General features: G+C 39.6%; 1 protein-coding gene across 1 annotated transcript; it reads left to right on the forward strand.

Moving 5' to 3' along the window:
- Positions 1 to 366: 366 nt before the first annotated feature.
- Positions 367 to 47,719, forward strand: stard9 (StAR-related lipid transfer (START) domain containing 9). Its single transcript, XM_059353295.1, has 32 exons — positions 367 to 623; positions 4,236 to 4,305; positions 7,427 to 7,543; positions 19,518 to 19,634; positions 20,195 to 20,227; positions 20,334 to 20,395; positions 21,031 to 21,143; positions 23,150 to 23,292; positions 23,493 to 23,560; positions 23,733 to 23,830; positions 24,238 to 24,447; positions 25,535 to 25,632; positions 25,723 to 25,800; positions 26,077 to 26,154; positions 27,421 to 27,600; positions 28,718 to 28,769; positions 29,095 to 29,220; positions 30,206 to 30,288; positions 30,862 to 30,923; positions 31,383 to 31,576; positions 32,196 to 32,676; positions 33,238 to 39,900; positions 40,663 to 40,866; positions 40,981 to 41,164; positions 41,804 to 41,950; positions 42,467 to 42,566; positions 42,829 to 42,995; positions 43,110 to 43,174; positions 43,755 to 43,957; positions 45,613 to 45,692; positions 46,053 to 46,211; positions 47,163 to 47,719. Exons 1-32 carry the CDS (start codon positions 577 to 579, stop codon positions 47,286 to 47,288), a joined length of 10,608 nt encoding a protein of 3,535 aa, XP_059209278.1. The 5' UTR covers positions 367 to 576; the 3' UTR covers positions 47,289 to 47,719.
- The last annotated feature ends 13,026 nt before the right edge of the window (positions 47,720 to 60,745 follow it).

Here is a 60,745-nt window from a genome sequence, read left to right on the forward strand (position 1 = left end):
CAGGTTGCTGTTTCATATTTTTATATCAAGAATGGTCAAATAAAATCAATCAATCAAACAAGTTTTTAATTTTGAGATACTAAGAAACTCAAGTCAGTATTTTGAAGTCATCTTTTTGAGATAACGTTAGTACTAAGTCATTATTATCATATTGATGGAAGTGGGCCTCCATACAAATCAGATTATTATCAACCAACTAAACAAATTATCATCCCCGGTTTAAAACATTTTAAATAGTAGATTTAAATAATAACAGACATGCAAAAAAAGAGAAGAGATATTTGAATATGGCGTAGTAGGAGGAGCAGCCAGCGGCGGCTCCCGCCCTCTTCTGTCCGCCAGGAAGTTTCTCTCCATCAGTCAGGAGTTGGTGGGTCGAGACGCGGCGGGCGGTTGAACCCTCGACCAGCCGGTGGAGATGACTTGAACAGCGGCTGGAAAAAAAGGACAGTTTCCTCCGCTCTTTTAAGATTTATCGGACTAATAATAATGCAAGAAGACTCAAAATGCTCAAAGTGGACTTGTTATTTCACGCCAGCTCCGACTTAGTCAACTGTTGAAGTCCGTGAAGGCATCATGGCAAACGTTAAAGTGGCCGTCCGAGTCCGCCCTCTCACCGCAAGGTAAGTCCTAATGAAACGCTAATTAATAAATGTTTATTATTCCAGCTAACTTTACTGTAGTTACCTTCATATCTCACTTCATATCAGAGCTGTCGTTGCTAAGTTAAGCTGCTGCCTGGTGCTGTAAACAGCAACAACAAGCTTGTTTCGTGTGTTTTTATCATTATTTTTGCTTATCGAAGTCATAATAGAAACGAACGTTAAACTACGTTAAGTTAGCCTGTTAGCTAACTAGCTAAAACTTTACAATGCTGCACATGGTGGTTAATAACAACTGTGGCTGTCAGTAGTGCTGTCTGACTAAGCATTTAGTGTGCAGTGTAAGTGTGTGTGGTGCTGAGTAATGTACAAAGCATTGGAGCTGGTTGAGAGAGTGTCTTACTGCAGCCATTTGACACAACAACCATTAAAACAATGGGGTGTATCATTACAACAAATTGTAATGTATCCGAAACACATTTGCTGTCTTTTTGTGATTGCCTCTAGGATGAATCAGTAATGTTTTCAAAGCAATCAAGTAATTCTGTACAGAAATAAAGAAAACACACCATCAAAAGTTACCACAGCATAAAGTTTTTTTCTCAGGAATAATGGAAACCAATTGTATTCACCCTTGCTTTATCCTTTTAGCTTTAAAGGTATAATGGGTAGTAGAGCCTGATCAATATGGGATTTTTGAGGCAGATACCAATTTTTACCAAAAGTTAAAAAAAATGCAGATATAGTACATTTTTTTGATGGAATCAAATAACACATTTTTTATGCAGCTTGTGCATTGATTTGGCACCGATATGACTGTCAAAAAGTCCTCAGCAGCTCAGTGTCAGCCAATTGCTGACCATTTAAATAATAAGAAAAAAAAGCTGATACCATTTTTAAATCACCCCAAGCAGTGTTTTCTGCATTGTATATTTTGTGGGGAAAAAAAGATTTCATAATGTTGCATATGTAACATATATGCTCATACTGATAAATATCTATATGCCTTTAATAGAGCAATATCGGTCAATAATATCCATAAACTGATATATCTGTCTGTGCTAATATGAAACTTTTCTGCAAGAAAATGTCTAAAAACTAAACTGTGTTCCCTTGAATGGAATCATTCAGTAACACACATTGTACATAAGCAAGCATGTAAATAATTTCATCCAAGTGATCCCTAAATAAAAACTACCTGACATTAGTATCTTTTGGAAACTTTGGGATAAAAATAAACTTCTGCTGATTTAAACAATGTTTCCTTGCACAGAATAGGCATGTAATGAGTAGCTAACTGGTGCAACAGTGGGATTTAAGGGGTAAAATTCATAACATGAAACAAAGGAGAGAATATTACGTCAAGAAATTCTGTGTAGGCATGTATGGATTTTATTATGTTTCCATGGATCAAATAATCAACTCAGTTATCCTTACTTCTAAGTAAAAGTGTTTAATATTAAAAACAGACCTTATTCTCATTTGCTTTACTAAAAGCTATTCCCTTCATTTAGTGAGAGGCATTTATGGAAAAAAAAGTTTCCCCCCTGTTTTACAGTGCTGTGAAATCTGCTGTTTAAGTAGCAGAGTAACACAGAGAGGTTGTAAAGTTGCTTTGCTTCACTGGAGCCCCCTTTACATTAACTGGCAAATTGCTACAACATGTTTAATAACAGATCCCCAGGGTATAGAGATATTGTACATATAAGTCCTATAGTAGTACATGAATTAAATTGAACTCCTGCAGGATCTTTTGCAGGGGTGCTGATTTAATCTGAAGGCCACTACAGTACCATAACAAAGCATTATTCAGGCTATGAAGGGGTGGACAATGATTCTTTCAACCAGTCTTCCTGGTATTTTGCATAACAAAAGCATTTCTTATACATAATGTTCACTGTCATGCAAATCTGTGCTTCCTCATTTCTGGTTCTGTCAGTCTCACTTTCCTCTTCGCTTTTCCATTTATTTTTTTCAAGTGAAGGATGTATTTCTTACTTTCATATTTGAATAAGGGCCTGCTGTGTGACAGAGATAACATTAACACCGGTGCGGTCAGCTGCATTCCTCATTCAGCCAGGCACAGAAATGTGCTGCTCTTTGTTTTAGGATTCAATGCGCCCCCCTGAGAACGCAAGAAGCCACTCACGTGCAAAAAACATGTCAGCCTGATTGTGAAATTGCTCCTCTTTGGGTTTGTATCAACACACATTTTTATGAGGTTTACTATTTTCCACCACCAACCTCCTCTCCTACATGCTACTTAGAGCCTGACATTGAAGGTTGCTGGTTTTGGGTTGGGCCACTGCTGGGGTTGGCAAAATGAGTCCCGCATGGGGAAGCACAGGGAGAGCTGACGATTACAACAGCCTCCTCCTCTCCTCTTCTACCCCCTAACCCACCACAGAGAGGGAGCGTTTGTACTACAGGCAGCATTCGCCATCATTATCGCTCCTGGAGATCGAAATTCTCTCAGCTCCATGTTGTGATTGCCTCCAGTTTCGCGTGTGTTGCATCAGATGTGCTGGGTCCAGCTGCTGAAGCTCACATAGCGGGGCTGACCTTGTTTTACACACACACACGGGTCCCAATTACACACACACACACACACACACACACACACACACACACACACACACACACACACACACACACACACACACAAAACTCGTGCGTACTTTGTGGAAACAGCCCTAGCTGCCTCATCAGAGGAAGTCTCTGGAGTATGCGATGGTCTGTTTTCATTTGAATCTGAAACTGGTTTAGTGGCGATTTCATGGATCACACACACACAAAGACTCATTGTGCTAACTGTCATGTGACAGCCTCAAGTCAAGTGGCCTAAATTTATCTGGACATCCTCTTAATTGTATCTGCATCGGCAAAAAGAGGATTTTAAACCCATTTGAACTTGTATGCAGGGTGTTGAATCCAAAGTGAAACCTTTGTTAAATCACTGTCCAGTTTGCATTTGGAGTGGGAGACACTGATCAATTCAGATAGCGTGGACAAAATAGAATCTGCACACTAGATAGTACTTGCATTAACTCATATTTAATTACCACCAGGTGACATTTTGAAGAGCTTGTCTTTAGGCTGGGCAATATGGCAATAATCTTCTATCTAGAGATAAGTAATTTCATATCTCTGGTGCAAAATGCACATAACAGTTTAAAGTGAAATTAGTTTGGTAATCCTGTACACAGCTATTAGAAAGCACTACTAAAAATTTTGAGTTAATACGTGTTTGTTATCATTTTAGATAACGTAATTTTGTAAAACCATATTTCAGCATATGATTTTATGAGGATACAACGGTAAATTATCATCCAGCCCTAACTTGATGCTCAAAACATGCACTGGAGGTACATAAATAAATGTTCATGGTAGCATTATCTATTATTCTTTTGGTCTTTTACTTGTTCTACTTTGCAGCACCATGTGTGTGTTTTTATAAGCCTTTTTTTTCAATACTTAACATCCCTTAGATGTTCTCTTCTCTTTTGGGAGCATGTGTTGATTCTGATCTCTGATCTCTCTCACTTCTTATAAACTTTCGCCACATTTCTGTATGCTTCCAAATAAGGATGTTTACAGAGTTGACTGAAGCAATCGCTCTCTTCTTGCTCACAGGGAGAGCGCAGATGGAGGAAGGCTAGCAGTTCAGGTGGAGGACAAGCTTGTAAGGATCAAAAATGTAAAGGTGAGTATTTTTGTGCGAAAATATCTGCTACACGGTTAAATCCAGTATTGAGTTATGTGTCTTTTGTTAGGAGGAATGGTTGAGAAGGGAGTAGTGTGTAGAGGGTATCTATCACAGCAACAGGATGTTTACTGCCTTGGATCAGCCTTTTCCTGCTTGATGTCACTGTTGTTTATTATATGTGTCGGGTTTACACATACACACTGATTGAGAGACCCCTCCTGTCAAACACATTCCCTCTGCACGTCAACAGAAGAAGATATTTATATAAAGACTGCAAGACAAGAAGAGTATGCAGTGTTGTTTTATGCGCTACGTATATTGGCTGGAAAAAATTGGGGCTTACTTTTTGATGAAGTTATGCATTTAGTTTTTAAGGAAGTTCTGCACACTTGGAAATAATAATTACTATGTGGGCTAGACATTCTTGTAAACTGATACTTTCTCATACTTACCAACCTGCTGTGTCAGATGGCTGAGTAGACTCGTCTGATTGGTTGAGGTTCATTGCCTGCAGACAGCCTGGTGCTGTTTTTCCTTGCAAGTGTTTGCATTAGCTTCTATGGAGATGATAAAACTTTGTGTGTTTGAGGGGTCTGGCTTGAAGATGCAAAAACTTTGTTGAGGATCATATATCAAAATGTCCATCTCCAATGTTGACACATTATGCAAAGCATACAACAAGATAAAAGAAATTCAGTTTACAACTAATTTAAAAACTCACATTAAGCTACAACCTTGTCATCTTTGTTGATTGAAACTGAACTGAACTGAACTAAAACTGAAATTTTTAGCTTTAGAATGGCCCCTTTTTGTTTACATTTTAAATGCTGATGTATAGAGATAAGTTGGATGGGAGAGGCAAGAATCTGTTCCAAATGATGTGACAGAGACGAACCACATATGGCTTCCTTCTGCCCTGGAAAAGGATCAAGACTCCAAGTCTCTTGCGGGTCTCATGGGAATAATTATTTATGGAAAGTGGGACAGTTTTGGAAGATCTGAGGCAGAAAGATAAAATAAAGTGTGGATTTTAAAGGACAATAACAAACAACAAGTAATACAAGCTATAAAAACCTACTTAACTAAATGAAACAAAAGAGTTTGAAACAAGAAAAAGATAGAGGGTAGTGTTTCTAATTAAGTCAGGTTTAGTCAGGTTTTCCACTAACTTGATTTAGTTGTAAAAGTCTTTATCAGTGGTTGGAGCTCTGTTGGACTGTGGTTGGTGTTGCTCTTGGCTAATCCCATACACTATAAGGCCATTGTTGAATTTCCTAAAAAGCCCCGTGGGGTTAAACAAATCATGCTTTCAGAGAAGGCAATTGCTGTGAACAAAATTGATACACAGAGCTTTGTGCTGCCCAAAGCTGCAGTAAGAGAAAGGAAAGGCTATTTACATAGATGGGTAGATATATTCATTATTTGGATAATTGACTGCTTAGTTTGAAGTACAACAATGACTAAAGCACCCTTTTCCCAGCCCTCTCCACCTCATGAATCAATGAAGTGTCCGTGAGCAAGATATTTAACCCTTCCCAGTTCCCACAATGCTGTTTTTGCAACCTAACCGTCACTTGCCAAAAGTAAACATGATCTGCACTGATGTCATCTCAAAAACCTTCCAGGTTATCGCTAGTTTTAGACCAATACTGTTGTCATGTCCACACCAAGTTTGACAGTCTGCTAACAACTCATCTGATCAGACAATGGTTAAAAAAAACCCCACAAATTATGTTAGGTGCTTTTCTGCTCTGAATTGTTTTTTCAACTTGAGAGACACTCCTGCAAACATACAGGGTGCATAGGGTCGAAAAACATGAGACACTCGGCAACATCCAAGCATTAAGCAAAAAGCTTCAGTCTCATTGAAAACACTTACAAAAAGCTGCCCCTAACTGCTAAAAATCTCCCTGTCTGATAATATATTGCCTCATAATACTGATATTTTATTATGTTTCCCAGCTCAGAGAAATTGTAACACCCAAGGTAGTGCTCACAAACTTAATTTCTTCTGTATGTAAGTAAGCGGGTATACATGAAAAGCTTTACAACCCTGTATAAAAATATTTGTGGACATTGAACATCACAAACTGAAGATAGCGTAGATATCAGAGGTCATATTTTTCTTTGAAGTCAGGTGCTCCCCGTGAGAACAATATGTCTCTCCAGGTTAAATGCAGTGATTTAGAAGAAATGTTAGATGCTGTGCTGTTTTTCCATTGCAAAGTAAACAATGCCTGGACAAGTCCAAATGCTGCTGTGCTGGCTTTCTGTTCCATTCAGGATTAATTCACAGTAAGCAGAAAGGTGTGTTTACTGTTAATGCAGTGAGGCGACAAAAGAACGTGAGGAGGAGTGAATGTGTTGTTAATGAACGGAAACAACTTGCTTGCAATTCCATACTACAGCAGTCCCATAAACAGACGCTACAGTACCTGGCTTTTATGACTGGGATGTTTTGTATTGCTCCTATTTATTCTTCCTCAACCTTTTACAGATGCATATCAATAAATTAGAATATCATAGAAAAGTGTATTTATGTTAGTAATTCAACTCAAAAGTGGAAATAACACATTATATAAATCCATTACACACAGAATTAAAACAATCATGTCTTAATTTATTGAATTTCTTCTAATTATAATGATTATGGCTTACATTTAATGAAGACCTAAAATTCAGTGTCTCAAAAAATTTGGATATTACAAAAGACCAATTTCAAAAAGTATGTTTAATATGTAAATGTATGTCTGAAAAGTATGTCCATCTATATGACTCAATACTTGGTTGGGGCTATTTGACTTGAACTACTAGAAATTTATTTTTCTATGATATTCTAATGTATTGAGATCCACCTGTATGTTATTGAATTAATGTAAACAAGTGCAAACTTTGAATTACAATGTAATTTTATACTGTGTTCGCTGTTAAGAACTGTAGGACAAATTCCTTAATTTATTGTACTTACCAATAAGTAATTATACTGTATTTCTTGCCTTGTTATGCTATGATTAGCTCTAGATATGATGTTGACTGTTGGATATTACAACTATACTAACTGACTTGAGTCTAAAAAATAATGCTAATGTGCTTTACTCTTCTGTTTTCCTCCATGAAGCTGGACGGACGTACAGATGGTGCTGTGGACTCGAGGGAGAAGCTTCTGGAGTTTTGTTTTGACTATAGCTACTGGTCAGTGGACCCTGCAGAGCCTCACTATACTTCACAGGAGGAGGTAATGACGAAACCCCCTAATTAACTGCATTTATTCAGTATAAACTGGAATATTTAGCTTATGACTTTACTCTATATGAGGCAGTATTCCAGTGATAGATTTCTAACATTGGTTGCTAACTGAACTGTTACAGTATTCCTATAATTTTCCCATTTACATGCCATGATGCATAGTCTGAATAATGACTGAGACCCCTTCACAGTACATTGCAACATCAGAGTTTGCATTCAGTATTCAGCCTCCTCCAACCCAACTCTTCTCTGATGTTGTTACTGTGGTTCTGACTTGTGGTTATCTTAGTGGAAAATTGGCAAAATAAACAGCGCTTTGACAGATTCTCTTACAGATAGACATGAGAGGAGGTTCTGAAATGAGAACCAGCACAAAGTAGGTTCTCCCAGGCTGAAAAATTCCATATTTTTTCTGTTTAAATGGCCATTTTTTTTTATTCCAAGTGTCGTCTCAATTCTTGGAACATTGCAGTCAGTGCAGTTAGTGAGATTAGTCAAAGGTTCGTGTCCTTTGTAATGGATGAGTACGTGTAATTTGGTATGATCTGGTTTGACGTGTAGCCATTTGGGCAGGACTACCTACAGATTTGTTTTGTTTTCATGCCGTGGTAAATGCCCTCTAGTGGGTGGAGACCAAGTGCGTGCTGATCTAGGCTTCTGGCCACAAGTTAACTGGGCAAACAGAGCCTCTGTACCAAGAAAAGAGCCCAGAGGAAACACTGTCCTTGTAGAGAAACCACAACAAGACGCGCGTGTGTGTGTGTGTGTGTGTATGTTGTGTTTTGTATGTTTCTACACAGATGGCCACTCAGGGGATATGATATCAGCTCCATCTGTTACCCAGAAGTCTCTTTGCCTCAGACATGGCATGGCTAGAGTCAGCTCGTGTTTCATGTTCTGGCTTTGATTGGGCGATTAGATATCTTTGTGTTGCTTTGATTGGAGGGTATTGCTGGAACGTGAGACAGGCTCCAGATTAAGAGGAAGTGGTCCAGTCCATTACAGGAAATCTCTCCTAAATTAATTCTTTTTTTAGATCACTTGCTATCAATTTGGATTTTCATTCAGTTTTCATTGTTCAGCACATTAGCTGCACCCTTACTGTCACTTTTTCTATCCTTTCTACCCTCTGCCACTCCCTCACTGCCTGTCTCTCCTCTGGTCAGAGCTGCCTTTGTACGTTTTTGAGAAAGACCAGGCTGTGATGATGGCCTACACACTGTGCAGAGTAACAGACAACCCAGCACTTCTTCCTTTCTCCTTTTTATTCCTTTCATTGCCTCTGGCTTTGGCTGCCGCTGTCCTCAGCAGAATTATGTCCAGTCACAGCGGCCCGGTTGCCACAAGACATTCCTCTGTTGACCCGAGGTGGGCGAAAGGACACCAGTGAAGGACAGAGCCGCTGGATTTTAAATTTGACCTCTTTTCCTGCACCAGAATCCAAAGAATAGCCTCTTGTAGATAACCATGTCAGCCGTTTACTGATCACATCATAGTCGAATGTATTTGAATAAAGCATTTCTCTGGTGAATGTAAAGATACAGTGACTGACGTAAAAAGCAGAAAAATGATGTGTTTGTGCAGGGCTGCCCCAAATACATTTTTTGGGGCTTCAAAGCTTCAGTGAGTATTACCCATTGATCCATGAAGTTGAAATCGGACTTAAAACTGCATTTACTTTGTGTTTGGGCTACAGAACCACAAAGTAAGGTATAACGATAATAAACATGATTATAACAGACAAAAGAGAAACCATTTAACTACGAAGCCTAGAAGTCAAAAACAAAATCGGGTCGCAGCAGAAATTAGGATTGCAACTATATAATTATTATTATTATTATTATTATTATTGGTTACATTGAGGCTAGTAGTAGTAGTAGTAGTAGTAGTCAATCCTCTTAGACCCCCATGTTAAATTGCCCAACTTTACAGTAGAAATAAACATGTTCACAGCCTGGTGCAAAAACAGTTTTGGTCCCTATTGCTAACTTCCCCGTTCATAACAACTGTGAGGGCATTCATTTTCATATAACTCAACTTTTTAGTTGAGTAAAGTTATGCATAAATAAGGACATCGCCAATATAAGTGTCAAGTGCCCTCACAGGTGGCTTGCAGCTGCATTCAGCCTGTCTGAGCTTGCCCCGCTCCACGTTTTTGCCCTTTTTTCAGCCAGGCACTGCCAAGATGGTGTCTGCTGGAGCCATGGGAGCCACCAACTTTGGGCGTCATTTTGGCTCTTGAGAAAACCTCTGGGTGACATTAAGGAGACCACTTCCATATTTTATACAGTCTGTGTTCCTTCCCTGCTGTGACTCTTCACTAGCCCTTGGACAGCTCCATTTCTTGCTTTTTAATAATAATAAAAAAAGCATTAGAATACTCATTTGGACGTTGATTACCATGGCAGTGGTCGAAGCTTTGAAGCATTCGGGTCAGCCCTGTGTTTGTGTTGTAGGGCAGCAAACCAGATTAATGGAGCACCGTGGCAGACTGTAATTCAAGAGCCACTCTAACTATTTTACCAGACAAATTGCATCTTAGAACAGTGAAGAGGCTGTCTAAGTGTCGGGTTGAGGAGGCAGATTTGTTATCCACAACCAGAATTTTACAGCAGTGTTGGGACTTGATGTTAATTTCCCACAATGTTGTGTCGCCTCATTTCACTCCGTGGCATTACATTTAGGTATTGCTCTCTGGTGAGGGTATAGATGTAATCTCTCTCTTCTCTGCAAACCAACCACATATATTTTTAACACATTGATGACTTGATACTGTTTCTGCCAGCAGCACTGGATTTTCTCATGGTTTCTACTTTCAAAATATCTTTTAGCATGCTTTTCTTTTTTCAGAGCAGGAAAAAAACTTGCTCTGAATTCGTCTTGCACTGTAGTCCCCATGAGACTGAGACAATCTGAGCCAGTAGTGGAATGAGACGAGGGGAAAGTGGGTCTTAACTCTTGCTTCTCCAGTTCTGTGCTGTCCGACCACACCCAGCACCCCTCAGAGACTGTCCCTCCAGCCCCTCCCCACTCTCTACTGTCTGCTGTACATGTCCAGGCATCAGTGATAGTTTACACCAGATACTGGTGGGGGTTTCCATCCTCATACACTGTTACACAGCAGAGAAAGAAGACAGAAATGTGGTGTCTAACTATATGTTGGGGAGACTATAACTATATGTGGTTGCAGTCATGTCCCCATGGGAGACACAAGACAAAAGCCTATCTTACGGGGTCGGAGGCTCAGATTTTAAGCTGTATCTTTGGGTAGGGTTCTCCCAGGTGAGAAATAGTAAGTTTTTGGAAGAGAACCATAATCCATAATAGGAGCCAGCTGTTGGGACTGTTTGTCTCAACACTGCCTTTGTTTTGAGGCTAGATATTGAGCTAATAAATAGTTTTTTTTCTCCACTATTTAATAACGCAAACCGCTCAGCTTGTTTATTGCTTATGACAGTCAGAAACATGGGAGAAGAAAGGGAAAGGATTGAGACGGGGAACAGTGGGAGAAACAGATTAGGCACGAAGAGAGAGTGCGAATGTGAATTCCTCGGATAGAGGAGGATCAGGAGGAGGGGAGGACGGGAGGGGGAATTGGGCAGGGGGTCCACTGTGCCTCTGCAGCCCCCAGCTTTCGTCTGCCAAACTCACAGCTGCCTCACTAAGTAATTCTTCACAGTTAAATCTCAGCGCAAAGACGTCACTGCTGAGGATTCGTCTCAGAGCACAATGCTGTTTTTTATTGCCAAAAGGAGTCGACATGCTGGGGTTTTTCCCTCTCCTCCTCCTCCTCCTCCTCCTCCTCTTCTTCTTCACTCACTCTCTCTCTCTGTGATTTGATTATGCTCGCAGTGTTTCTAGGTCTGTGTGTCAGTGGTGCTGCAGACTAGAGAGAGAATAGCTTCTCTGTGTAAGAATCCTCCACACGCACGTGTGCATTTACTCCCCCTCAGCACAGTCCGGCCCAGTTCAGCCTGGTTTGAATTAACTACAAACAGGTCACCAAATAAACCACATGCTGTCAACGTAGAAATATGAGATCTACGCCATATGGACACAGGAAAAGCACCTGTGATTTATGCATGGACCTACTGCTTTCTTCCAATGAAGGCAGATGATAAAAGAGGATAAGGGAAGTTGTAACAAGAAAGACTGTGGTTAGATAGATGTTCTGTACGTGCAGGTAACTTTCAAATTAGCAATCTGTGTATCAAAATTGGATTTTTTATTAACTGACTGAGGAGGCTGAAGAGCAAATGATCTAGAAACATTTCTACCTACATTACAGTTGATTATATATAGATATGACATGCTATTGGAGTCATGGCATAGTGGTTAGGAGTGCTGCGGTTTACATTTGCAGTTTACATCTGTGTTTGGTTATCTGGTGCACAAATCAAGCCTTTTTTGAATCCTTACATTGCATCATTACAAAACGAATTTCCACAAAATCCGAAAACACCTTGCTACGGGATTAACCAAAGATTATTCTTGTTATTGTCATTTTTTGCCAATGATTTTCTCAACTAAATATGGTTGGGCTAATGGGCGGTCATCAGCCACCTTTGAATTCTGGTTATCAGAATATATAACAGATGTTTTTTTTCTAGTCATTGGGGCATTTTAAAACATGATTCTCTGAAAGTACGATGCACATACTTTGTTTCATAAATGTGGGATGTGTATCCTGTTCTTGTCCACATTGATTCACATCCAGAAGCAGTATTTTTGTTGTTGTTTTCAAATAACCAGTATAAAGGAGCCTTGAATGACTTAATAGTGTAAGAATAGTCGCTGAGGTCATGTAAAACTGCAGTAATACTGCACTAGTCGATTCCCATGTGAATGAACCTATAGTGTACCACTGTACCCTATGGATATTATGCAAGGCTCCCATCAGTCTGAAGGCTGGAGAAGTCATTTCCAGCCTGCCATAAAGAGAGTGACCTGCAGCTCCACTCTACAGTGTTGTGTTTTGGCCCCTTTAACAAGAATTGGGGGAGGAGCGGCAACCCCTAAACTCTCTCCAGATATGGTTTTATTTATCTGTTTAGGTCTAGCCTTTGCCCCAGTGTCAACTACAAGAGGAGAGTGTACTGAAAAATGAAATGCTCTGAGAGGGATCCTCCTGCCTTCATTTTTTCCCCGTCCTCTGTTCCTCTTTTCCCCTCAGGCCTTCCTACACATGGGAATGGAGGACAAAGTAATGAAGAGCAGCATATCTGTTTGGCCTGACCATCTCTGTCTCTCCCTCCTCCCTCTCTTGCAGCCTCTCTGCCCTCCCATGCTAATTTGACCTACAAATTCTGTCCAAGTGTGACAAACGAGAGCGTTGTTGAACTACGGCCAAACAGCTTCCTCTCTGTCTCCGCTTGCGGCATGTGATTCTGTCTGTGTCCTCGCTCTCTGTAGTCCACTCTCCACATTTCTCCTGCTTTCACCTCTGATTCTCTAACCTAGATTTCTAGCAGGAAGTGAGGACAAGAATCTCCAGTGACATTTCTTTTCCTGTGTCTAAACAAAACTATGAAGCTTTTGCTCAGAGCCCAGCTGTTTGTGTAACCCAGTTGGAAAGCGTGGGACGGGAACCGAGCGACCCCCGCCTCTTCTCCAGCTGTCCAGTCCTGGACACGAAGGAGAGAGAGAAGGAAATTGTTGTACAGGAGTTGTTTTTGTTTGACTGATTGTTCTGAGAAAAATTCATCTCTTTTGCACTTATTTTTTTGTTTGCAGCCTCGTGTCTTTGCATTGAGCTCAGAGGAGTCCTCCCAGTGAGAGCGGTTGTGGAGGGAAATTTAATCTTGGTCCTCTCGGTTGCGTCAAACCTGGCAAAAGCAATGAGAAGCTAAAGTTTTTAAATGTGGCGAGGTGCTTTACTTTACTTGTCTGGCCCTTTGCCATCACCCTTGACAACATCTTACACACATTTACACACACACTTACACATGCACACTACACATAAATACTTCTCCAGGGTTTAGTGTCGTACAGGCCACATAAAACCAGACCAGCAATTGGCATTTTCCACAGCCAGTGATTACAGGACTTAACTCATTACAGAGGCATTACACCATTACTTTTTCACTCTTGTCAGCCTGTCTTTATCATTCTGTCTTTCTCTTGTACAATTGCCATTCTTTTCTCACCCACTTTACTGCCTTATTTTTTCTGTTACCAGGCCACCAACTAGACTGCCACTTTGGGGGAAAAAGTGTTTCAAAACACTTTTTTTATGGTGCAGATCTCTGGCATGAAACCCAACTGGTTCCTTGTTTTTCAGCTGACGTATTTTTCCTCTGAGTGGTCTGGTTGTGCTTACACATGTGACATTTCGACTTTCCTTTTGAGATCTGTTGCCAAAGTAGGATTTTACCACTTGATTTAAAATGCACCTCATGTGGCAGTTTTAATTTAAAGTTGTGTTTACACAAACCTGCTCTCTTTTTCCATCACCTGACATTACATTGCTTGAAATTTGAATCTTGCCGTGAGTCTGGCAGGGCATTTTATTTGGAGATAGTGGTGTTTGCAGATGCAAGAATTGTGCAGCCAGATATAATAGATATCTCCTCTTTAATGCATCCCTGGTCTGCAAGGCTGGATGATAATAAAAAAAAAGGAAAGTTAATATAGCAGCAGCCTGTCACAAGAGAGAGGGGAAAAACTGGGTGAATTGTGCAAAAACTCATGTTTTGAATTATAACCTCTACTTCATATAGACACCACGATATACAGTCATGCATCTCAGCCAAAGCTCTTTTTCTTTACCTTCTGCTCGATCTGACCTCCTTTTCTAACCCCAAAGCCTTGTTTCACTCTTCCTTCCTTACTCTCTGTTTTTGACCGGATGAATTTGACCTGCATTTCCTGCACAAGAATGAAATCTATATTCTGCTTTTCCTCTTTCATTGTTACATTGTTTACATATTTTTTTAACAGAGAAGGAAGCAAACTTTGAGCCTTTTGTCCTTGTTGTGGATGCCGTTTCCTCCAAGTGGCTTCACCGAGCAGAGACACACACATGCACACACCCTCGCGCGCACGCACGTGCTGCTGATGACAACCACCTTCCTGTTAATGGAGGTGTTTAGTCTGTCCCCAGTGTGTTTTCGAGGCGACCGACCAGCCTGCACGCTTACTGTTGCTCTGGCCCAGTCACCTTATCTCCAGGCTGTTTTTCTCCTGCTTCATTTGATCCTGGAGTACATTTCCATTCCCACAATGCAACCGGTCTCTTACCTCAACTTCTTTGTTCGGCCAAAAATACCTCCCAATGCTGCAGGGAAACTGAAAGTAGGTTGTGGCACTGGGCCATTACATCCATTTCAGCGGCCAAAGCTCGATGGCACAAATTACAATCTTGTGATATAATGTTGTGTGACAGTGATGACAAACAACAGGATTGTTTTAATGCCTGTCTAGACAAACTGACACACACAGGTTGAAATGATTTTATGCTTTCTCCTTGTGGGAGGTCATTTAAAGTATTTTTGCAGACTTTTGATGAAACCAAACAGGCAAAAAACGAGGGAGAAACGGAGAGAACAAAAGAAATAGTGTACAGGGAGGAAAGAGAGAGTCAAGTTCAGAGACGGAGTGCACAGTTGAAGTGAAGTTCCTGCTCTTTGTGCTAAGCCTGAAGGGACCCTCAGCCTTGTTGTAGCCCCCATAGAGTGAATTTAAGAGGGTCAACTTTAACAAGAGTTGTATTGATTCTCTGTGTTTGAGGGAGGAGAGGGTGTCTGTGTCTGTTTTTGAATAGTAGGATGAGGACAAGACAGAGGCAGTGCTGCTTTTTGTCTTCATGTTTAAGCCTCCATTCAGCCAAGACGCAGGGGGCAACCCTTGGTGGTCTGGACGCCAGGGGGCTGCACACTTTGTCACGTTACTATTTATTGGGCAACAGCTACATGAGGGGCTCAAGGTTTCAATATTCTTCTATTTTTGTGGCTTATATTCAGGTCTTTTTTTTTTCCAGGTTTATGTACAATGAATACATTTCTGCTACCGCTTTTATTTTTAGCAAGATGCCGGGTAAAATTAATGTATAAGGAGTTAGTTAGTTTGCCTTTAAGATGAAGCAGTTAGTCTATTATTCAAATAGTCAGTTGACAGAAAAAATAGTCAGCAACTGTTTTGATAATTGTTTTATATTTGTAAATAAGATAAGATAATTTGTTTCCATGTTCTTAATGTTAGGATTTTATGCTTTTCTTAGTCATGTATTATATTTAATAATTATCTTTTAATTTCTTTTAATGGTATGCCTGATAAATTTAGGCAATCTGTATAATTCATGTTGGGCGTAATGGGCATTTTCCACTATTTTCTTACTGTTTGACAAAACGATGTATTGGTTAATTAAGAAAATGGTCTGCAGATTAATCCATAATGAAACAAATCGTTAGTTGCAGCTCTAGTTAGCTCTAAAAGTGTTAAGATGGATTCCATCCGTAGAAATAATGATGTGTGAGATGTCTGTGCCACAGTGCCTGTTGGGTGATTTATAAGGTCATTGAGTAAAACAGCCGTCGTGGCGGCAGTTTTACTAGTTACACGTGGCTGTTGTCTGCACATGGTTGGCTAGGCTACAGAGAAATACTTGAAAATGAAAAGTGGTGGGTTTAGGACAGCAACTATACTGCAGAGACATTTCCTTTATAGATTAATCTGCATAGCTCTTTACTTCTAAGTTCAGTCAGAAAAGTGTTTGCAGAGCCCAAACTGCATCTTCAGGTGTCATGTTTTGTCCGTCCAACAGTTCAAAAGACAAACATTCAACTGACAAATGCATAAAATCTATCACTTTTTTCCCACCAACATTAGTAGGGTTATGAAGCAATGAATAAAATGTAAGAAGTTTCCAATAATCTGAATGCAAACGTGTGAATTTGCATTAGTGCGTCCATATACATGTATGCATCCAAACATTTGACCTCCATCATCTTAAATGTAATCTTCTTCTTAACAAAATGTAACTAATAGTTTACATTACAGCAAAAAGCAAGGTAGCATAGTTTCCAATTAGTCAATTAACAGAAAATTATTCTGCAACAATTACATGTACGGTATGCCTTGTGAATGGTTAATATTTGCTGATTTTCTTTGTCTTTTATGAAAGTAATTTAATATCAGTGGTGTTTGGACTGTTGTTGGACAAAACTGGACATTTTCAAGACATCACCTTGGACTGTGGGAGATGGTATTGTCATTTGTTTTAGACTGAACAGCTGATTGATAAATAGATAAAAATCTGTTCAAAAACAGTAATCAATGAATAAAGTTGTAGCTGTAGCAATAAAAAAACACAAACCGATGTTTCAACTGCATATGCTCTGACTTTTGAAAGTCAGAGAAAAGAGAACTGAAAACATCATGTTTACTAAATCCCATTGACTTATGGTGCTGATATCAAGTCCCTGTCCTAACCTTGGCTGTTGATTTTCTCACTGGATTTCCCTTTATCTGTTGTGGTTAGATAAGATATTGGTCTCTGTGTGAGCTTCACTCCACCGTGTCGGTGTTTAACATTTTACTTTTCTCAGAGAAAGCTCAAGGCTGCTGAATATTAACACACACAGATTCACACAGTCCTAAGAACAACCAGATGACGATCGAATCCTTTTCAGGTTGCTTTTACAAGGCCGGGAACTTTCACAAGAGCTTTCAACCACATCCAACCTAAACCTATTCCCACCGTTTTGTAAGCCTAGAGTATACACAGGCTGAGCTCCAGGTTCTCCTGACAGTGGTTGGTCGTCACACACATGGGAGCTATGTTGAAATGATTCCTGTGTTTGATCCGTGGAGGTCGTTGTAGCTTCGAAAGCATTCCTCCTCTCTCCTCTGTGTGCTTACCCACCAGTATCCATGGTCCAGGCCTGAGCCTGGGGGCCAAGGGAGTGGACCCCTCACTGGTCCTCAGGGTGTGTTATGATTCTGTGGGGAATGTGCTGCGTCTCAGGTCTGGTCTAGATCAGGTTGCTGCCCCCCAACCCATGTGTTGCCTTTGGACTGAGCTTTTGGATTGCCGATGGGAACACATGGGTCCCCAGGAACTCCCCAAGAAAGATAACAAAAGGAAAGATCAATCATTTGTCCATTATCCCAACTTCTAACCAGTCACACAGGCAGTAATCGAGCCCAGCTGACCTATAAGAAATGATATCAGGCTGTAAACACCCACATTACTCAACATTTACAATGTGTCATGTGCAGGAAGGTGTTTCATTATTTATCATTTCTTATCACAATGCAAAGATATTTGACCAACACCCGTGTGAAGATAAGTTTCTGCATCTTAAATGCCTCTGTAATTGCATGTAAACCCACTTTTTTCTTTTACAGGGAACTTAATATACTGGTTGGCTGTTAGTCAGCTCTGAAAGTGAATTAGGTCCATATTTCTCCCCTGGCGCTAGTTTTTCCAGCCAGCATAAGTGGTTTCTAGATTTGGTACACTGTTTGATGCTGGTGCAAAACGTAGAGCTGAAATAATTAATCAGCAGCACCACACACTGCAGCCTCCAAAATGACCATTAAGTTAAATCAACACCTCTCTAAAACCATTACAAAAGAGCTGAAATTGACAACCTTCATGTAGGTAGCATTTAGGGCTGTGCGATAAAGCCCAAATCTTTTGTCCTGATATGGGTCATTTCATATGTCAATTACAAATGTATATCACGGTACAGCATGTTCTCTAGTAATGCAATAAATACAGTCGTATTTAGTTAGTAGACTATATGAAATAACCATGTGGAAAAGCCTATTTGGTATACTACATTCTCCATGTCAGCAAAACAGTGCCTCTTTGGCACTTTCGCCCTTTATTCAAAATTGTGATAGAAATTATATGGAAAAATATATGCAATTTTATATAATTTAGACGATATATATCATCATATAATCAACAAGCCCACGTTGCATTTTTATCGAGACTGTTATTAGATTACTGTTTTGTATTGTATTATTGTGATGATAAAGATGGTTTTTGTATGGTTACTGTGGGTTATTATGCAGACATCAAATTTTCATTTCACCCTGTTTCTATGAACATATAGAGTATCTCCTGTAATCTAATGATCAAATCATATTTCATTTTGTAGAACACATAAAACAAATATTGATTTTCATTCTTTTGCTATTAAGAGCTCTCACAACAACAATGACTTTAACAAGGGCGATGTGTTGATTTGACCTCAATAAAACCTATTTCTTAATGCAAAAACAAAAATATGAAGACATACAGACTTCATACACTGTCCAGCATGTGTTTTCTACTCTGATATAAAAAAAATAGGTGGTTGTGATTTAGCCTCGTGCTAATAATCTCCAGACTCCAGCTCTGGGATGCAGACAGAGAGAGAAGGAAAACAAAAGGCCTCAGTTGATTGTTTTGAGTGGGACTCTCCCGGATCCCCCGTCTGACCACCGCGCATTTAGGCATGGTTTATTTTCCTGACCCAGCCACTTCTCAAAGTCTTTTTACCCTCACATCTGATTCTCCCACATACACATTCTGCAAAGTTGTTTACCCAGAGTATTAGCTGACCTCCCTGCTCCTTACCCAAACACCTCAGCAGGAAGCAACATTACCTCCCTGCCACTGGCCCGGTGCCACGGCATTGTGATGGTGAAACCTTGGTGTAAGACTACACTCATTTAAAAACACAATGCGATTAAGATCAAGGACATTGGCTTACACTGAAAACATCTCATCAGCCCACTGGAGCACCTACTTTTCTTTTTTTTTTTTTTTTTTTTTACTAAAACACACTTTCTCTTCCATTCTTACTTACCAGGTTCATCCTTCACATGTACACGAGAACTTATTTAAATCCTGAATCAGCACCCTTCTTAATTATCTTGATGTTTTTTGACTCCACCCAGTTAATTATAGAAATATTAGTCAGACTTTCTTTGTGTTTTTGTGATTAAGGGTGTGTGTTTCTGTTTCTCAGGTGTTCCAGGACCTGGGTGTGTCGGTGCTGTCCGGAGCCTCCGAGGGCTACAATGTGTGTCTATTTGCTTATGGCCAAACAGGATCTGGAAAGACATACACCATGATGGGGACACCGGTGAGGAGGACACTGGAATCACTGCATGGCATTATATACAGTTGTGGAAAAAATTACTAGACCATTGTTTTCTTCAATTTCTTGTTCATTTTAATGCCTGGTACAACTAAAGGTACATTTGCTCGGACAAATATAATAACAACAAAATGGCTCATAACAGTTTAATTTAAGAGCTGATATCTAGCCATTTTCTATGGTTTTCTTGATAATGATTTTGGTTTTTATCAAGAAAACAATGGAAAATGTCTAGATATGAGCTCTTAAATTGAACTCATATAAGCTATTTTTGTTGTTATTATTATATTTGTCCAAACAAATTTGGCTTTGGTTGTACCAGGTATTAAAATGAACAAGAAGTTGAAGAAAACAAGGGTGGTCTAATAATTTTTTGTACATACTCACCCAGCTCATTTTAGGCAATGCATCAAAGTATAAACCCAAACCATGCTGCATTACAATTAGGCAAATGTGGCGAGTCTGGAATGAAAACCATAAAGTTGTGACCCAGTTCCACATGGCAACTGTCAAAATAATGCTAGTCTTTTGTTTTGTTCTGTCAGGACTCTATTGGCTTGACCCCTCGGATCTGTCAGGTATGACAGTGTTTGCACATTTCATGTTGTGAGCACACCTATAATTCAGCCACTAAAGTATCAGTGCTGTAATGTGAAATAAACTGAATTTCTCCATTCCTTACAGGGTCTCTTCAGGTCTGAAGACACTTTTCCTGACGGGCAAAACTCGAGCAGAGTGGAAATTAGGTACTGTGTTGTAGTAACTGTGTGAATGTAATCACTGCATTTTTAATTGGTTTCCTGATGTTGACATTCAAATTAGATGGGTACATACAGAGCAATTACGCTGCAAAGCTGCAGGCAAAACAATGTAAATCAAAAAGTGGATTTTCTTGTTGGCGTTGGAGGCATCCTGTATTTCAACAACTTCTTGAAGGCAATGTGACAAAGCAGACATTATGTTTTCTGGGTTCTCCCTGTTCTTACAATTTGAAGATTATAAGTTCCATAGTGTGCACTGTGTTACTGGGTCGTCTGGTTGGACTAGCTGTTTAAAATGCAGACCATGCAACCATGACTATGACCTGGTTCACATAAAGCCAGAATCCATTGTGTTATGTCACTCCCCCCGATCCTTTGTTTCTCTTCAATTTTCAAATACAGGCAAAATGCCTTCAAGGTTAACTTGACATGTTTTGGGAAATACAGATAATGAACTTGCATAAAACAACTTTCACAGTGTGTAGTGGGACACTATGTAGGCCTGTTGTGTACATTTCTGTGATAGTATTGATAAAGTGGAGATCAGATGATCCAGTGCTGATGAAATATCAAGTGTGTGTCTTCATAGAAGCATTTTGTCTTACCCTCTGTCCCTGCAGCTTCCTGGAGATCTATAACGAGCGTGTACGAGACCTGCTGAGAGGAGGAGAGCAGAAGAAGAGGGCCTCCCTAAGAGTTAGAGAGCACCCAGAGAAAGGACCCTATGTACAAGGTAAGTTTTCACAGCACCCGAATCTCTACTAGACAGCAAATACATATTCTGTTGTAACTCCCAGGAGTAAACTCAGGTAAAGCTTGAACAGCATCCTTTCTTTGCCATCTCGGCAAGAATAGGATACATAAGAAGCTGATCCTGAACTCTTGTCCCAAAAAGGTTTTTTGTTTTGTTTTTTTAGCATCTTTATTTGTTTTCAGTGTGACAGAGGTAAGTAATACATGGAGATGATCCTAAAACCTGTGCAGGAAAGTTAAAGAGCTATGGATTTGCACAAAGACATATCCTAAAAACACAGAAGCGTGTCAAACCAATTACATTAATTATAATCTAAATTCAGTCCTCAAACATGACCTCACAGGTCCAGGTGTAATTGCACAAAACCTTGAGCTCAAAAATCAACAGATCATTTCCACTTTTTGTCTTTTTCTGTATGTCTTACTGATTAAATACTTAACTAGAGGTCCAGAGGCTTCAGATTCTCATTACTCTACTAGCAAACGTCCCAAAGATTTAAATAAGATGAAAAAGACATACGGTAGGAATTTGCATATTTAGATTTTATGATCTCATGATTAGGTTCTTTTCACAGGCTTTGAGGTCTAAGAAATGTCCAGTTATCATTTTTGTCTACTTTAACAATATATACGAACTCTCAGCAGTGGATCATATTGTAAAATAAGGTGTCTGAACTACTTTGCATTCAGGGAGTGAAGATGAGACAGGATACCAAAGGTTACATTTTCTGTTGCTGCACTCTCAGACACATAATTATGGACTTGGATGTGAAACATGGTCCACAGTATTTTGAGTAATGCTCGTGTCTTGTAAGTTTAGTTTATAAGTCACAGTGGTCTGTGGCCGGCGGTGGAATTTTGTTCCGTTGTTAAGCTTTTCATCTGGCCCAGAATTGTCCGTCCTGGCTTTAATCCAGGCTCCTCTTTTAGCTCGTCTTACTTTCCCTCTCTCTGTTTCTTTTAACCTCTTTCTCCTTTTTCTTTCTCTCCCTCTCATCCGCCTGCACTTCTCTGTTTAAAGCCCCACATCCACTCATTGTCAGTGTCAGGAGAAATCCCAGTTGACCAGAGGAAGTGAAGTCATTTCCTCGTGGTTCCAAGGAGAACACTCTGACACACACACACACACACACACACACACACTCAGACACACACAAGCAGAGCACATTTAAGACTTCCAGCTTTTACTTCGTCTCCATCAACACGTGTCTATCAAACACTGTTTCACTGTTACCCTTATTCTTTTGACCTAATTCAACTATTTGTAATAAATATTCATAATAAAACAAATATTAAATAACCACATGTTGTCGCACCATGAGGCTCTGTGGTAATCTTTGCGTGCATGTGTTTAACAGCCTCTTAAGATATGTGAATCACGCCTGGAAGTTGTGCATTGTTAGTTAGAGTTTTCGATGCTAAACGCTGTGGGAACATATTACAGATCAAGTGTGAGCAAGCATTGATGAGACATGCTTCCTGTTTGTGTCCTTTTCACGTTTCTATCTTCTTTTTTAACTTCTCTGCCTTAAAGTCTTTGTCATGTTTGCTGATATGTTATCACTGTCAGATTACCATCAGTTTTACAAAATGTTTACGAAAAGTGTCAAATGGTGTATATTTTATTTACATATTTACTAATTTTATCAGTGTAACCTTATTCCTTTGGCAGACAAACATATCCTTTATATCGTAGAGAAGACAGGCATCTCTAAGGTCCATATATTTCAAATATTTTTCAAACATTCTGTAAAATTACATGTTTTCCAATTCCCAACTGTTGTACATTGTGTATCTTTACACACAGCAGTGCAGCTGTATTGTTTACCTTTACAGAGAGTGAAAGTTTCCACCCCAAGTTTCAAATAAATTACTTCCCACTGTGGAAATTAAGACATGAATTAACTTTTTGAGGTTGGTATAAAACTTTGCCTCACTCGGTTTATTCGCTTCAGATTTCTTCACATTTTGTTTCTCTCTAATTAGACCTGTCACAGCACCTGGTCTCAGACTGCAAGCAGGCCCTGGACCTTTTGGAGGAAGGCATTGCCAACCGAATCACGGCAGCAACTCACAACCACGATGCCAGCAGCAGATCCCACGCCATCTTCACCATCCAGTACACACAGGTCATCATTTTCTCAGCTCCTTAATCATCTCATGTACAGCCAAACTTATCTGCTAATGAGTCATCTGCTCTGTCTTATGGTCGCAGAATATTGCTTTTTGGATTCTAAAGTGCAGTTAATATTGCAAGTATCTAAATCAGGTGGGACATTTATCATTATTTGCAGATGCCAGTCTGATTACTGTCCTCTTTTCTCCACAGGCAATCCTAGAAAATAACCTTCCCTCAGAAACTGTCAGCAAGATTAACTTGGTGGACTTGGCTGGCAGGTGAAACTATTTTTCTTCTGTTGTGTATTTTATTTTCCAACATCTTTGGAGTCAAAGTCGTTGACTAAAGTGCCCCCTAGTGGATGTTGGCTACTGCCCTGAAATACTCTTGTGTCTTTAATCCTTGCAAATACCATGAACCTTATGTTGTGTTTATGTTGTGTCTTAACAGTGAGCGAGCAGACCCCCACTACTGCAGGGACAGACTGACGGAGGGCTCTAACATCAACAAGTCGCTCGTCACTTTGGGCATTGTCATATCGGCTCTTGGTAAACTAAGACACTGTTTTGTTTTGTTTTTTAAAGATTTTTTTTTTTTGGCATTTTGTTGCTTTATTGATAGTGAGAGATAGAAAGGGGGTGATAGAGGGGAAGACATGCGGCAAAGGGAGCTCAGGCCGGATTCAAACCCGGCTCCACCGCAGCACACGGCATACGTGGTTAGCGCTCTACCGGTGTGAGCCACCGGGACGCCCCCACTAAGACACTGTTTATGATTCAGTTGGAAGATGAAGTGATTGTGTCTGAAAAGGCAGTTTATTTGGAACTAAATTGACATCTAAATTTGCATCCACATTTTTCAGTTTTTCTGTACACGTTTCTTCAATCTGAACAGTATTCCCATCTCTCCATGAATCCCCCAACCTTTGTGCTTCTTCTTCCCACTGCCTCCACAGCCCAGAACTCCCAGATGTCCAGCAGCTGTCAGAGTATCAACAGCATGGCCTCTGAGGGCGACGGCAGCACGGTGGGAAGCCACAGCAGCTCCCTGTCTGGAGGAGGAGGAGGCGGGAGGAGGCACTGCTTCATCCCCTACAGAGACTCGGTCCTAACCTGGCTGCTGAAAGACAGCCTGGGCGGTAACTCCAAAACCATCATGATTGCAAGTAAGTGGAACAGATGTCAGTATTGTGAAAGGACTGCAGCTTTAATTTTGCATGTTTTGTTTCATTAACTATAAATTGTATGTGCTTGTATAAGCCTTCATGGAAAGAGTTGAATGGTGTTGCAGTCATTAGCTGCCTTGTATCATATCCAACCCTAAAGGCAAAGTTGGAAAAGAAATTGATAGTGGAAATAAAGTTGCACACTTTTAGAGTTTATGTTTTTATTGTTTATGGCAGCTGGGGCTGCACGATATTGGAAAAAAACTTTTAGAGTGTGATTTATTTTTATTTTTGTGATATACTGTATAGCCTACATCAATTTTCACCCTTTAGTGGGTCCAGGGGCATGCTTTCCCCACATTTCTTCCACATGTCAGGGTTTCAGCCTAGTGCACTTTGAGCTCAATATTTAGGTGCACATGGCTTTTCAGGCTATCTGGAGTGGCTCCCTGTGCTGAGAAAATTATATATTATATATTTCTTTACATTTCAAATCAACTAAAATGTGCATCATAAATTACGAAAATTCTTCAGCCTGGCGCCTTAACCTCTACATTTTGACAACTTCAAGTTTAGTTTTGTCGTGATGATACAACAGTTACACCAACAAAGCATGGTAAATGAGACAGAGTTTGTGACGTAGGTGTTTTAAGTTGCTGACATCACTGCAGCACCCTGATGCACTGAGGGCCTTCTGCCTAACTACTTTTCAGAACAGCCCTTGCCGTCACAGCTACTGCATGTCACAAAAAGATAAAGTCACTTTGATAAAGATAAAAGGCTGTAAGTACAACCTCGGGTCTGGTGGCTGTTTAAACTCTCGGTTCAGATTTATCATAAAATATATTGTCTTCCATTTTGACAATGTACCAAAAACATTTTTCAGTTGGGGCTGTAATGTTGGCTGTAAGGCTGAATAGATCTAAAAAGTAATAGTTGTGCTTTGGAAAATGGTTTGACTCATATGATCACACTGGTAAAATAACTGGTCCCTAAAGTCTCACACAGGAAAATGATTTCATGTGATGTGAGTGCTAATTGCTTTTGTGTGTGTGTTTGTTTTTTTCCGTGTGTGTTTGTGTTGCAGCGGTCTCGCCTTCTGCTAACAGTTACAACGAGACCCTCAGCACCCTGCGCTATGCCGCCCATGCCAGAAACATTGTCAACAAGCCTCGGGTTAATGAGGTCGGTGGCTGTTTAGAGTGCGATGCCAATACTTAATGTTTGATCCAAATGTTTTTACCAGGTTAATGTGTGCTTTGATTTCCTGCGCAGGATGCCAGTGTTCGACTCATCAGGGAACTGAGAGAGGAGATTGACAGGCTGAAGAGCATGCTGCTCAGCTTTGAAATGGTATGGTGACCTTTTATCGTAAGAGCATAGCTTTACTCTCCTCGGGATACACCCTATGGGTTAAATCCCCCCACAAAAGCCCTCTTAGTACTGTAAGAATAAAAGAGATTCCCACATTACAAGTTTTTGAAGCTAAGGCTTAAGACATTTTCTTTGTGTCTTTGTGACATTTTTAATCCTCTGGGTAGTAAAGATTGAATTGCATTGTAACACATCTGACATTTTCCTTTTGCACAGTATTTTTGACTGATGATTTTTTACCTTCTTGACTGACAGCAGCGTAATCCCAGTCCATCCCTGAGTGATGAGAGAGATGGAAATCTTTCTGACATCGTGCTGCAGAACGAACTGAAGGTAACACAGGGCGGACACACATGGTTACATCTGCCTGACAGATACAGTAGTCCTCAACACATCAAGCATAATGAGTTTGACACTAATTTCACGATGTAGAACCACAGGGCAACATGTAATTATAAGGCTGGGGACTTTGGCGGCCCACATAAAAAAGCCTCACTCAAAAAGAAAAAAAACTACCTTTGACATCTCTAACCTCACTGACCTGTTAATGGATCCATTATCACAAATGCATGTTGTACGACCAAGCATTATTTAAGCTGGCAGGTCTCGAATTTTAAATTCTAGTCAAGTCACAAGGAAGAAAAATAGAAATATGTTGTGAATAATATATTGGCTGGTTGGTGGAAACATACAATTGTGAGGAAGTAATTCTAGCTTTTGACTAAATCCTTGCTGTACATAGCTAGATTTTGAGATTAATGACTACTGTTTAACGACTTAAAGAGGAGCTTTTTTGAATCAAAAATAAGTAAAAAAAAAAAAAAAAAAAGCAAACGAAAGTTCTCCAAATTTCCACTCACCTCTTGTATACCTGTTGTATTGGGATGTTTTCAGATGTCTCAGCAGTGGACATCACAAATCCTGTGTGCTGGAATAAGTACATATTTCTTGTGCATTGTCACACAGTGTGTTTTTCTTCTGACTTTGAAACTTCTGAAAAGAAAGTTGGGAAATGTAAGAGGCAGTAGTAGTAGTGGCTGCTTTTAGTGTCATCATCATTTCCCTGACCACAGATAATTGCAATTCTGGTTTCAACCAACTAATTACCTTCCATCTTTTTCCTTCTCCTTCTCCTTCTCCTTCTCCTTTTTCTTCTTTTTCTTCCTCCCCTTTTCCTTCCCTTCTCCATCACCTTTTCCTTCTCCTTTTCCTTCTCCCTCTTCTTCTTCTCTTTCCCTTCTCTCTCCATTCTCCTTCCCTTCTCCATCTCCATCTCCTTCCCTTCTCCCTCCATTCTCCTTCCCTTCTCCATATCTTCTTTTCCTTCTCCTTCTCCTTCTTCTTCATTCTCCTTCTCCTTCTCCTTTTTCTTCTCTTTCTTCCTCCCCTTTTCCTTCCCTTCTCCATCACCTTTTCCTTCTCCTTTTCCTTCTCCCTCTTCTTCTTCTCCTTCCCTTCTCTCTCCATTCTCCTTCCCTTCTCCATCTCCTTCTCCTTCCCTTCTCCCTCCATTCTCCTTCCCTTCTCCATATCTTCTTTTCCTTCTCCTTCTTCTTCCATTCTCCTTCTCCTTCTCCTTCTCCTTCTCCTTCTCCTCAGGTGGAGCAGCTGACTAAGGACTGGTCAAACAGCTGGAGAGATAAGAAGGAGCTGCTGGAGCAGTACAGTGTGGACATTAACCGAGACCGGGCCGGGTTCCTCATAAACTCGCTCCAGCCACACCTGGTGACTCTGGATGGAGATGTTCTGAGCACCGGGGTCGTCTTCTATCACCTCAGGGTAGGACTTGTTGTGTCTATTAAGAGTAATGTTGTTGTATTCTGCTCTTATTTCATTGCCCTCCTAGATGAAGTCTTTTCTCTATTAATTTTGTGCAGTGCTTTTTTGTGTAACTATCATGCATTTTTGTATTGAACTTGCTAGTATAACTGTAGTACTCAGCATTAATATTTATAGTCTAATGCATGTTAGTTGTATTGCATGGTATTAGGCGAGTGCTTTCAGTCTGTCTCGTTCTTTGTACATTTCTTTTCATCCCCAGAGACACTCCACTCATTTGAACAACATGACGCAAACTCCCCTAAAACTGATATTTTTTCCATTTGCTCTACTTTTCTCTGACTCTCAAGTTACTGATTTGTCAGCTGTCTCGACTAAAACCATGTCTTTTTTTCTAATAGATTCTTCCTCCTCCTCTTCCTACTATTTCTCTCTGTTCTGCTAGAAAAACTCTTGAGAAAAGGTGCGTTTCTACTGTCTTTTCTTTTCACTCTACCCTCCAACTGTCCTGTTCATCTCCCATCTCTCTCTCTCTCTCTCTCTCTCTCTCTCTCTGTCTCTCTGTCTCTCTCTCTCTCTCTCTCTCTCTCTGTGTCTCTCTCTCTCTCTCTCTCTCTCTCTCTCTCTCTCTCTCTCTCTCTCTCTATCTCTCTATCTCTCTCTCTCTATCTCTGTATGTGTGTGTGTGTGTGTATACCGCAATGCATAAAGCTTGGTTGGATAAGAGGCTCTTAGTTCTGAGGCTAGGACTCGGGGGAGCTTAAGCCGTCCTGATTCTGACAATGACAAGCATACCCTTAGGCCTGACAATTACACTGTTTCCTGCATGTGAAGAGCTGAGGCCACCTGGGAACACATGTGGTCTTGACACCATATAAGAAAGCCTTTAATCCCATTAGATAAGACTTCAAAGTAAACAAATGATACTTTTTCTGTCAGCTAAGTGGAAGATTAGAAGTGAAAGGACAATAGGTTTCAGAATGACTGTGTAAAATTCTTGTCATTACATCAATTATGAAGCACAACCAGCTAATGTCCAGTATGTAAAATAGTTGTTTTGATTATTTCATTTTTGGAATATAGCTAACATGTTTACACATTGCCCTTTTTCTCACAGGAAGGAGTTACCCACATAGGACCTCAGGAACAGTTTGAAGAACCACAAATAGGTATTATTTATTCATTTGCTTCCTCATGCAGCTGCAAATATTCCTTTTCAAAATGGATAATATTTTTTTCTCAACAGAGAATTCTCAAAGCTTACACCAACAATGCAGCATCCCAGAGTAGATATGCAGCAAACTGGCAGCTTTAGACTAAACACACAACATGAAGCATGCGCAGTAAAACATTATATATCCTAAAAAAGACTGTTTGCTTTTTTATTTAATACTGCATTAAGTGCTAAATATATTTAGCAGTGCAGTAGCTGCATCAGCACATTTTTATTATAACAGCATCTGTGTTTGTGTTTCCTCTGCTTTCTGTTTGTAGTTCTACAGGGCAGTGCCAGCTGTGAGATTGAAAACCACGGAGGTGTGGTGACACTCAGACCTCTGCAGGGCTGCGTCTGCCTGCTCAACGACAGAGAGGTCACTGAGCCCTGCAGACTGGCTCAAGGTTAGCTCAACAAAACCGTTGTTCACACTGCACCTTTTACAAACGTGATACTGATTGGATAGTTTGTATTTTACTTGACTGACAAGGAACACTTATTTTAATATCCTGAGACAGCTGTTGTCACTTTCATGCCTTTAGAAGCTTGGCTTCAGTTCGAAACATGTGAGAGAGCAAAAGAGAAAGCTGTGATTAGGGCTGGGCGATATATCGATATATATATCATATATCGATATTCAGCCTAAATATATCGGGTTATGACTTTTGGTCCATATCCCCCAGCCCAAACTGTGATCCATTGGATGTCACTTCTGGTTTAATTTAGTGAGACTTGTTTTTTGTTGTTTATTACTGCATATAGTACTACCACGATGCAAAAAACGTCTTTAAGGGAAACTTAAGTATTTTCCCAGTGTTTTAGGACACAACCATTTTTGAAACTGGTCTTGAGAAGAGTGCTGCAGCCGGCGGCATCGAATCGAAATGCATTGTAGTCCTTGGGGGCAATTGTGTTACACAAACCAGTTACACTTGACATAATGTTAGCACCGTTAGCTGCTTGCTGCAGGCTCAGCCACTGCCATGCTGAGAGCCGTGTGCAATGGATGTACTCTGAATTCCTTGTACAGTCACCTTGCCGATGCTGTCAGAATAGAGATAAACATTTAGTGATGCATGAAATCTGAGCTGCGCAGCACTCGGCATTAAGGCCTGCAGTGCAATTGTGAACATATATATGTATGCTGGATATCATATATAGGTTAATGTACAATTATATACACACACTGAACATATTTGATATCATATATAGGTTAATGTACATTTATCTATGCACGCACAGATAGATTCCTCCCAAGGGAACACACATAGACACACACACTGTCATGCTCTCCACATGCTCTCCTGCAGCACATACATTAGCTTACATCAATACAGTGCTACAGGATAAGCACAGCTTGTGATGAAGGAGATGTCTCTCTGTCTCCAGGGACGGTGATCACGTTGGGAGGAGTGCATAAGTTCCGCTTCAACCACCCAGCAGAGGCAGCCGTCCTCCGGGAACGCAGACGGGTGGGTGCTGCTCGACTGAAAATGAGATATATTGCTGTTAAACTGATGTCATTTTAGGAGCAAGCAATTAAACACGACATTCCACAGAAGACATTTCAATTCATTTTCAAATCCTCACCGCTCAGAAGCTATCTTTATCTAAACATCTTTTTGTTGGGTTTGGGAATATAATGCCATAAACTGTTCTGGGAAAAGGTAAAATACATGATGTAAGAGATTTTATCAATGCAATTAACTATGGAACCCAAGCTTTCCTTATTAGGCTTCTATTGGAAAGAACATAATGTAAGGAAGAAAGAGCAAGCTGTTTTTGCCTGTTAATTACAGTAAGACAGATGATGGCATCATCATGCAAAAATGTCAGTACACAAGTATTGGTAATTGGCTTAAAGAAGAGTGGATTGGTGGTTTTAATGGCAGATGAATGAGACGCTGAGGTTGATGTAATGTATATACAGTGCTATTGATATACAGTGTTGTTTCTGATTTATTACAATATATGTTCTGAGAATAGTTGGGATTGTTTTTTTTCAGGTGAATATTAAATTTGATGGTTTTCTTTACTGTTCTCAGGCCAGTGAAGGTGGAATGACCTGCAGCTACATTGACCTTTGCCCTTCAACCCCTGACCACAGGTAAATACTGGCTTCAGAAAGAAATTCCCAGAACAAAACAATATTCATCCCTCTGTGTATACTGTATGTGTGTGGTGCACAAAGAGCTTATTCTGTCAGCTCACAACATACATATTTGATAAGAGGTACATGTGTTGCAGCATGTTCATGCTGTGGAAATAGGGCAATGCTTCATGCCAGTTTTAATTCAGCTGGTGGAGATGGCATGTGTTTCCATTTGCCCCCACCTTTGTGAACAATCCCAGTTATCTGTTTACAGGACAGGCTCAGCCGTTGCTTGGTTACTGCTCAGTCGCTGTAGTGAAAACCAACAACAGAAGCTTTTACTTTAAACCTGCAACCACATAACTGCTAACTTCAGGACATAAAGTTGTACCATGGTACTTCTTCTCATTGCTTTTTTTCAATCACAGTTTCTCACTTTTTATTTTACCTCGGATCTATGTGTCTGTTTTATAGTGCTGAAGAAGTGAAACTCCAAGGCCAGCTGGGTGCCTGTCTCTCCCCTACCGAGGAGCCTACTGCTAGGCAGCGTGTGGAGGAGCAGCAGCGCTACGTGGAGAGTTTGCGTCAGGAGATTCAGGCTGAACAAAGAAGGGCTGAGAGAGAGCTGGAGAGGGAGCAGGCCCACCTCCGTCAGCAACACAGTGAGAGTAAGTCATCTTCCGCACACTAATGTAGAAAACTGTTATCTCTCAAATAGCTTAGCCACAATATTAATCTTTTCATGACAAACTGGATAAGCACGTCAGATTAAGTATGTTGCAAGATTATAATAGTTTTGGATTTATCATTAGTTTTAGTTTTAATTTCGTTGTGAATTTTTGTTCTGTTTTTAGGGTGAGTTTGAACGCTATTGGAAAAATTCCAATGGTTTGTGAAAGCTGAGAAGTTGCTCTTTACAGCCAATATGGTGTCATAATGGTAATTTCACTCGTGCCTCTCCCGGAAGCCCACAGAGCAGGAATACAAACACTCAGCGGCAGAGAAATAGAAACACTGAATTATGTATGAAAAAAGTTGACAAAGACGAAAACAAAGGACAATTTCACTAGAATTTTAGTCAGTTTTGTAATCACACAATACAGTTTCAGTTAGTAATCGTTTTTTAAAAAACACAAATTTTTATTTTTATTTCAGTTGACGAAAATGTTTTTTCAATTCTAATTTTTGTTATTTTGTTAGTTTTCGTTAACTATATAACCTTGGTATGTTGTGCAGGTGTAAGATGTCCACCCTAATGAATCCCTTCTGTAAATCTTTCTCCAACAGTCCAGCAGTGGATTTTACAGGAGAAACGACACCTAACAACTGTAGAGCAGCGAATCACTCAAGAGTCTGGGGTTCAGACGGACCTTATCCCCTCACCCCTTCTGGAGCGAGAGGAAAGTGAGGCGTCTGAGGATCATGAATCTCAAACGGCAGATCATCTATCACGGGTGGTAAGGGCCAGGAAGAAGTCAGTGCAGGAGGAACTTTTAAAACACCACGCCCTTTGCCGCTCAGAGAGCCGCATCCGTCGTAAAAAGTTGCACTACCAGCTGGAGAGAATTTCCCGCAAGCGGCATCTGTTGGAAGCTAAGAAGGAATTGCAGCAGCTGGAGAAGGCTCTGCCTCAGGGACCAGAGAGCCCCGAGTCTCCTGAGCTGGGGTCCCCCACAAAGCCCAGAGGAAGACCATTTGTATCTCGTCGGCACTCATTCTCTGCAGATCTTCTGTCCCGGCTCTATCCACAGAACAGCCCTATCTTCAGGTAAGCACAATAGCTGTAAAACCTGTTCACGTATTTGAATGAAGGGGAGGAAACAAACTTATTTACTTAATGGGGACAAATACAGTTCAAACTGTTTCAGTAATTTTATTTTTTTAACTGGGAGTTGCTTGTATCTCCATATACAGTCAAGGGAAAAATATTAGACCATTGTTTTCTTCAATTTCTTGTTCATTTTAATGCCTGGTAAAACTAAAGGTACATTTGTTTGGACAAATATAATGATAACAACAAAAAAGCTCATGAGAATTTAATTTCAGAGCTGATATCTATCTTTCCATGGTTTTCTTGATAAAATTTTCTTTGACAAAATCATTATCAAGAAAACCATGGAAAATGTCTAGATATCAGCTCTTAAATTAAACTGTTCTGAGCTTTTTTTGTTCTTATTATTATATTTGTCCAAACAACATTTACCAGTTCATTAAATGAACAAGAAAGCAAGGAGAAAACAAGAGTGGCCTTATAATTTTTTCCATGACTGTTTATATGAATATTTTCCTAAACCTGGAGCTGAAAGTCTTTGTTTTCTCTCCTTGACAGACACTTCCTCAAGAGAAACAGATCCATAGAACTGCCGTCAAATCCCTCCACAACCTCTGATTACATCTGCAGCAGAAAGTGGGTTTCGGACGAGTGTCTTCCTCGAGAAAGAACCCAGAGTTGCTCCGGTAGGCTTTTCTCAGGACAAAGTCAAGCCTGCCGAAGTAGAGTAAGCTCCTCTGAAAACATCAGACAAACCGTCAAAGAGGATCCCCAAGCTCAGCCCTGCAGGGAGCGACCAGAAAGAAAACCTCTGCTGCCAAACCGAGACCTGTCTTTTAAGAACAGATCAGATCAGAACCCAGTGGTTAGTCTGAAGTCTCCACTTGGACCTGCTTTGCAGCCATTTAGCAAAGAAAATATACAGGAACCCACAACACACAAAACCACTTCTCAGATTGTCCCTTGCACGAATGAGACAACTCAACCCCACACAGGTAACACAGGACTTGAAACCATCAGGAAGACTTTCTCCCGTTCAGTTGGGCCCAGGTTAAAAACAGCTCTGTCCAAAGTGTTCAGAAAACCACCACCCAGTGTGAATGGAGGACGAGCCCCCAAACCTCTGGGAAGGATAGCAGGCAAATTTCACTGGAGACAAAGAAGAGACAGAAGCCTTAAAGATACCAAGATGAGCCGAAGCAAATGTGCCGTTAAAACAGCCGTCTCATGTGAGGAGCTTGACCACAGGACTCTGTTTGAGGATGTTAAACAGAGGCGATGGCATAGCACTGAGGCTCTGACGAACAAGACTGGCAGATGGGTCGAGAGACAGCAGGGATTGATGGGCTGGGAGGAAGAGCAAGAAGAAAGAGATGAAGGAATGTCAGACTGCGAGAGCCTTTTCTCTCTCGATTCGCTCTCCTCTGCCTATATGACAGCCCTGGCAGAGCAGCTGAGACACGAGGAAGCAGCTCACAGTGAAGCAGAGAGCGAAGACAGTCAGATGTCTAAAGATTCACTGACTGTGGAGAGCAGCGGGAGATACTCGACGGTGGAGAAATTTAACCAAAGAGTGGCGCCAACGTACTCATTGGTGACAGATTGCTCACATTCATCCGTGCGGCACAATGGAACAGCAGAGAAGAGTGTAGACTGGGACAGCCGTCAGAAACCTCTGGTAATCCCAGCAGAGGCGTGTTGGAGCCAGCAAGGTTCCCCAAAATCAAGACACAGTGGTGCAACAAGAAAACATTGTTCCCACAACCCAGTTGTAGCAGATTCCAGAGGCAGAGACCCTGTACAGAAATTGATTGAGGACTCTGGGAACATGCAGACCACTTCCACCATCAGCCCACGCTCCCTGAGCAGCTGCAGTGTGCAGAGGGAGCCAGAAAACTTGCTGGCACTCACTGATGCGTGGTCCTCCACTGACGCAGCAGACAGTCCCAGGATTCACAGGGATTCTCTTCATTTCCAAAGAAAGATTATGCTCAGAGGTGTAGAGAGCAGCAGCAGCAGCAGCAGTCCCAGTCCAACCAGTCTGAACCTCTCAGACTGTCAGAGCGGATCTAGAAGCTATAGCTCGATGTCCACCAGCACTGAAGGTGTAACCGTGCAGGAACACAGTGGAATTTCAAGGGGCACATCAGATTTTCAAGACTCTCAGATTCAAACGACATCAAATGAATCACTAAAGGACATGGGATGTTCTGCAGAGCAATCAGAGGGACTAGTAGAAAATATGGGGAAGGCCGTTTTAGACATTCCAAACTACAACAACATCCAAAGTCCAGCATCCGGACTGACCTTTGATCAAAATACTTGTGTATCACCAACTGAGATCCACCACACCAAACAACAAGCATCACAAGTAAAACAGGCGTTCACAGATGTACCTGACATGGTGGCTGCCGACACTATAATGTCCTCTGACACTGAAATCTGCACGTCAGTAATGCATTTTTCTTCAAGCCAAGTGGACAAGATGTCTGACACTACAAGTACCTTCAAACCACCCACAGAAGATGACATACTATGCAGGCTAGATGGGGCAGAAAAGTTGAAAAATACACAGCAACATGAGTTTGGAAACACGAAATGTGTAACAAAGGCCAAAGTGTTGGATGAGGCTGAAACCAAAGGCACTGAGCAGTACATGGCACGACAACAGGAGCTTGTTAAATCCTCTTGTAAAAATTCCAGGAAGAGGAACAAAGAGCAACAGGATGCTTTCATTGGCAGCCTGAAAATTCCAAAAAGGAGCAACAGCAGAGAGTTGGTAACTTTCTGCTCTGCATCAGACAGCAGCCAGGAAGATATTTGGCCCGATGACAATAATAACACCAGTGACTCAAAAGGGGAATCTGCCGTGGAAGCTGACAGTCCCGGATTTGATTCTGTTTGTGTTGATGGCAGAATTAGACAAGACAGATTGGCTTCAGAGGAGTCGCCAGTTCCTCGTCCCATGAGCAGGAAACTTGGACAGATCTTTGACTCTGAATGTGCCGGCAGCAGTCCTCAGAGTTTTACCTCTGCGGGAGAGAGTGAAGTCGTTGAAAAGAGAGATGTAACAATAAAGGAAGTCGCTGCAGGAGGGGAATCACAAATTGATAACCCCAGACGAAAACATCAAGAAAGTAGAAAACACATTAGCAAGTCAGATGCTATTTGTAGTGCCATTGACCTCAGAATCTCAGAAGTGGTCAAAGAGCACCTGAGATTGTCTTTGATTGGCAGCAAAGATGACAGAAAGAGCAGGAGTCAAAGCATGAATGTGTTGTCATCCTCTGTGTGTCATGTTGGCTGTAATACTGATGAAAATGGGACAGAAAAAGAGCTGAGAGATAAACCGAGTGATCAGGTGAAAGATGGAGCAATTCTTAATGAGCATGTTTCATTGAACAGGATTACAAGTGAAAACACAGTGGACAAAAGAGAATGCCCACCATCAGCTGAATCGAGGACAAGCCAAGACAGCAACATGCTTAAATCTACTGATGTATCCCAGATGGGCCACTTTTTTGGTGTGACACCAAACACGCAAGTGAACAGTAATTTTGTTTTACAAACGTCGTCTGCCATCATCCAATCAAATCTGAGCAGAAAGTCTGAGCACTCTGGAAACCCCACTTTGCAACCAATTAGCTTGTCCTCAATAAGCGATTCCTCCATTGACTCTCAAGAACATGCTGTGGAGAAAGACGCCTTGTGTCAAGGAATAAGCGATTCAGGTAAACAAAAAGTAACATCTCCTCTTCATCCTTTTATTAATGATACATGCTTGGTTGACTCGATCAGCTGTTTGGATACCCCTGCTGAACTTCACCAAACAACTCATGAAATGCCTTCCCCCATGGGTGATCCAAAGGAAAGCTGTGGCTGTACTCTTCTAAAGGATATAGGGATGGAAGCAACATCCAGTGTTGAAGCTAAAGATGCGTACAAACCAAATGCGCCACGGACGATTCAACAGCATATTGAAAATAGTCCAGACACATCCGGAGCCATAGATTTATTATCTAATGGAGAAAGTCCTCACAGCAACCAGAAAACACCCACTAATGAGATTGCTTCTCTGAGAGGGTCGCCTTTTTCTCCCGGTCAAGATGGAAATGGTGAAACACAAAACTCAACAGGAGGTTGTGTCACAGCACAGGATGAGCTCAGCTGCCCACACACACGTCCAAATAACTTGGCTCAGACTTGTGTGGTCAATATGAATTACGACAGCAAATGCCAAAATCTATCAAATTCTCTGTGCAAATTTGTTGCGAATGCTCAAATTGACTGCAAAGAAGACTGTGTATTATTAAAAAATGACAAAGAGACTCAGAAGATCTTTGCAGAGACAAATTATGAAGCAAGTATTTCTGGTTCTATGAAGCCACAACACAAAATACAACAGGGGAATGCTGTCAGAAATACAAGTTCTTATAGGTCTGTGATGTCCACACAGACATCTGTGGAGCTAAACACAACTGGTGATAAACAAGATAATTCTGCTATGGGGTCTAAAAAGGCCAAGTCTAAGAGGTTCAGAAAGTCTAAGATCCAGACTCATCCCACCTCGTCATCTGAGTCCTCTTTTAAGTCATCAGATGAGGACGACAACATAACCACCCGAGTGCATCACAGCCGGCTCTCCTCTAAATGGGTGAAGCTTGGTGCTCAGAATAATGGCAAACAAGAAGTCAGACAGGCTGCAGATATTTCTCCAATAGTGTCAGCAAGCAAATCTAAAATTAAGACTTCTTCTGGAGGTAAAAGTGAAGTTAAAGTTAGTAGAGATTACGCCCATAAAAGACACTCTTTACCCCCTCAAGCAATGTCACAAAGGACCAATGTAAAAAACATCATCCCGTATGCAACAAATAGAGAACAGCAGGACTCTCCGATGCATTTCGCCTCCAGTGACATCAACCCTTTTGTTCACCAGTGGCAAGACGATGACTCAAACCAACACAGTTATAAGAACCCGGCGTTTGGAAGTGCTGCTGACCTGTCCTGCAAATCTCCACTACTGAACAGCGCTGAGAAACGTATAACAAGATGCTGCAGCGTTGACGATGGTTTGAACGGGCAGAACTCGCCTTTCTATTCCCATTTGAGCACTTATGCCACCAACAAGGGGCTCTCTAGTACGCTCAGCAGTATGGAGGATTATAAGGAGCAAGGGAACCAAACACCTCAGCTCACGCCCTGCCAACAGGCATCTGTTGATATTCACAATATGTCAGTGACTGGCAGTTCTTCAAGTAATAATGCCCCTGGTGATTTTGGTAACAACTCCAGTCGGGTGGATGAAATTATGTTTGTGTACTCGTCCGAGCAAGAGTCCCAGGCGAAACAAAAGGCTCAAAGAAGGAGAACATGCGAGCATGGTACTCAAACTGAGCACGGCCTTCAGAAGGTAAATATGGCAGACAGCTGTAGTGCCCCGAAGAGGAGAGAGCGACACAAAAGGAGTAACACTGATGTACCTGCAACACAGAAAACCAAAGTGGACATTAAAGAATCTCCAACTTGGGCCAGTATGGAGAGCATGTCGGCTCATATCTCAAAGCTGATCGACAGCACCTCGGACCTGCTGGGGGACGTCCAGGGAATGAGAACAGACGAAGCCCTCACGTCCAGTCTGAGGAGGAGTGTCAACATGTCAAATATCAGCATCTCTTACAGTGAGTCTAATGACTGCACACAGAGAGACTGCTCAACTCAAACAGCTGTAGATGTTGGAATCCAAACAGAGAGATCTTCCACACCAGCAGAGAAGGAAAACGCACACAGCGAAAGGCCCAAATCTCATGAAGTCAATGTGATAGTCAAAGTAATTGGCTCTGAGGTTGTCAGCATGTCTCAAAAGAAGAATGTGCAATGTGCAGGGAAGAGTACAGATGAAAAGCAGAGCATGCCTGACACCTCTTCTGCAGCACAAAGGTCTGTCACACAATCAGAAAAGGGCCCTTTAAAAACCGCAGGTGAAAGTCAAAGACGGGTGAGATCTGCTCCGTCTAGAGGCTCAAAGCAAAGCACAACCGAGGCACTGTGCCACAGAAGTGTTGCACTGTCTGAAGTCTCTCGCAGATCATCAAAAAACAGCTACCAAGAAAATCACAGTCCGTCTTCAAGAAACGACCCATTACTTTCAGTAAAGAAGCGAGCTACATACACAGACCGTGCATCATCTCCCATACTGACTGTGGCGACAAGATTACGTGTGAAGCAGAAAGGAAACCAGTCAACACTAAATAAACACCATCATTGTGAGAGCCTTACCGTGTCTTCTAGCAAACAATCAGCTTGCACAACTCTTTCAGGGGATGATCGCACACCCAGAAAGGGTTGTGATGTTTCCTCTTGTACATCAGAATCTGTATCACTTGAGAAGGTGAGTGAAATCAGTTGCCTAAGCCCTAATGATATGTGCTCTGTAAGTTCATCACTGGATAGGTATACAAACACTGACGGGAGAAATTTTACCCATAAAGACTCCAAATGGCAGATGAGCTCTCAGCAGTGGCGGACTTCTGATTCAACAAAAGGTTTAACTATGCAGAACCACATCTCACCCGTTTTAAGACCGACTGATGTGCACAAACAGCAGGCTAAAGCTGGACAAGGGGAAACATCAAGCCACACAAGACCTACAGGTGATTCTGTAGACTTCTGCATTGATTCCTACAGACCATCCCCTGTCAGCAACAGGACTGATCGGCTGCAAGAGGACGACATGGTGTCTCTGGCACCCAGTGAGTGCAACACAGACATCCTCGTGAACACCGAACCAGTCACCAGCGTGTCCCTGTGTCAAGACCACCAGATAGCTCCAGAGGATTTGCCCGTTCACAATAAGTTCAGCAACTGGTCAGGCATCGACTCTCAGCAATCAAAACACACCACTTTTCTCACCAAAGAGCACGACAAGAGCAGGAATAGCGCTGAGTGGGGCGAGATGGAGAGCTACGGCTCCAACGTAGAGTCCACGGGGCAGATCGACAGGAGGGCGAGGGAGATAGAGAGGCTGCGACAGGAGAGAGAGCAGGTGATGGCGACGGTCAGCCTCAACATGAACCCGACGCCGCTGACTGTGGAGCTGACGGAGGCCAAGCTACACTACGGCCTCGGAGAGACGGATACACTGTTAAAGATGCTGTCCCCGAGGACCAGAGAAGAGCAGCAGCCACCCACCTCTGCAGCTACCAAACAGCAGCTGTATGATAGGTAAGGATCTGATGACCCAAATACTGATTACTTTGATATACAGTCATGGTAACCGTTGTTTTCTTCAATATATCTAGCCATTTTCCATTATGTTCTTGATAATAACCAAAATTGTTATCAAGAAAACCATGGAAAATGTCTAGATATCAGCTCTTAAATTAAAGTCTTATGAGCTATTTTTGTGTTTATCGTTATATTTGTTCAAACAAATGTACCTTTTGTTGTGCCAGGCATTAAATGAACAAGAAAGCAAGGAGAAAACAAGGGTGGTCTAATATTTTTTTCCATGACTGTGATGCAAGTGTTAGGTTTAAATGTTAATACGGGTGCCAATACAATGCTTGAGCTTTTCCAAGAAACCCTTTACAAACCCTTGTTTTTTCGTATAACAAAATAGGCTAAAGTGTTCAGTGTTTCATATTATCTTAACACAAGCAGCTATACAAGAGCTTTGCAGATTTTAGACACTTTTTTAGGCAAAGATTGTTAATTTGTGACAATAATCTTGCTGAACCGACTGAAAACTTAAGTCTGCAGTTTTTTTCCTGAATTAATCAAAAATCCAGTGGAAGTACCTCTTTGGGTTTTTTGGTAGCCAGGGTGATGCTAACCTAAATGGTTGACCCACAAAAAATTGTCATCTCTGCAGCAATCTACTGAGATCCATTGTTCAGCTGTAAAACTGACAAAATGAGGTAGACTGACCTAAATTACCTCTACTTTTAAACCTACTTGTTTTTTTGTGTGAACGTCTCCTCTTAGACACCGCAGGAGTATTGAGGGTATGAGGCAGGAGAGGGAGGAACGTCTCCAGACTTCCCGGAGAGCTCGTAGTCTGAGTCCCAGTAAACATCCTCGCTCCTCTGCACAAGAAGCTGTTCCCTCGCCAAAGGTGTCTGCGGCCATGCCCAGCCGGCGTAAAGAGTACCTGCAACATCTCCGCCGAGAGGTGATAGACGGCTCCAGGTAAGACTGGTTCTCTCACAAAATCTCACAAAAAATACCCATATTAGTCTTAACCTGAAGATGTTATTTCATCAAATTTTAGTGTTAAAAAAGTATGAAAAAACACATTTACAGAATACCAGACCCCCCACGAGGAGAGGGTCAGTGTCCGTCTGACATCGAGCAGCTGTTGCGCGAGTACGGCCGAGCCCGGGAGGAGGCCAGGACGGAGATTGCGAAGGCGCGTGAAAGACTGCGAGAAAGGACCGAGCAGGAGAAGAGGAGACTTCAGCAGCAGGCCATGTCTCAGGAAGTCAAGGTCGGTTTTTGTGTCTTTGCAGCGATGGAACAAGAGGTTTTTATTCAGAACAAAAGAACAAATTCAAGTAATTCCCTGTCCTTAAATTTCAACTCGTTTAAAGCACCATATAAAGGCTGCAGCTTAATCTGTTGGTTCCTTTTCAATGAATTAATTCATTGTTTGGTCAATAAAGAAGAAAAATAGCGAAACGTTTTCAGAGCCTGAGGTTACTTTGTGAAAAAGATTTGTTTTTATTGTCTCAACATTTAAAAACCCAAATAATAGACTTTCAATCATGAAAGAGATAAACAGCAACTTCTCACATTTCACACATTAGAAATATCAAATATTTTTCATACAGATTACTTGATTCATCAAAACTGTTGACAAATATTTTTCTGTTTATTGGCTAATCCATTAACTGATACATTGTTTTGGCTCCATTAGATGGATTTGATTAGTTGTGTATGTCATTTGTTCTTTTTTTAAACCTCTGATTATAAAAGATTCCAACTCATTTGCTAATAAGTTGAAATAGATAAATATGGTTATTCAACATATTGTGGATGGATTTTTAGGGAATCATAGTTTTATTTACGACTCTGCAGTATTTCCTGTTATTTCACTGATATGTTTCTTTCTCTCTCTGTGGGGCAGGATGACCTGAGGCATCGAACCAGGATCAGTAACAGCACGTTGTGCACAGGATCCAGCCTGAGTCTTTCCTCTGGACCAACATCAGGGTACAACAGCGGCAACACTGCTCAGCTGCAGCACGGCAACAGACCAACTCTGACTGCACAGGTCGTTACCCTTATGTTGCACATTACAGTAGACTGGGAAAACTTGGATTGAAGCACTGACAGCTCAATATCGAATACTGTGAATATAAGGTTTTGGGTCATGTTTTTGTACAAATAGTTCATCTATATATTTGTTTTTTGAATGAGCAACACAGAGGGTAACTGTGTCTACAGCTGCATCTCAGTAATTTAGAATATCATAGAAAAGTTTATTTTTGGCAATAATTCAATTCAAAAAGTGGAAATAACACAGTATATTGATCCATTGCACACAGAATGAAACATTTCATGTCTAATTTATCTAATTTCCTTTAATTATGGCTTATATTTTATGAAGACCTAAATTTCAGTGTTAATATTTAATATTACAAAAGACCAATTTTGAAAAGTATGTTTAATATGGAAATGTTAGCCTCAATACTTGGTTGGGGCTATTTGACTTGAACGACTGAAAAATGACTTTTCCATGATATTCTAATGTATTGAGATGCACCTGTATATTACTGTTTTCCATCAGGTCACAGCGTTCCAGGATGAAGAGCTGAAGGTCAGGACACGTCCTCCTATATGTGGTCCTCAGAGTGTGAAGTCACAGAGAGCCTGGCTGTCGGCCCATGGTAAGGATCGGACTGTGATACATGAAACCAAACAGATATGGGCAAAACACACAGTCTATCCAACTGTATCTGTGATTTATGACATTTTTTTATGACTTTTATTATCAATAAAAAGACCTTGAACAAAGAAATATTCAAATGAAAAGAAGGGTTGACATCATTTTGAATGTACAAAGTAATTTACAGAAAATTATTTCAAAGTAACTAGTTTTCCCCTTCTGTATCCTGTGTATTTAAATTCCATGTTAATGTGTTTTTAAAGATGTCCGTCTCGAGCCTCCAGTCACCGTGTTCGAGCCCCTGATGGCTTCGTCTCCATCGCCCATGACCTGTACACGTCAACGCACCGCCTCCTTTGGCTCCTCCTCCTCCATATCCACAACCTATCAGGACATCACATCTACTCTGCTGGGTCGAGCTCTGGCTGAGGTAACGCAGACCCGAGTTAATTAAAAGAGATTGATTTTGTATTTCAGGTGTCTTAACAGCCAGCCTTTAAATGGCGTTCGTATCAGGTTGAAATGTTAATTTCTTTCTCGGCAGGTGCGACTAGCTTCCTCTGGGGATTTGAGCAACCTGGTAATGGGCAAGGCCACAGCAGGCTGGAGGTGAGCTCAGTCACTCTTTTTAATAAACTCATCCAAAAGTCATGGACTTCACCTCTGTCTGAGATTAACTACAAAGTGAGGGCTTGCTTTAACTCATTTAAGCCGAGAAAGCATTACCACATTTCTACCATTAAAACCGGGGGCGCTGTTGCGTTTTTCTACCATTAAAGCCGGGAAATCTGATTCATCGTTTTGTAGTAATTGTAGTTTTTTCCCACCTATTTTCAATCTTTTGGCCAATGAAATGCATCAGAATACATGTGGGAGATCAACACGTTGATTTTTTTTAAAAACTTGAAGGTTTGGACAAATAAACTCAACTTCTCATGAAAGCCACAGGTATAAGCTCTCAAATACTTTTTGGATTTCATTTCTATCTGCTACAGAGGCTGAAAAATCGATTATTTAGTGTTGACACTTTTGTTGAATTTCCAGAAAACTTTTAAATAACAGGGTTATTTTAAAATTGCCCAGAGGTTTTACAGGCATTTTTTCCAGCCGTTTTAGGCCTAAATGTGTTTAGATGAAAATATCACACATATCATCCATTTGCTAATGTATTAAGTCTGTGTTTATTTAGATACCAGGGAGAAGAACGAGGTATCCAGACTTACTACAAGCCCTCCTCCAGCCCGTCCGTCCACGGCTTCCTCGGGGCCGGGGAGCTGGACAGACCTGTGGACAGTCTTTGGAACATAATCTGCCAGCTGTCCAGGAGCCACATGTACAATCAGTCAGTCCGTTCTGTCTGGACACGACCACTAGATGACAGCACTCAGCTGGGTGAGTTAACACGCCTGCTTACTCTATATATCCTCACATGGATTCTTTACATTACAGTAGCAGTAGTGGAATGCAACAAAATAAACTTAGTAAAGAACTACACTTTAGTGCAAATTTGAGGTTGATTTACTTAACTTACTACTTAGGGATTTACATTTTATGCCACTTTATACTTGCCAATGGCTACAATTCACTCAACTACAGCTAAATTGATACTTACACATGAATTAGTAATAATTCATAATATATATAATCAGTTTTTTCTTCAGGCGCTTCTCTTTTTGATTCTTTATGTACATTCAGCTGAAGAGGCAAAGACATAAAGGGTGGGTCATGGGTGTTTGTAATGCCATTATTAACACTTATATAAGCTTATAAACACACAATAATGTTAATAAGCATCTTGTAAGGACTTACAAGGGCCTTATTACTTGTTAATTAATGGTTATTATAAGGACCTTAATATAAAGCATTACCAAATGTTGTAAACAAATGTTCTAAAATCCTAGTTGATTATGATAATGAATAGACCGGAAACATTAAATAAGATAATCATCAAAGAAAGTATCAGTTTATAAGAGAAATACTAGTTATTTGCAGTGTGAGCTTCATGCGGTGGACGTGTTTACCTTGCAAATATTATTTGTATTGTTGCAAGAATATAAATACAGAGAAGTATTTATATTTTTTGTCTTTGCTGCAAAACTATTTATATTTTTGCAAGGTGTTTATGGAGCTTGCAAATGTATTAGTTTTAAATGACGCCTCTGCATCCATTAGCTATGTATAGTGCAGCAGTGTACACAGTCCCATTCATCACTGACCAGCTTGTTGTTTTGCATGACCAACTTCATTCTCGCACCTGCAGTGTGTCGTATTTAATACATTTGCAGCATCATCAGGCCTCTCTTACGTCATCGACTCCACACTGGTCGAAAGTTTTATTTGTGTCTACACACTGATATTATAAGAGATCATCAGATCTTTATATACATTTGTTGGAAAATACATTGCACTTTAAAAAATAAAGCAGTCATCTGTTTTAATAACATTATAATTGTATATAATGTTATGTTGTTTTCTTCATTTTCTTGTTCATTTTAATGCCTGGTACAACTAAAGGTACATTTCTTCGGACAAATCTAATGATAACAACAAAAATAGCTTGTAAGAGTTTCATTTAAGAGCTGATATCTAGACATTTTCCATGGTTTTCTTGATAATAACCAAAATTAATAATTAATAATTTTTTATGAATGAATTTTATGAAAAATTATTAGACCACCCTTGTTTTCTTCATGCATTTGTTCATGTGTGTATATGTATTTGTGTGTATTATATATAAAAATAATAATATAACAGTTTTTATTTTAATATAATTAATACATATATATTATATTTGTAATAATCCAAAATAGAATAAATACATTAAAATACAAAATAAATTTAAATATAGAAATATGATATTTGTTCATTAACATGGAGGAAACTAATGAAGTTACATAAAGAAACATACAATGTTCACATAAAGAAATAGTCGATGTGAATTATTTCACTTTCTCTTTCCTTGTTTTTTTATATTTTCTTTAATTTTAAGCTTTTTGTAAACTATGTTTTTTTTCCACCTGACACATTCTCTTTGTGTTTCTGTTCAGTTTACATACTAACAGATCCATCCACCTGCCACCTCAGCCAGCCGCGGGACTTCTGCTGCATCAGCACCGAGTCCAAACAGGTAAGCACAGCTGCAAAATCAGCCAGCCGGTCCTGATGATTACTGCTACATGCCCTTGTACAAGGTCCACTGAGCATTTGCAGCATAGTTGCACACACCAGAATCAGACAGTGCTGTTTTTCCTTAATGAAGACCAGTTTCTGATGTGAACAGCATGGTGTTTAGCTCATCATTCACCAAATGTATAAGAAACTTTTTAGACACTAATCACGCTCACAGGAACACTGTCCCCGAGGCAGTGGGTGTGGAAGGAACCGTGTCAGCTGTTGGTTATCGGTTTCAGCATACTGTTGCCTCTTGGCTGATCAAAAAGCTGCACTGCCTGTTTTATTGATGGGTTTCTTTTGCTCTCTGCCTCAGGGCGGCTTGTGCGTGCTGGCAATGCAGTCCGTGTTCGAGGAGTCTCTGCCTCGTCCCAGCGTGGATGCTGTCCGAGGGGAGATGATGCCCAGCTGCTGGGTCCTGCAGCCAATTAGACGCAATGGACATGAAGCCACCAGGGTCGTCTACCTGCTACAGGTGAGATATGGTTACTATAAACTAATTCCCCAGCATGATATATGTGTTGTGCTCACTAGCAACACTGCTGCATTTTAACTGCCAGCAACAGCACAGATGTCTGGGTTGATCGTAGTTGGATAAATGTAGTCTGGGCTTCTGTCTGAACTCAATTGTGAGGATGTGACAGGGCCAATACGGGAATTAAACCCAGCTGTCATTACATGATAGTTAATAATTATGAATTAACAAACTTGCAATCCATGATTTCTTGTATTGTAATCAGATGGAATACACAGTTTAACCTGTTTAATCTTTAACAGTTTAATCTGCCCACCATATATATTTTTTTAATTATTGCAATTATTTCATCATTCATGTCATTGGAGTTACTGGAGAACTGTTTGTTCATTAATATGCATGTATCCATGTACAGGTGCATCTCAATAAATTATAATATCATAGAAAACTTTATTTATGTCAGTAATTAAATTCAAAAAGTGGAAATAACACATTATATAGATCCATTACACACATAATGAAACATTCCATGTCTTAATTTATCTAATTTCTTCTAATTATAATGATTATGGCTTACATTTAATGAAGACCTCAAATTCAGTGTCTCAAAAATTTTGAATATTACAAAAGACCAATAAAAAAAAAAGTAAGAAGTAAGTAGTAAGTAGAAAAAAAGTATGTTTGATATGGAAATGTCGGCCTCTGAAAAGTATGTCCGTATGCAGTTAATACTTGGTTGGGGCTATTTGACTTGAACTACTGGAAATGGACTTTTCCATGATATTCTAATGTATTGAGATGCACCTGTATATATTATGTATATGTTCTCATATATATAACACTGAATATTTCGAAATAGACATTCATGCTTAGTTTTTATTATAAAATATAAAACAGACAGACAGACAGACAGCATTACTGCATGGGTTATCATCATTTTGTTTTCTCCAGGTGGACCTGGGAACTCCATCCTTCCCTCACCGACTGTTGAACACTGTTGCCAGGAGACAGGCAGCTGTCATCGCTGATCTTGACGTTTTTCTCGCCAAATCCGCAGGACTCATGAAGACGCATTAGCAGTGAGCACTTAGACTAAACTGTCTCCAGCACGCAGTCAGTCTGTCTTTTAAATTTGCACCTGAAATTTATTTACTTGACTTTTTTATTTTTATTCCCAAGAGCACTGTTATATTGTTTCCCAGTTACAAAGTTGAAGCAGCTTTTTTTAATATATATATATATGAAGGTATTTTTTTATAGAATATTGAAACTGTATTTTTATATTGCTGATGTACATGAATGCTTGTAACAATCATAATCCTATTTTACCAAAGATTGACATGGCACATTTAGTGTATCAAGTTTAGGTTTAGGCAGCTTGATGATTAATTATCTAAGGCCACAAAGTTCCCCACCTTGTCGAGTAATTCATGGGATAAAATAGGTTAACCATAACCTAATAAGTATAAGCCATTTAACTTTCTTAAATTGAATGTATGAATGAAAAATGCAGCCAGCTCTGTTGTTTATTGTTCATTACACCTAAAATGAAGACCATATACAGAAGGCAGCATCACTTTTTTTCCTGATCTGGGTCAAACAGCATTTGCTTTGTTTGCTTTGTTGCTTTGTTTCAGCCTATTTTGAAAGATGAGGAGGGTTTGTTTGCCAGGTATGACAATGAAATTGAAAGCTGGAACACTGAGACGTACATACAAGGGAAAGTTTTTGAAGGTCAGTTGAGTTTATTTCTTGTGAATGTCAACTGAGGTGACACCTGGATTGTCACGGTGAGGTGAACCACATCCAAGGAGGAAATATTTGCAAATACTGTCTAACCCTGATTTGTTGCACTACATACTGTATATGTGCTTTTTTCCTCAAGCACTGCAAATTATAACCACTCGAAAACTTTAAAAGTGCCTGTAAAAAGACCATTTGTGCATCAATAGCTCATCCTGTGTTACCTTGAATTCTTGAAGAATACCTTGTGAAAGGAGGGTCTAAATACTAAGTGAATCCTTTGATAAATCGAGGCCACAGCCGTCTCACACTGTGACTCCCTACAGACTCGCAGCTGCTTGCACAAAACATGCAGCGCCTTTATTTGCATTTCGGATTCTTTGTCAACTGTGGAGACATGCCAGAAACACAACAAAGTCCTCAATAATTCAAGGTGACAGGAGGTAAGTAATTGGTATACTAATGGTCATTATCAAGGTGAAGTTATTCTTCATTTCTGCCGAAAATTAACTTTACATGTCCTTCAGCAGTTTTGCAGCAAAAAGTCAATATAAAGTACTGTGCAAAGGTCTTAAACAGGTGTTAAAGAAGAATTGATGCTGGTTTGAAGGTGGTGGTCACACCAAATATTGATTTGATTTAGATTTTTCTTATTTCCACTCAGTTTGCATTTTGTTAATTGATAAAAATTAACTATTAACATTCCAATTTTTGAAAGCATTCTTATTTTAAAGCATTTTTCACACCTGCCTAAAACTTTTGCACAATACTGTATGTGTGCGTAATTGTTAGCGGAAGAAGAGGTTGGGAAAAAAAGGTTAAGTAGTTTAGTTTTACTTTTTTGGGGAGAGCAGGGAAAAGTTTTTTTTAATGGCCCATATTTTATTCCAGCCTTCCTTTGCAATATAATTGATAGATAAAAAAAGTTACAATAAAAAGGTAACTTTTTAAAGGTCTATAGAAAAGATTCAATACATTTACATGCACTCTAATATTCCACTATTATTCTGAACATGGCAGTAGTCTTTTAGGTGCATTCTTTGGACATGTATACAGCAAATTTTGCATGACTGGGGGTAGAGATGCATGCCCAAAAGAACAGCCCACATTTCGGTTTAAACATCATGAAGCACTTGGATATCAGCAGGTTTTTGGATATGTAAGACATTGCAACACTGTTTAAGAAGCTGATTGAAGGAGTGAAAGAGGGAGACTGTGTTTGCTCAATTGAACAGTCAGTGGAAAACTTCTTAAAAATCCTGTTTTGATGCAAAGAAACAAATTGGTACAATATGCTCCAGCTGGCAGCAACTCCTGTCAAACAAAGCAATTAATGTGAGTATGCATGACTGCACGTAAACAAGAATATTGATCAACATTCATTTCCGTTATCCATGTAAATTACTTGGTGGGAATATCAGGGGCTTTGTTGGAACAAGGCCAAAAACAGGAATATTTTGTGCATGTAAACATTGATAATCCTTAGGATGTAAATGTCACGTTCACCTCCTCACTTCCCCAAAAACTTTCCTACAGTCCCTAAGCTATTTACTGGATAGACAGGTGGTATATTGAAGGAATGCAAGAGTCATGAAGCTTTTCTTCTGCAGTTATTTGTAATGTATGTATTTATCTGTGTAGGCACTGCACGTTTGAAACCACTCGGCAGCACTCTCTCGCTGCAAGAAATCTGGTCCAAAAACAGTTTTTGTAGCAGAACTGGGAGGTAGTGAGTTGGAAAGAACAAGTCAAAGGGCAGGATTCAATTTTCAAAAAAAGCGCCCTCTGGTTCGATCCCCTGTGTCAGAGCGCCTCTGGCCTGCTGAAGTGTCCGAGAGCAAAATAGTGAAGATGCTGTGCAGCCAACTCAGACCTCCATTTATTTAAAACTTAAAGCTGCAGTATAAGACATAGACACACTATGGTACCCTGAATCTGCATATGCTGAAGGCCTTCTCTTCTCACCTGTCTCTGAAGTCTGTGGTATTTATTTTGTTTTTCTTACCTTCTGTTGAATGTGTTTTATTGTTGTGATGGGGTTATTTTATGAGCAGAGCACAGTGCTCTGTTTACAGCCGCTTGCACAAAACCTGTAAATGCATTTATTAATGTTACGTATTAAAACATTTTGTTTTTGTTTGTACAGTGTTGAAGCTATGCAGGCGCTGATCAAAGGCAGGACTGTTCTCAGTCAGAGCTGGGTCAGCTGTGTCCAGATATGAAGCCATATTATTTACAGTAGTTGAAGGTTCAGGACAGTTTTGGCAGAGCAGTTTGAGACTAAAGACGTTCCCGGGGGAACCAAAGAGAAAGACACACAAATACTGAAGACAGTGAAGGAACATAGTGGGAACATTTTGTACTGATATTTTCTTTCATGTGTTTCTATATATTTTTAAAGTGCTCATTTTGTAGTGTAAAAAGCATTGTTTATTTATGTTTTGATGATATGTTGTTAATGTATTTTGTCATAAAAACCCTGCTTCCTTTTGCTAATAAGATGATATGTGCCCGGTTTGTTTGGCCATTTTTTTGAATGAATACAATACATATTTTAAGTGAACTTGTGTTGTTTCCGTTTTTTTAAATACTCTGTGTTTTATGGAAGACGGAGCTGCCAAAATGAAAAAGAAATAAATATTAAAAAAAGAAAAAATGCAAAGAAAATTATATAAAAAAGCAAAATAGGATTAGAATTAATATCTAGGTTTTAAAAAAAAATCAATTTATGTCACATTTATATCAATTAATACCTACATTTTTATTATTTTATTTTTTCCACATTTAGTTCGTCATTTATTTATTTTTATTTTTTATTTGGCAGCTTCTGTCCTCCATACATTAAAGGCCTGCTCCCAGAATCATCCTCATGTGTCAACTGTATATCAGAATCTTAAATTACTTAATTTAATCATTTGCAATTAGGCTAAGTAGACCTGAGTATTGAACCTCTGTGTCTTTTATGTCCGAAGCACATAGTAAACTGTCAAGTACCAAAGGCTGACAGCGAACGATTGCTGAGATTGTAACTCTTCTTTCCCTGTTTGACTTACTTAAAGGTGCAGAATGTGATCTGGAGTCTCAAGTGTTTTGGTTCGGTTCACTGTTCACTGATCCAAAATGTCCAAGTTTAAAGACCTGGGAATGAAACTACAGGAACACGTACTGCAAAATTAATGCTTTGTTCTTCATATCTGAGGAGCTTTTTCTTCTTTTGTTAAATCAATTCCTTAAAGTTAGGTTTCGAAAAAAGCATCTTTTTCATTTTGGTACAAAAAAATTGGGTATTTTATCACACTATTATCATAAAAATGTCAAACACCTACACCTGTTGGAAACATTTAGTTTCTGTTAGTACTGCTTAAAAAATAATGTAACCACAACATCAAATTCAGTTGAATTTAAAACACTCTTTGTCTGCTTGGGAGATTTGCAGAGACGTAGAATACTTAGGAGAAAAATATTTAATGTAAAAAAAAAAAGCAAGAATAAGCTGTGCACATTATGATGCTTGTGTAATACATAATTGCAAAATAAGCTGCACACACTATTATACACGTTACTTTTTGTAACTTTCAAAGCAGTCCATTGACAACAAAACATCTGGAAACACATGAGATAAATGTAACTGTTTATCTGTTGCACTGCTTAATATTAAAAAACGTGTTGATAAAAAAGAAAATAATTCTGTCCCGAAGACCTTTCTCAAATAGTTGCTTCTTTAATCTTTACTTGAACTATTAACAGCTCATAAACATGAGTCATAGCAAAGGTTTAACAGGGTTTTTTATATAGCCTAAGTCACGGGGGATGACAGACAAAAAAACAATTGGCAAAATATGTATAAATAAGTTAAAAAGTTAAATAAGAAGTAAATAACTTTTGTTTATTGGAAGTATTATTCTATAATTATATCAACTAATACATTCGATACAATTGGACAGAAGTGACTGTAAATGTCAAAGTGAACTAAAAAGTAGAATATTTCCCTCTGAAACGTGGTGTTGTGGAAGGAATATAAAAATATTCAGAACCCTGACATAAGCAAAAGTACTAATACCGCACTGAAAAATGTCTCCACTACAAGTAAAAGTCCTGCATTCAAAACTTAGCCTACTTAAGTAAAAGTACAAAAGTATCAATCAAAATGTATGTCCCCACTCAGATTGTCAGGCTAGATATCTTCCAAATATATAATTAGATTTTGTCTTTTGTTTTGTATCATTTAAATTTAGTAAAGATAGATCATTTTAGCTACTTGATATACTGCTACATGGTTTAATTTATGATGTCTTTCATGTTAAATTCAAGTTAAATTGACCTGTAAAGTAACGAAAGCTGGCAGCTAAATGTAGTGGAGTAAAAAGTCCAATCTTTGCCTCTAAATGTAGTGGAGTAAAAGTATAAAGTTAAATAAAATGAAAAATGCTCTTAAATGTACTTAGTTACTCTCCACCACTGATGCCAGGTGACAGGTGTCTTGAGTCTGGACTTCTTTTGTAATGTGAGGATCTCTGCAGGTCTGGACCTCTCCTCTCCTCTCTGAGCTGCATGTGAATGGCACGCGGAGCAGCAGTGGAGGTGACATTTCTGAAAAGGGTCTCTGTGGGTGTTGTGTGTGTGCGATTAGAGCCCGCGTGGGGCGGGGTGCGGTGTGTGTGTATGTGCACAAGAGATCACAAGTGTCTCTGCCATTTAGAGTCACCAGCTCTTGTCAGGAATGTCCGTCCCCTGCGCGCACAGATCGCCCACTTTATTTTTAACCCTGCAGGGTGGGTCAGTCGCTGGCTTTCGGGAATGACCGTGGAGCGCTCGGCGCCTACAGCCCCTTTCCCTCGTCCCCCCTCCAGGACCGTGCCCTCCTCGAGCCACTGTGGAGACCTCCGTCCGCTCTGACCAGGACCCCCGCTGCTTCAATGGGATTATAATTGGTTTATTGGCAGGGACAAGACTCAGCATAAACACTTTGGGACAGGACGACATCCAGAAGCAAAGTAAGTGTAAATTGGAAGCGTGGCTCGCTGCGCCATTGTTAAATGAAAGTATTGATCTTTGGCCAAATAGTTTCTGTCACTGAACGGCGCTCATTGCATTAAGTCTGCTATTGTTTGTCTCTGTTTGTAGTGGAGTTAAAAGTTTCCTCCAAACCACCTGTTGGACCAGGCTGCCATGTTTAACAATGACGTCGTTTTCAAATAGCTTCCACTCTAATTATTTTTAAATGAATGCGCTCTGCTGTTTTTTTAGGTTTAGTTGAGACACATTTCGAGTTCTAAGTTTGTTTTTTGTTAGTAAATGTTTTGAACGGGCTGCTGCGAGGCGTTGAAAGTGCGCACAATGACGTCACTGCGCATATTTGCGTGCGGAGAAGTGCGCTCTCTCACAGGATTGTAACGGTATAGTTAGAAGTGGCGGTGAAAGTAGTCGGATAGGCTACTTGAGTAAAAGTACTGCACTTCATGTGGAAAATACTGAGTAGTCTGTGTACTGTGTATGGCTGCAGGATATGAGGGAAATATGTTGAATGTCATAGAGCTGAATATTGTGATAAGGATATTACTTGCCCTTGGGGTTGCAGGATTGTTTATTTATTTTTTTATCTTTATTTGCCGCTACGAAGGTAGCTACTGCTCTTACTGGGGTCCACACAAGTGATCATTACATCACAAATAAAAAAGTAAATATATGTAAGTAGAAATCTGAGGCAAAAGAGAGCATCAAAACAAACAGTATTTTGTGATCTTTTTTCCCCCATTTGGTTTAAAACAAACAAACAAACAAACAGGTGTAGCAAGCATCAATTGGGCAATAATAGCAACAGCAACAAAGAAGATATAATGGTAGTGTTGCACAACAAACAAACAAACAAAATAACAATGGCAATACTACCAACCAAACATATCAACAATATTGAAAACAAACTTCTGTTTTTAATCTATTGGGTGTCATTGTAACTGATAATAATGATAATAATAATAATAATTGTGTAATACCGTGATATTTCCTAAAATCATTATCGTTCTGTAAGAATCTCATACTGTTGCAACCCTACTTTGGAGAAATAATGAGATATTTAAGTGCAGCTTTTAGTTTTCCACTAATATACAACAAACAGTTTGTTGAATACAAAAGGCACCAATACAAAAATAATTATCTTAAATTTTACAGTGCAGATTACTAAAATAATAAATAATACTAAAAAAAATCCCTCAGAGCTTTATCTGATTGGCCACCGAGTATGGCGTTCATCAGAAAAAATAACAATGTAATTCAATACGTTGTAAGGTCATTCATAGTGCAATGTCACAATATGTTTACACACTGTGATATGTGTTTACCCTAGTAGTTACAGTTAGCAAAATGAACTTTAAAGTATCAACATGAAAGTATGGAAAATTCAAATATGTTTATTCTATTATATGGTATCTTGCTTGATTTCCCCCACAAATATAAATGGAAATATAATGGAAAAACTCAAGTACAGGAACTTCAAATGTGTACTTAGCACCAGTACTTGAGTAAATGTACTTAGTTACATCCCACCATGTTGTGAACTTGAGCCCAGATTAAGTTTTCTCAGTGTATTCCCTCCTTGATCGGAAACAGTTTGTCGGCTCCTGAAATAACAAAGAAATAAAATGTTCCCGGAGCAAAAGAGCCGTTCCCCCTCATTCCCCTTAAAAGGACAAGTGTGTGTGAGTGTGTCACCGAGTCTGGACAAGCAGGGACTTTTGTGTAAACACACTCCAGGAATAGTTTACTATCGATTCGTTATAACACAGCCTCAGTATTGTTGCAGTCAAAACATTATTGACCACAACAAAGGAACTTTTTTTCCTCACAGCTTGTGCTCATAATCAATGTGCAGTATGGATTATGCTAAACAGAGCGTGCTTATGCTCCCACATGTTTTTCCTCATATCTTGTTAAAGTACATGAGTATAGTTAGTTTGATGTTGTTTTTGGCAATTTGAGGAGAAAGTTAGAGCTGCAGACTTTGCATCCTCCGTCCTCTTCGTCTTCCATATTGATCTCTGTCCACTTTGTGTTTATGTCTCAGATTTACTCTCTGCAGGACCACAGGCCTCCCTCTCCTCAGTCCAGTTGCTGCTGCTACAGTTTCACACACACTGTAGGTCACACATCTTCACCACACCCATCTCTTATTTCATCCTTCCCATCTGACTCCAGAATAATGTGCTCACGCCCAGCCAGCTAATGTGTTGTGCTGCTCAGAGTGCATGCATCAACAGAGAGTTTACTTACAGCTGGGAGCAGTGGGCCTCATGCAGGAAGCCATATTCCAGAGAAAATCCTTTTATCTTTGTTCACATCCATGATTTGTGTTACTTTGCGCGTATCCATTGATTTCTGGGATTCACCAATGTTTTTTTTTTGTTTTTTTTGCTTTGATAGATGAGAAAAACTTTTACCCCGAAATATCTCGTTTTATAGTCTACAAATTGTTTGTCCGATGCAAGGAAACTTACATTTTAAATTTGAGGAACATAAAACAAAGGCATGCATATCATATTATCACATTTACATGATTGTATACAGTCATGGAAAAAATGATTAGACCACCCTTGTTTTCTTCTCTTATTGTTCATTTTATTGCCTGGCACAACTAAAGGTACATTTGTTTGGACAAATGTAATGATAACAACACAAATAGCTCATAAGAATTTAATTTAAGAGCTGATATCTAGACATTTTCCATGGTTTTCTTGATAATGATTTTGGTTAATATCAAGAAAAAATTGAAAAATGTTTAGATATCAGCTCTTAAATTAAACTCTTATCAGCTATTTTGTTGTTATCATTATATCTGTCCAAACAAATATACCTATAGTTGTACCAGGCATTAAAATGAACGAGAAATTGAAGAAAAAGGGTGGTCTAATAATTTTTTCCATGATTGTATTATTTGTACGCAGTCGCTCATAAATATTTTTTACATCTTTCCATGGAATGATTGTGACAATGTGATTTATTATTGACAGATAAAGTGTGTATCTTTAAACTGTATTAACCAATCTCTTCCAAACATATCACAATGAAAATTAAACCACAAATAACAGAGGATTGTGTCCGAAAAAAGAATTATTCCAACTTTATGTGCAACCGTGTACATATTATTATATGTTTTAACTGGGTTTTTGTGTTTGAAATTTTGTCGCTTTCTTACGAAATTTTATCTCGTTATGTCATATAAAGCCATGCAGATCCCTATGAAGAGTTGGGAAGGGAATTGTTTTAGTTCTGCGAAGAGTTAATGTTGTTATCTGCAGTAAACCTGCACAACTGTGGCCAGTAGTTAAGTGTGGAAGTAGTTGTTTTTAGGCCCAAGCCTGTTATTTTACCATAACCTTAGTCAAGTGGTTTTATTACCTAAAGTTAACTGTTTCCTGTAAACAGAGAAGTTTATTCTGAAAAGCCACTTTGCATTTAACTAGTTTCTGACACGTCCAAAACCAAAAGCAAAGCATCGGTATGACACACCAAGAGCCGTGACAAAGCATTGGTTGGTAGAGCAGTGTTTGTGTCTTGTTTGTTTCCCTTCAGTTAAAGTAGTTTTTCATAACCCTTACTTGTCCTATTTTCCTAACCTTAACAGAGTAGTTTTGGTGCCTAAATGTAACAGATTATTCCATTTCACAATGTGTTTAAAACAGCCGTGCATTACTTTTCATAGGATCTTATGAGAAAACATTGCACCAGTGTAACAAATTAGTTGTTTACTTTAAGTTTATTTAGCAGTACAGCTACTGCTGCTTACAGTCTTTTATTGGTCGCATCTCTATAATTATTGGGCATGTGCCAGAGTATTTGCACATGGCACAACACCTGCTCTTCTCTCGTGTTTCGGGGATGCTGCCTGTGCTAATAAACAGTTACGATCAAGTGGGATTCATCATTCGGCACACCTGGATAACAGCAGATTTGGATGGTTAAGAACATATGCTGCATCTTGTTTTTTCTCCTAATAGAAAATACTGTATATAAGAGAGATTTAAGAGATTGTTGCTGCATGAATGTCAATGAGTTTCCAGACTTATTACATATCTCAGGTGCTGATTTGATGTGTAAATCATTCATATCTGTTTACAATGTAGTTTTAAAGTAACAAACAAAAGAGAAAAGTCGCTTCAGTCAATTAAAAATCACAAACAGTGGAAAGGTTATCATCAAAGATAAGTTTTTTTAACACCTCAGACACAAGGAATTGTTTTGTTTGCGTTCCAACTCAGCAGATCTTACAAGTAAAAATCTCATTCACACCTTTTAACCATTTTTCTTAGACCTCATATGCAGAGCTGCATCCACAGAATTTCATGCTGCATACTGCTGCATGAGTTCAGATAAAAAATAAATGTAATGTGTGTTTTTTTCTGAGGTCAAGCAGCTCTTGAATATCTGGAGAAATTCGAGTCGACATTTTAATCATCTCTCCTGACATTTAGACTACTTCTGAGAAATTATCCAGCACCTCTTAGTTATCATCTCAGTATGTGCAGCCTCGAAAATGATGAAATACCGGCCCGTGTGCTGAGGCCTTTATCTCGAGGTGATAGAGAGAAATACAAGTGTTATATAATGTGTCTTATCCGCCAAAAATAACTTGTTATTTGTATCAAACTCATGTCAAAGTTAGACTTAATACCTCACTGATAATATGACTTATAATAACACTACATCATCATGTGTGAATAATGAGGCTCTGTGGCATTCAAACATGCTTATCAGCTGGTCCATTGCTACAATATTAACTGTCAAAATGTTGACAATCAATTAATCTTTTAAGTTATCTATCAAGGAAAACAAACATTTACTGTTTTAAGCCTCTTTAATATAACAATTTGCTCCTGTTTTTTCTACTTTAAATCAATGTGTCTCTCTCAATGTGTCTCTCTTTTTGACTGTTAATTTGATTTTTACAAAGTACTTTTTATCATTATTTGATATTTTAATAAGGGCCACAAATGTAGGCAAGTATTATCAAATGTCAAATAAAAAAATGCAAAAATAATCAGAAAAATCTGTTTCCAATCATTTTAAAAAATCAGTTCAATTTAATATTAATAAGAAAAGGAAAGCAGTAAATCTTCACATTTAGAAGCCGTAATAAGCTTTTTTTTTCCAGAATGTGAGTTTCCAGGGCATAAAAGAGTCGTTATATATGAATCAAGACTCGAGCCATTCTAAAACAAATGTTTGAATTGAAAATCTAATCTAATCATGGATTTGGAGACCCGTGACACCCCTACTCATCAGTGCACATCAGCTCAATCACTTTTGTGTTACCTCATTCAACGATAGATAGTGACTGAACAGTCATATATCTATGGCAGTGGTGGAAAAAGTATTCTTACTTAAGTAAAAGTATTAATACCACACTGCAAAATTACTCGACTACAGTAAAAGTTCTGCATTCAAAACTTACTGAAGTAAAAGTACAAAGTATCAGCATCAAAATGTACTTAATGTATCACAAGTAAAAGTACTAGTTATGCAGAATGAACCCACTCAGATTGTTTTATATATTCTAAATATATTATTAGATTTTTTGTGAGCTGCAGCTGTAATAGAACTGTTTTCAGTTTGCATGTTTTATTTGCACTATGCACAAAGTATTGTAGGCTTCTGCACAGTGTTACAGCCTCCCAACGCTGTAATTATAAGGATTTAGAGTTATTTTTAGACTTTTATTCAGCGTTACAGGAACTTCCAGCTGACAGGGTGACCTGCTGTGAGTGAGGCATGTACAGTAAGAGCTTTGTCTCTGGCTCAAGGACACCTCAAGAGGACACCTTCCTATTGACAGACACACTGGCAGTGGCAGGCGGTGAACTTTCCGTCACAGGGCTGTCTATAAGTAGGAGGCCAGCTTGCCTTTAATACTGCTCTAAATGCAGTCCGCAACAGTCCGCCTGGCTCACACACTTAATTTGCTGCGGTTTGTCAGTCAGCCCCCCTTCAACACGATTAGAGTCTTATAGGTTTTTGTAACAGGCTGACGGTTTGTGGATACACCGTGTAAAGAGGGTTTGTGCAGTTCGAGTGTGTTGTGCGGCAGTCCTGTGCAGGTTGTGTGTGTGCGGTGATAAGGGGATCCCCAGTGGTGGGTGGAGCATCCCCGCGCCGATAACAGCCCTCTGCAGAGCACTGATACTGAGGAGGAGGAGGAGGAAGACCTGTAGGGTGCCGTCATTGTGCATCACTGATGGCCTCTTCTCTGAACGCACGTCTGCAGTGAAGTCAGCAGGGATGGGAAGGAACTGAGTGCAAGTACTGTACTTAGGCACATGGTTTGACTTTTTTTAGGGCTTTATTACAGGTATTTTTTCATTACAACCTGAACTTTACTTGAGTTTTTCCCATTTTCTGTGACTTTGTGCTATAATTCAGAGGCAAATATTGTACTATTAGTAACTTTAATCCACAATGAACTCAGAAATACACAGTATAATAAATTATGGAGATTGTTTGTGTTATCTCTAAAAGAGCTGCAATGATTAAATGACTAGTCAATTAAATTCAATCTAAGTAATTATTCACCCAAACATTTTTTAAATGCTGTTTTCAGTGTGTTTTATTTTTAATATTTTTTAACACTTTCATATGTTTTTTTTAAACATATTTTTAAAGCTGTTATTTTTTGGCTTTAGTTGACAAAACACAGACATTTAAAAAAACATCTCCATTATATTGGAGAAGCTGAAATGGACATTTTTCAATATCATCTGACGTTGTATAGACAAAACGATAAATCAAGAAAATAATCATCAATTAATTGATTAAAAAAACTTTACAACCCTGATTCGAAAAAAGTTGGGACACTGTGAAAAAACAGATTAAAACAGAATGCAATGATTCATAAAAGCATAAATATTATTCTGAATTTGATGCATTCTGTTATTTTTTATGTTGTACCCAGCTATTTTGGAATCAGGGTTGTACTACAGTATGAATTCCAGCAGTATCCCCAGCCTCAATTCAATTCTCGCGCTTATTCTAAGAAAAAAAAACACCAACTTAAACGTGCACACACACACACACACAGTTCAAACTACGTGAGCTGCATCATTCAAACGAAGGTGGTTGTGTGGTGTTCTGCAGTACAGAGGGGTTACCCTCCCCCCTGTGTGACATGATAAGAGAGCTATGCTGCACCCAGATAGAGAGCTATCTGAGCTGCTACCGTTCAACCCGCCATTCCACACAAAGAGTACGCAGACACACAGCAGGGTGACAGTTGAGCAAAGTGACACGCACAAAATGGAGATTGTGAGAGTCACAGGAGCTGCTGGGCCAATGTTTAAGCTACAGTATGGGTGTAAAAATATACCTGTACCACATCTGAGACCACGTAGATTTCTCCAAATTTACAGCTCCTCCCAAACAGGGCTGATACGTTGAAATACAAATTGAAGCTGTAGTGAGACAGTGAGACAAGCTGGACTCACATTTTGTCATAATTTTCCTTATTAAGTCAAGTCAAGATCAATCAGATTCCTGATCTTAGTGATTAGAGGGAAATGTCCTATTAGGTTTTCTATTTCAGCTAACATCTGTCTATTCTGTCACATCTGGATGTTTATATCTTTATACTTAAGGACACTTTTGAAGACATAAAATTGCTGCTTGAATTAATAGTTTGTGTCTCATGTGGTCTTTCCATAATTTTTTTTTTTAATTATTTTGTTTAAAATTCTTAAAAAATACATTAATTCCTGGTCTCTTCATTATCTATCATTAAGACAATCCAGAATCTATCAGTATGTACAACA

The sequence above is a fragment of the Centropristis striata genome, chromosome 16 (genome assembly GCF_030273125.1).
Source record: "Centropristis striata isolate RG_2023a ecotype Rhode Island chromosome 16, C.striata_1.0, whole genome shotgun sequence".
Lineage (NCBI taxonomy): Eukaryota > Metazoa > Chordata > Actinopteri > Perciformes > Serranidae > Centropristis > Centropristis striata.

Excerpts from the sequence above, each read along its gene's own strand:
- stard9 (XM_059353295.1), top strand. The coding sequence starts at position 577 with ATGGCAAACGTTAAAGTGGCCGTCCGAGTCCGCCCTCTCACCGCAAG. Across the intron at positions 20,396-21,030 it reads TCGAGCAGAGTGGAAATTAG|CTTCCTGGAGATCTATAACG; the intron begins GTACTGTGTTGT and ends CTGTCCCTGCAG. Across the intron at positions 23,561-23,732 it reads TTGGTGGACTTGGCTGGCAG|TGAGCGAGCAGACCCCCACT; the intron begins GTGAAACTATTT and ends GTGTCTTAACAG.